The 72,089-nt window shown below is 39.8% G+C and overlaps 3 protein-coding genes and 2 non-coding genes across 7 annotated transcripts in view; 2 read left to right on the forward strand and 3 right to left on the reverse strand.

The window, feature by feature from the left end:
* Positions 1–5,996, forward strand: part of LOC133575955 (nipped-B-like protein A) — a 113,818-nt gene extending 107,822 nt beyond the window's left edge. For all 3 annotated transcript variants that reach the window (XM_061928903.1, XM_061928904.1, XM_061928905.1), the window contains exon 49: positions 4,719–5,996. In XM_061928903.1, coding sequence (XP_061784887.1) covers positions 4,719–5,081 — 363 coding nt within the window. In that variant the 3' untranslated portion in view covers positions 5,082–5,996. The remainder of the gene's footprint in view (positions 1–4,718) is intronic.
* Positions 5,997–10,943: 4,947 nt separating this feature from the next.
* LOC133576027 (U2 spliceosomal RNA) lies at positions 10,944–11,134 on the reverse strand. Its single transcript, XR_009811556.1, has one exon. It is a non-coding gene; the product is annotated as a U2 spliceosomal RNA (small nuclear RNA).
* Positions 11,135–17,894: 6,760 nt separating this feature from the next.
* ndc80 (NDC80 kinetochore complex component) lies at positions 17,895–43,223 on the forward strand. The gene is made up of 17 exons (XM_061928335.1): positions 17,895–18,010; positions 18,254–18,352; positions 25,083–25,166; positions 25,805–25,931; positions 28,159–28,331; positions 31,303–31,405; positions 31,493–31,582; positions 31,667–31,760; positions 31,825–31,925; positions 32,000–32,144; positions 35,894–36,099; positions 36,284–36,430; positions 36,507–36,596; positions 36,722–36,814; positions 41,296–41,426; positions 41,571–41,673; positions 42,919–43,223. The coding sequence occupies exons 1-17, from the start codon at positions 18,003–18,005 to the stop codon at positions 43,039–43,041; spliced, it is 1,917 nt and encodes a 638-aa protein (XP_061784319.1). The 5' UTR covers positions 17,895–18,002; the 3' UTR covers positions 43,042–43,223.
* A 12,672-nt stretch (positions 43,224–55,895) lies between these two features.
* Positions 55,896–56,086, reverse strand: LOC133576028 (U2 spliceosomal RNA). Its single transcript, XR_009811557.1, has one exon. It is a non-coding gene; the product is annotated as a U2 spliceosomal RNA (small nuclear RNA).
* A 10,829-nt stretch (positions 56,087–66,915) lies between these two features.
* Positions 66,916–70,980, reverse strand: LOC133575604 (major histocompatibility complex class I-related gene protein-like). Its single transcript, XM_061928294.1, has 6 exons — positions 70,756–70,980; positions 69,905–70,171; positions 69,452–69,730; positions 67,199–67,507; positions 66,979–67,086; positions 66,916–66,935 (listed from the first exon to the last, which is right to left on the reverse strand). The coding sequence occupies exons 1-6, from the start codon at positions 70,811–70,813 to the stop codon at positions 66,916–66,918; spliced, it is 1,041 nt and encodes a 346-aa protein (XP_061784278.1). The 5' UTR covers positions 70,814–70,980.
* Positions 70,981–72,089: the final 1,109 nt, after the last annotated feature.

Below are 72,089 nucleotides of genomic sequence, written 5' to 3' on the forward strand. Positions count from 1 at the left end.
AGCAATAGCTGACTTGGTGGCATTAGACCTCCTATTATGTTTATTTTGATATACTTTAGACGTACAATGACATGTACATTATCTTTAAAACCAGCCTGCACGAACACACAGAATCCTGGGAATATTATTAAAGAACGAATGCACACCTGTGCTGCTGAAAACCAACACTCATAGAATTAAAACATGTTCATCAACATGGCGATGTATTACATCACCCCGTGTACATTATTTCTAAAATAAGCACACACCACGAGCCAAGGAAACCCTTTTGCATGTTTAAGTGCCTATGTAAAGCACACGGACGTGCGTGTGCCGCTGCAAAACTCTGGTGGAATTATAAAGCATTTAATCATGGATGTAGTGATATGGTACATGTGTACTAAAGTGTATATTGTCTCTAACATCGGTACACACTATAAGGAGGACGCTACATTATTTTTTTTTAGTTGCTTGGTCGCTTTTTACGCGTGTACACGGTCGCGCCCGTCTCCATCTACAAAAATGGAAGCAAGACACGTAAGTTAATTTCATTAATTGTTGTTAAATAAAGACTAAAAACTAGAGATGTCCGATAATGGCTTTTTTGCCGATATTCCGATATTGTCCAACTCTTAATTACCGATACTGATATCAACCAATACCGATATATACAGTTGTGGAATTAACACATTATTATGCCTAATTTTGTTGTGATGCCCCGCTGGATGCATTAAAAAATGTACCGTATTTTTCGGACTATAAGTCGCAGTTTTTTTCATAGTTTGGCCGGGGTTGCGACTTATGTGTGAAATTATTAACACATTACCGTAAAATATCAAATAATATTATTTAGCTCATTCATGTAAGAGACTAGACCGGGGGTCGGCAACTTTAGCGCCGCCCTAGTGGCTCTTCTGAGCTTTTTCAAAAATGTATGAAAAATGGAAAAAGATAAGGGGGAAAAATATATTTTTTGTTTTAATATGGTTTCTGTAGGAGGACAAACATGACACAAACCTCCCTAATTCTTATAAAGCACACTGCTTATATTAAACATGCTTCACTGATTTGAGTATTTGGCGAGTGCCGTTTTGTCCTATTAATTTTGGCGGTCCTTGAACTCACCGTAGTTTGTTTACATGTATAACTTTCTCCGACTTTCTAGGACGTGTTTTATGCCACTTCTTTTTCTGTCTCCTTTTGTCCACCAAACTTTTAACGTTGTGCGTGAATGCACAAAGGTGGGTTTTGTTAATGTTGACTTGTGTGGAGTGCTCATCAGACATTATTGGTCACTGCATTAATGCAAGCTAATCGATGCTAACATGCTATTTAGGCTAGCTATATGTACATATTGCATCATTATGCCTCATTAGTAGGTATATTTGAGGTCATTTAGTTTCCTTTAAGTCCTCTTAATTCAATGTATATCTCATGACACACTATCTGTATGTAATATGGCTTTTCATTTTTTGCGGCTCCAGACAGATTTGTTTTTGTATTTGCCCCCCGCGACCCCGAAGGGAATAAGCGGTAGAAAATGGATGGATGGATGGATGGATTTTTGGTCCAATATGGCTCTTTCAACATTTTGGGTTGCCGACCCCTGGACTAGACGTATAAGATTTCATGGGATTTAGCGATTAGGAGTGACAGATTGTTTGGTAAACGTATAGCATGTTCTATATGTTATAGTTATTTGAATGACTCTTACCATAATATGTTACATATGTTTTATGCCTCATATAACGTACACTTATTCAGCCTGTTGTTCACTATTCTTTATTTATTTTAAATTGCCTTTCAAATGTCTATTCTTGGTGTTGGCTTTTATCAAATAAATTTCCACAAAAAATGCGACTTATACTCCGGTGCGACTTATATATGTTTTTCTCCTTCTTTATTATGCATTTTCGGCCGGTGCGACTTATACTCCGGAGCGTTTTATACTCCGAAAAATGCGGTAAAAGAACATCCCAACACATCATCAAGGTTTTATATACACGCTGTAAGTATATATGTAATGTAGTAATGGGCACAGTAAAAATAACATGTAATATTTACGTATTTTGCTCATTTTAAGCATACAGCGGTGCATTAACTTCAAAAACGCATCACAACGTTTGCTTTTTCCTTAAAAAATATCACAGATTATTACTCAATACGGACATCATGAGAGACAACAAACATAATAAAACATCTCTTACTGTACAATGTCTGCTATCACTAGGATGTAGACTGTTAAGATGTTGAATGACTCATAATAAGACCAAGCAATTTTGTGTCTTTCTCGAAATTTACGGTTCTAAACTGGATGCCAAATTTGACCAACTCACCAGAATATGTCTTCATCCTATCAAGGTGAGAAGCATTATTTAGGATCTAGAATAAACTTTTACAAGCTCGGAGGCAAGAAAGCAGGTTAAATTGCCTTTCAAATGTCTATTCTTGGTGTTGGGTTTTATCAAATACATTTCCCCAAAAAATGCGACTTATACACCAGTGCGACTTATATATGTTTTTTTTCCTTCTTTATTATGCATTTTCGGCCGGTGCGACTTATACTCCAAAAAATACGGTATGCCTTTGTTAAAGGGGAACATTATCACAATTTCAGAATAATTAAAACCTTTAAAAATCAGTTCCCAGTGGCTTATTATATTTTTCGAAGTTTTTTTCAAAATTGTACTCATCACGCAATATTCCTAAAAAAAAGCTTCAAAGTGCCTGATTTTAACCATCGTTATAAACACCCGTCCATTTTCCTGTGACGTCACATAATGAAGCCAACACAAACAAACATGGCGGAAAGAACAGCAAGCTATAGCGACATTAGCTCGGATTCAGACTCGGATTTCAGCGGCTTAAGCAATTCAACAGATGACGAATGTATTGAAACGGATGGTTGTAGTGTGGAGGCAGGTAGCGAAAACGAAATTGAAGAAGAAACTGAAGCTATTGAGCCATATCGGTTTGAACCGTATGCAAGCGAAACCGACGAAAACGACACGACAGCCAGCGACACGGGAGAAAGCGAGGACAAATTCGGCGATCGCCTTCTAACCAACGATTGGTATGTGTTTGTTTGGCATTAAAGGAAACTAACAACTATGAACTAGGTTTACAGCATATGAAATACATTTGGCAACAACATGCACTTTGAGAGTGCAGACAGCCCATTTCAGGCGCGCTAAGAACATATATTTTTCCACGATTACAGCACTCAGGTTAACCATACCTAAATAGACACAAAATACTGCATTACACAAGACTACCCGAATGTACTCGAATGATTAAAAAAAAAAAAAATGTTTTTAAGCTAAATTATTGGTAAACACAGTTTATGTATAATAATTTACGTAAAACCGCGAGTAATGAATAAAGTTTTCATCAATTAATATATTCTGTAGACATACCCTCATCCGCTCTCTTTTCCTGAAAGCTGATCTGTCCAGTTTTGGAGTTGATGTCAGCATCTGCTTTGAGTGTCGCAGGATATCCACACATTCTTGCCATCTCTGTCATAGCATAGCTTTCGTCGGTAAAGTGTGCGGAACAAACGACTGACCATTTCGTCGGCTTTCCCCACAGCCTTGTATTTTGAACAAATTCCGTCGAATTTCTTGCCACTTTCGCATCTTTGGGCCACTGGTGCAACTTGAATCCGTCCCCGTTCGTGTTGTTACACCCTCCGACAACACACCGACGAAAGTGAGAAAATGGCGGATTGCTTCTCCGAGAGCGAATACCGTATTTTCCGCACCATAAGGCGCCCTGGGTTATAAGCCGCGCCTTCAATGAACGGCATATTTCAAAACTTTGTCCACCTATAAGCCGCCCCGTGTTGTAAGCCGCATCTAACTGCGCTAAAGGAATGTCAAAAAAACAGTCAAATAGGTCAGTCAAACTTTAATAATATATTAAAACCAGCGTGATGTGGGCGCGCATGGAATCGTATATCAACATGGACGAAGCTGCGTGAAAAAAGCCACCCGGCCTCTTCGCGTAAACTTAAACTTACCTTAACCACTCGCTCATCTTTTCTTCATCCATCCCTTCGAGTTAGCTTTTATGATGACGCCGGCTGGAAAGGTCTCTTTTGGCAAGGTCTTCCTTTTGAATATCACCATGGGTGGAAGTTTCTGGCCATTAGCATGGCAAGCTAGAACCACAGTGAAGGATGACTTCTCATTCCCTGTGGTGCGAATATTCACCGTACGTGCTCCCGTTGTATCCACAGTGCGGTTCACAGGAATATCAGTTGCTGTGAAATAGTAATCCGTGTGCGGATGGAGAGATTGCGTCTTTTCATGAACCGGATCCCTGTCGTTTAGTAGGAGCCATTTTGTGGTCTTTACAGAAAAAATATATGGTCTTTTTTCTGCAACATCAAGGTATATATTGACGTTTTTATAGGTCTGGTGATAATGTTCCCCTTTAAACAATATCACAGATTATTACTCAATACGGACATCATGAGAGACAACAAACATAATAAAACATCTCTTACTGTACAATGTCTGCCATCACTAGGATGTAGACCGTTAAGATGTTGAATGACATTTATCAAATACATTTCCCCAAAAAATGCGACTTATACTCCGGTGCGACTTATATATGTTTTTCCCTTCTTTATTATGCATTTTCGGCCGGTGCGACTTATACTCCAAAAAATACGGTATGCCTTTATTAAGTATTTGTGTTCATGGCCTAAGAATTGTCTTCTCTCCCCTGTGCAGTCCTCTCGGAGGTCGAGACGAATAGGAGACCCCTCTGACCCCGGCCGCATGAGCGAGACCGTGGAGGTGATGGACGTGATCGCCCTTTGCTGCCCCAAGTACAAGGAGCGGCCTCAAATAGCGCGCGTGGTCCAGAAAACCCCCAGCGGCTACACCATCCACTGGATGGCCGGCTCCTACTCAGGGCCCTGGGCGGAGGCCAAGAAGCGGGAAGGACGCAAACTGGTGCCTTGGGTGGACACTATCAAGGAGTCGGACATCCTTTACAAGAAGCTCGCCTTGACCAGCAACCACAAACTGAGCAACAAAATAGGCCAGACTTTACGCTCACTGTATGCAGCGCGGGAGGGAGGAGCTAGCTAATGGCTCCTGTGCTTTTTTTTGTTGGTTTTTCTTTTTGTCCCCGCTCCCATTTTTACATGATCAAAGTCCTCTTTCTCCTCCTCCTCCACCTCAAGAGGCAGCCTCCAACCACACAGCCAAACGTCACTGGATTCACACGCCCTCCCTAATTTTTTTATAAGAAAACACAAGAGGGCGTGACTATTTGACACTACATACTTTTACATGAGCTATTCTTTCAAGAAAACGACTGATTATATTCGAGGGACGGCTCATGTTTGTCTATGTACACGTGCAGAGGATAGGATCCAGGAGGCATTCAAGAAATAGTTGGCTGAAATGATCTCTTCAAAGGCTACCAGAGGAGAACCTGGAGGGAAATGTTTTGTCAACATTGTCATGGAAGCTCCTTCGCTGTTGTGCAGCCAATTCTAGACGCTCATTTCTACTCCCACTGTATTATAGTTTAACACAACAAAAACTAAAAATGTTTATATCTCTGAAGACAAAAAAACTGTAAAAAAAAAAAAAAAAAAAGAATAAAACCTTAAGTGAATGTTGGAAATTAGTCTTTTTGATGTTCTTATTAAAGTGTTTTTTTGAATTTATGATACTACTAGCACCTAATGTTTTTTTTTTTCATTTTAGCTTTTAGATATTTGAAAGAAAACAAAACAAAAAGAGAAAAAAAAAACCAAGGATTTTTATTTTTGTTCCATTTTTATTTGTCCATGCTGTACAATGGCAAGAGTCCTCTGAATATAATTTATTCTATTTCAAACTACGCATGCAGTATATGTGGCCTATTGCAGGAGGATATTTTGTAAATGTAGATTTTGTTGTATTAGGTCACCTTAGTAATAAGAGGAAAAGGGGATTCATAACCTTTTTTTGGTGAAACAAATACTGCAATAAATTTTCTACTTCTCTTTGTCACTTGTCTTCTCGAACTTGATCCTATTTTCCAAGTGAGGATAGCAAATACTCAAGACAAGTGCAGCCACGTTTAAAATGTATGTTTTCCTATTAAACAATAAATATCAATGTCAGTTAACTGTAAACTAAATTGTTCCGGTGCTAAAGGATTTTGCATTTTGTAAAACAGCCCATATACTAAAACGTTGTATATATATTTTTAGGGGGGGGGGGAGAAAAAGCTTGCTTCTAGGCTTTGCTACATTTGAAAAGTGTATAATATAAACTTTAGTCTCTTTTTTTGCCACCGGGTTGGGGGCCACAGTTATTATTTACACTTTATTGTTGACATTGTTTGTTGAAAACTAGTTCATATTCTTATTATATCCACATGTGTCATTTTAGTTATACTATTTTCTTTTCTTTGGCACTCAGCATCAAGGGTTGGAATTAGGGGTTAAATCACCAAAAATGATTCCCGAGTGCGGCCACCTCTGCTGCTCACTGCTCCCCTCGCCTCTTAGGGGGTGGAACAAGGGGTTGGGTCAATTTCACCACACCTAGTGTGTGTGACCATCAGTGGTACTTTAACTTTATATACCAATGTATTTATTGGCCTTCTATTTGTATGCTTGTTCTATAAATACAAAAATGGGACCCATTGCCTCCCTGCTTGACACTCAAGGGTTGGAATTAGGGGTTAAATCACCAAAAATGATTCCCGTGTGCGGCCACAGCTGCTGCTCACTGCTCCCCTCACCTCCCAGGGGGTGATCAAGAGTGATGGGTCAAATGCAGAGAATAATTCCGCCACACCTAGTGTGTGTGTGTGACAATCATTGGTAACATTTTTGTGTGAAATTTAAAGTAAAGTTCTTTATTAGATACGTTACTGGCAAGAAATGGGGAAATGGCACCATCTAGTGGAATGTTTACATTTCAAAACAAAAGCCAAAATAGATTACTACCAAATATTTAAAATTAACTCTCACCAATAGTGACTATATTGGTGTCAAATATACATTATGATTTTTTATGACTGCCACGAGTATAACTTAATAAATACCGAGCATTTATTATTATTTCCAAAATTGTGTACACTACTGAATTGGGGTCTTATGGCCGCTTTATGTGGACACTTATACTGCCATCTGGTGGTATCAGAAGAGTATAACATACAATGGAATTTGGGGGAGGGAAAAAAAGTGTAAAAATAAGAATTAGCATGTCACTAAACATGAAGTACACGTTTGTTGTTTGTGAGACCGAGCTTTCTGCTCTGCCGCTTCCAGTCTGTGGAACGCTCTTCCTGACCACCTGAGGGCACCACAGACTGTGGATGCTTTTAAAAAAGGCTTTAAAAGCCTTCTTTTTAAAAAAAGCCTTTCTTTTTTTTAGATACATGCATACTAGATTTAGGTATTTGGCTGTTCTAGTTTTTATTTATTTTTATTTTTTATATTTTTATTTTTTTTAATACACTAGCACTTTGAGGTTGTTTTTCCCAATATAGAGTGCTTTTCACAAAATAAATCTATTATTATTATTAGTAGTAGTATTATTGTTATTTATGGATTACAGTTTTTTTTCTAATTAGGGTCCAATAAGCCCTAACAGCAAAGATAAATAAATTAAATGCATGTACACAAACAGCTTGGACCTTTAGAGGTAAATATGTCCCATGTGCTTTTCCTAAATAAATCTATTATTATTATTATTTTTATTTTATTTTTATTGTTACTTATGGATTACAGTTTTTATTGTAATTAGGGTCCAATAAGCCCTAACATCAAAGAGAAATAAAATAAATGTACAGGTAAAAGCCAGTAAATTAGAATATTTTGAAAAACTTGATTTATTTCAGTAATTGCATTCAAAAGGTGTAACTTGTACATTATATTTATTCATTGCACACAGACTGATGCATTCAAATGTTTATTTCATTTAATTTTGATGATTTGAAGTGGCAACAAATGAAAATCCAAAATTCCGTGTGTCACAAAATTAGAATATTACTTAAGGCTAATACAAAAAAGGGATTTTTAGAAATGTTGGCCAACTGAAAAGTATGAAAATGAAAAATATGAGCATGTACAATACTCAATACTTGGTTGGAGCTCCTTTTGCCTCAATTACTGCGTTAATGCGGCGTGGCATGGAGTCGATGAGTTTCTGGCACTGCTCAGGTGTTATGAGAGCCCAGGTTGCTCTGATAGTGGCCTTCAACTCTTCTGCGTTTTTGGGTCTGGCATTCTGCATCTTCCTTTTCACAATACCCCACAGATTTTCTATGGGGCTAAGGTCAGGGGAGTTGGCGGGCCAATTTAGAACAGAAATACCATGGTCCGTAAACCAGGCACGGGTAGATTTTGCGCTGTGTGCAGGCGCCAAGTCCTGTTGGAACTTGAAATCTCCATCTCCATAGAGCAGGTCAGCAGCAGGAAGCATGAAGTGCTCTAAAACTTGCTGGTAGACGGCTGCGTTGACCCTGGATCTCAGGAAACAGAGTGGACCGACACCAGCAGATGACATGGCACCCCAAACCATCACCCAACCATGCAAATGTTGCATTTCCTTTGGAAATCGAGGTCCCAGAGTCTGGAGGAAGACAGGAGAGGCACAGGATCCACGTTGCCTGAAGTCTAGTGTGAAGTTTCCACCATCAGTGATGGTTTGGGGTGCCATGTCATCTGCTGGTGTCGGTCCACTCTGTTTCCTGAGATCCAGGGTCAACGCAGCCGTCTACCAGCAAGTTTTAGAGCACTTCATGCTTCCTGCTGCTGACCTGCTCTACGGAGATGGAGATTTCAAGTTCCAACAGGACTTGGCGCCTGCACACAGCGCAAAATCTACCCGTGCCTGGTTTACGGACCATGGTATTTCTGTTCTAAATTGGCCCGCCAACTCCCCTGACCTTAGCCCCATAGAAAATCTGTGGGGTATTGTGAAAAGGAAGATGCAGAATGCCAGACCCAAAAACGCAGAAGAGTTGAAGGCCACTATCAGAGCAACCTGGGCTCTCATAACACCTGAGCAGTGCCAGAAACTCATCGACTCCATGCCACGCCGCATTAACGCAGTAATTGAGGCAAAAGGAGCTCCAACCAAGTATTGAGTATTGTACATGCTCATATTTTTCATTTTCATACTTTTCAGTTGGCCAACATTTCTAAAAATCCCTTTTTTGTATTAGTCTTAAGTAATATTCTAATTTTGTGACACACGGAATTTTGGATTTTCATTTGTTGCCACTTCAAATCATCAAAATTACCGTAAATGAAATAAACATTTGAATGCATCAGTCTGTGTGCAATGAATAAATATAATGTACAAGTTACACCTTTTGAATGCAATTACTGAAATAAATCAAGTTTTTCAAAATATTCTAATTTACTGGCTTTTACCTGTACATTTATTTTATTTCTCTTTGATGTTAGGGCTTATTGGACCCTAATTACAATAAAAACTGTAATCCATAAGTAACAATAAAAAACAATAAAAATAATAAAAATAATAGATTTATTTAGGAAAAGCACATGGGACATATTTACCTCTAAAGGTCCAAGCTGTTTGTGTACATGCATTTATTTTATTTATCTTTGCTGTTAGGGCTTATTGGACCCTAATTAGAATAAAAACTGTAATCCATAAATAACAATAATACTACTACTAATAATAATAATAGATTTATTTTGTGAAAAGCACTCTATATTGGGTAAACAACCTCAAAGTGCTAGTGTATTAAAAAAATAAATATATAAAAAATAAAAATAAATAAAAACTAGAACAGCCAAATACCTAAATCTAGTATGCATGTATCTAAAAAAAAGAAAGGCTTTTTTAAAAAGAAGGCTTTTAAAGCCTTTTTTAAAAGCATCCACAGTCTGTGGTGCCCTCAGGTGGTCAGGAAGAGCGTTCCACAGACTGGAAGCGGCAGAGCAGAAAGCTCGGTCTCACAAACAACAAACGTGTACTTCATGTTTAGTGACATGCTAATTCTTATTTTTACACTTTTTTTTCCTCCCCCAAATTCCATTGTATGTTATACTCTTCTGATACCACCAGATGGCAGTATAAGTTACCACATAAAGCGGCCATAAGACCCCAATTCAGTAGTGTACACAATTTTGGAAATAATAATAAATGCTCGGTATTTATTAAGTTATACTCGTGGCAGTCATATAAAATCATAATGTATATTTGACACCAATATAGTCACTATTGGTGAGAGTTAATTTTAAATATTTGGTAGTAATCTATTTTGGCTTTTGTTTTGAAATGTAAACATTCCACTAGATGGTGCCATTTCCCCATTTCTTGCCAGTAACGTATCTAATAAAGAACTTTACTTTAAATTTCACACAAAAATGTTACCAATGATTGTCACACACACACACTAGGTGTGGCGGAATTATTCTCTGCATTTGACCCATCACTCTTGATCACCCCCTGGGAGGTGAGGGGAGCAGTGAGCAGCAGCTGTGGCCGCACCCGGGAATCATTTTTGGTGATTTAACCCCTAATTCCAACCCTTGAGTGTCAAGCAGGGAGGTAATGGGTCCCATTTTTGTATTTATAGAACAAGCATACAAATAGAAGGCCAATAAATACATTGGTATATATATCAGTTGGCCAACATTTCTAAAAATCCATTTTTTGTATTAGCCTTAAGTAATATATTTTAATTTAGTGACACACGGATTTTTGGATTTTCATTTGTTGCCACTTCAAATCATCAAAATTAAATGAAATAAACATTTGAATGCATCAGTCTGTGTGCAATGAATAAATATAATGTACAAGTTACACCTTTTGAATGCAATTACTGAAATAAATCAAGATTTTCAAAATATTCCTATTTACTGGCTTTTACCTGTATGTACACAATAAGCTTGAACCTTAAGAGGTTATTACGTCCCACAGACTTAGTGGCTTTGGGAAGATGCAATATTTCTTTTTAACCAGTAGAGGGGGTGCACCGTTCCTGGAGGTACTGCAATACCAGGTCGATGCGTGGAGTGGACGGAGCAAGCCCCTATTCCATCTCCCTATTCCAAAAATCAATTTAATATATGGTCCCCGGATAGGGGACGTATCAGATATTAAACTGATAAGAACAGATACTACACTTGATCTTAGCCAAAAGGCCGAGAAGCGATACTGTGAAGGAGTCAGAAGGGATGATATCATTCCCCACACAACAATCTAAAGTGACGGTGACACACACAGTAAATGCCGATGACGTCACGTATCAACACACCAAACAACAACCAGGCCCTCCATGAATGACCGCATTGTTTTCAATGACGTTAATACTTTTTATGAACGGAATTGTTGCCGACTAGTCTAGCGTCTTATGGTCACGTGGTTCGAGTCCGTCCAATAGTAAGCGGCGAAACACACATTTCAAACACTCGCCTCACATCGGTGTCAATTAACCAAATAAAACAATGCATAGTCTTCAGTGTAAAATATACAAACCACGGCCGTCGGTAGAACCTTGTTGCGAAACGCAAACTAGATGTTCGATCAACTTTTGATCGAGCACAATTCGTCAACAAACTACTTCCGGTTTTTTTCTTGTGCCACTCAGACTAACGCTGCCGCCATCATGTGGCGTGGAGTAAATACTACATCACTTTAAACTGGACATAAAGAGAGGATGGATGGATGAAGTCAACACATAAAACGCGCCAATTCGTCACATGAAACTAACACAGAGTGAAATCACCTCGGTAAAATGCATAGAAGTGATTAATAGTGTTTTTTTTAAAGTAGCTGTACTAATAAACTAAACAATACAAGCATGGATAGCCGCCATAAGTACATATTAGTTAGTACATGGGTGTCAAACTCTGGCCCGCGCGCCGTGTAATTTCATTTGGCCCTTGAGGCAATATCAAATTAACATTAGAGCTGGCCCGCCGGTATTATATAGCGGCAGTGCCGCTGTAACACTGCATTCACCGCTAATACTCATACTTGCCAAACCTCAAGATTTTCCCGGGAGACTCACGAATTTCAGTTCCCCTCTCGAAAATCTCCCGGGCTAACCATTCTCCCAAATTTCTCCCGATTTCCACCCGGACAACAATATTGGGGGCGTGCCTTAAAGGCCTTCAACGTCCTCTACAACCTGTCGTCACGTCCGCTTTTCCTCCATAGAAACAGCGTGCTGTCCCAGTCACATACTATATGCAGCTTTTACACACAAGTCAATGCAAGGCATTCTTGATCAATAGCCATACAGGTCACACTGAGGGTGGCCGTTTAAACAACTTTAACACTGTTACAAATATGCACCACACTGTGAACCTACACCAAACTAGAATGACAAACACATTTCGGGAGAACATCCGCACCGTAACACAACAGAACATATACCCAGAATCCCTTGCGGGACGCTACAATATACACCCCCGCTACCACCGAACCCTGCCCCCCCAACCCCGCCCCCGCCCACCAAGTTAATGTTGATATTTACCTCAGAAGGCTGCAAATAGAAAAGAGGCATTACATTTTTTATTTAAATTGTATTTAATATAACATTGATGTTTTTTTGTTTGTTTTTTGAAAGTTGATTTTGCACTATTAAGTTATATAAGCGTTGCTTGTTCCATTTTCAGTGTTAAAGCAAATCAGTGTAGCAAACTGAGCAATAATTCACGTTTTATTCATGCACTTTCTCTTGCTACTCCAAGGCTTGAATGTTTGATTCATTCATTATTGTTATTTTATTTTCAAATGTATTATTAGCCTGTGGAAAAAGTTTATTTTGATATTTACCTCAGAAGGCTGCAAATAGAAAAGAGGCATTACATTTTTATTTAAATTGTATTTGATATGCCATTGATATGCCTCCTCTCTGAGCTGCCACCTTATCGTGGTAGAGGAGTTTGCGTGTCCCAATGATCCTAGGAGCTATGTTGTCCGGGGGCTTCCATGCCCCCTGGTAGGGTCTCCCAAGACAAACAGGTCCTAGGTGAGGGATCAGACAAAGAGCAGCTCGAAGACTTCTATGGAAATGCAAGAACCGAGACTCAGATTTCCCTCGCCCGGACGCGGGTCACCGGGGCCCCCTTCCGGAGCCAGGCCCGGAGTTGGGGCACGATGGCGAGCGCCTGGTGGTCGGGCCTGTCCCCATGGGGCCTGGCCGGGCACAGCCCGAAGAGGCAACGTGGGTCCCCCCTCCAATGGGCTCACCACCCATAGCAGGGGCCATAGAGGTCGGGTGCAATGTGAGCTGGGCGGTAGCCGAAGGCAGGGCACTTGGCGGTCCGATCCTCGGCTACAGAAGCTAGCTCTTGGGACGTGGAACGTCACCTCGCTGGGGGGGAAGGAGCCTGAGCTAGTGCGCGAGGTAGAGAAGTTCCGGTTGGATATAGTCGGACTCACCTCGACGCACAGCAAGGGCTCTGGAACCAGTTCTCTCGAGAGGGGCTGGACTCTCTTCCACTCTGGCGTTGCCAGCAGTGAGAGGCGACGGGCTGGGGTGGCAATTCTTGTTGCCCCCCGGCTCAGAGCCTGCATGTTGGAGTTCAACCCGGTGGACGAGAGGGTAGCTTCCCTCCGCCTTCGGGTGGGGGGACGGGTCCTGACTGTTGTTTGCGCTTACGCGCCAAACAGCAGCTCAGAGTACCCACCCTTTTTGGATTCACTCGAGGGAGTACTTGAGAGTGCTCCCCCGGGTGATTCCCTCGTTCTACTGGGGGCCTTCAACGCTCATATTGGCAACGACAGTGAAACCTGGAGAGGCGTGATTGGGAAGAATGGCCGCCCCGATCTGAACCCAAGTGGTGTTTTGTTATTGGACTTTTGTGCCCGTCACGGATTGTCCATAACGAACACCATGTTCAAGCATAAGGGTGTCCATATGTGCACTTGGCACCAGGACACCCTAGGCCGCAGTTCTATGATCGACTTTGTAGTTGTGTCATCGGATTTGCGGCCTCATGTTTTGGACACTCGGGTGAAGAGAGGGGCGGAGCTTTCTACCGATCACCACCTGGTGGTGAGTTGGCTGCGATGGTGGGGGAGGATGCCGGACAGACCTGGCAGGCCCAAACGCATTGTGAGGGTCTGCTGGGAACGTCTGGCAGAGTCTCCTGTCAGAGAGAGTTTCAATTCCCACCTCCGGAAGAACTTTGAACATGTCATGAGGGAGGTGCTGGACATTGAGTCCGAGTGGACCATGTTCCGCACCTCTATTGTCGAGGCGGACCACCATCCGCCGCCTCGGGAAGGGGAAGCAGTGCACTACCAACACCGTGTTTGGTGCGGATGGTGTTCTGCTGACCTCGACTGCGGAAGTTGTGGATCGGTGGAGGGAATACTTCAAAGACCTCCTCAATCCCACCAACACGTCTTCCTATGAGGAAGCAGTGCCTGGGGAATCTGTGGTGGGCTCTCCTATTTCTGGGGCTGAGGTTGCTGAGGTAGTTAAAAAGCTCCTCGGTGGCAAGGCCCCGGGGGTGGATGAGATCCGCCCGGAGTTCCTTAAGGCTCTGGATGCTGTAGGGCTGTCTTGGTTGACAAGACTCTGCAGCATCGCGTGGACATCGGGGGCAGTACCTCTGGATTGGCAGACCGGGGTGGTGGTTCCTCTCTTTAAAAAAGGGGAACCGGAGGGTGTGTTCTAACTATCGTGGGATCACACTCCTCAGCCTTCCCGGTAAGGTCTATTCAGGTGTACTGGAGAGGAGGCTACGCCGGATAGTCGAACCTCGGATTCAGGAGGAACAGTGTGGTTTTCGTCCTGGTCGTGGAACTGTGGACCAGCTCTATACTCTCGGCAGGGTCCTTGAGGGTGCATGGGAGTTTGCCCAACCAGTCTACATGTGCTTTGTGGACTTGGAGAAGGCATTCGACCGTGTCCCTCGGGAAGTCCTGTGGGGAGTGCTCAGAGAGTATGGGGTTTCGGACTGTCTGATTGTGGCGGTCCGCTCCCTGTATGATCAGTGTCAGAGCTTGGTTCGCATTGCCGGCAGTAAGTCGGACACGTTTCCGGTGAGGGTTGGACTCCGCCAAGGCTGCCCTTTGTCACCGATTCTGTTCATAACTTTTATGGACAGAATTTCTAGGCGCAGTCAAGGCGTTGAGGGGATCCGGTTTGGTGGCTGCAGGATTAGGTCTCTGCTTTTTGCAGATGATTTGGTCCTGATGGCTTCATCTGGCCAGGATCTTCAGCTCTCACTGGATCGGTTCGCAGCTGAGTGTGAAGCGACTGGGATGAGAATCAGCACCTCCAAGTCCGAGTCCATGGTTCTCGCCCGGAAAAGGGTGGAGTGCCATCTCCGGGTTGGGGAGGAGATCTTGCCCCAAGTGGAGGAGTTCAAGTACCTCGGAGTCTTGTTCACGAGTGAGGGAAGAGTGGATCGTGAGATCGACAGGCGGATCGGTGCGGCGTCTTCAGTAATGCGGACGCTGTATCGATCCGTTGTGGTGAAGAAGGAGCTGAGCCGGAAGGCAAAGCTCTCAATTTACCGGTCGATCTACGTTCCCATCCTCACCTATGGTCATGAGCTTTGGGTTATGACCGAAAGGACAAGATCACGGGTACAAGCGGCCGAAATGAGTTTCCTCCGCCGGGTGGCGGGGCTCTCCCTTAGAGATAGGGTGAGAAGCTCTGTCATCCGGGGGAGCTCAAAGTAAAAGTAAAGCCGCTGCTCCTCCACATCGAGAGGAGCCAGATGAGGTGGTTCGGGCATCTGGTCAGGATGCCACCCGAACGCCTCCCTAAGGAGGTGTTTAGGGCATGTCCGACCGGTAGGAGGCCACGAGGAAGACCCAGGACACGTTGGGAAGACTACGTCTCCCGGCTGGCCTGGGAACGCCTCGGGATCCCCCGGGAGGAGCTGGACGAAGTGGCTGGGGAGAGGGAAGTCTGGGCTTCCCTGCTTAGGCTGCTGCCCCCGCGACCCGACCTCGGATAAGCGGAAGAAGATGGATGGATGGATGGATATGCCATTGATATTTTTGTATTATTATTATTTGAAACTCGATTTTGCATGTCACTATAAAGTTATATAAGCCTTGCTTGTTCAATATTCAATGCACAACTTGTTTGGGTCCCTACTAAAAGGTACATTTGTTCAACCTTGGCCCGCGGCTTTTATTAGTTTCACATTTTGGCCCACTCTGTATTTGAGTTTGACACCCCTGAGTTAGTACATGGCTTGTAACGCTGAAGTGCAGAGTGCAAGTGTTACCAGTAGGTGGCAGCACACACCCAATTTACCATACAAACAGCGCAACAACGTAGATGTTTGTGATAATAAGATAGAAGGGAAAATATTGATAGCTTCTGGACAAGCACGCTTTAAGGTTTTATGCTGTGTGTGTTTCCGCAGCCATTTTATAACGCGACGTCTTAATAATTTAAAATGGTATTTATTTAACATTAGGAAGAATTGGATATGTAATATAGTACAGGCCAAACGTTTGGACACACCTTCTCACTTCAATGCGTTTTTCTTTATTTTCATGACTATTTACATTGTAGATTGTCACTGAAGGCATCAAAACTATGATAAGCAATTTAAACAAATCTAATTTCATTGACAACCTGATCTGGTGAAAAACATTTTCTTGGATAAAAAAGAAAGTAAAACAACATAAAAACAATTACATAAAAAAATAGTAATTAATGAAAATGTTAGTGGAGCAGCAGCACACACAATCATGTGTGCTTCAGGGACTGTGTCCCTTGCAGACTATGTTGTTCTATGTTGTGGGAACCAGAATATTGGTAGCAGAAAGAAAATACTATCATGTGTGCTTACGGACTGTATCCCTGCAGACTGTATTGATCTAAATTGATTAGGGCTGCAACTAATGATTAATTTGATAATCGATTAATCTGTCGATTATTACTTCGATTAATCGATTAATAATCGGATAAAAGAGACAAACTCCAGTATTTTATTGGGAAAAAAACCCAGCATACTGGCACCATACTTATTTTGATTATTGTTTCTCAGCTGTTTGTACATGTTGCAGTTTATAAATAAAGGTTTATTTAAAAAAAAAAAATAATAATAATAATAATAATTGAATTGCCTCTGCGCATGCGCATAGCATAAATCCAACGAAACGATGACTAAATTAATCGCCAACTATTTTTATTATCGATTGTAATCGATTAGTTGTTGCAGCCTTAATATTGATATATAATGTAGGAACCAGAAATATTAATAACAGAAAGAAACAACCCTTTTGTGTGTATGAGTGTAAATGGGGGAGGGAGGTTTTTTAGGTTGGTGCACTAATTGTAAGTGTATCTTGTGTTTTTTATGTTAATTTAATTTTTTTTTTTTAAATACATATATTTTTTAAATTTCTTGTGCGGCCCGGTACCAATCGATCCACGGACCAGTACCGGGCCGCTGCCCGGTGGTTGGGGACCGCTGGTGTAGACTTTACTCAACCAACTGCGCATGCTCCGAACATACGTACACAACTACGGATTCCGATAAGGGACTACTTATTACATAATATATGTACAGTTTATGATATTGTAGTCGAGTGTCCTGGGTTCGCATATTCTGTGTACTGATATAATATAATAACAAAAATAATAAATGGGAGTCATGAGAGCAGGTCCGTTCTCCACCACTTCTTTAATGTCATCTTCTCACACACCTTCTTCCACAACCACTTTTATAGACCTCTTACGTCACAGCCCTACGGCAACACTGGAAGGACAACACTCCTCCTCCTTACCTCACATTCTGGTAACTTGGGACACCCTGAACTGTTTGTTACAATATTATGCAATAAGTGTATTCATGTTCGAAATAAACTAAAGAAAGAAAGAGAAAAAGAATAATAATATATTGAACGCAACTGAAAAAAAAAAAAATTCACTTCCGCTTTTAATGCAGGACGAGATGATATTTGGATTAAGCGACTTGCCGTAGTGTGCTGACGTCATCAAACGACCATTTTGAATGATTTGGCGGTTTTTGCGACTTTGTTGTCAGTTTGGTCGCGTTCGGACCTACTTTTGGTACTCCGCTAAAGACAAAAATGGAGCGGTATGTATCGAAATTAAATGTTTAGAACACGTTAGAATCCCCGTCTGCAAAACGATAAAGGCTTTGTATTACTTTAAGACAGTTTCCAAAAATGCGTTAGCTCTCGTTGGTGTTATCGAGCTGCAGCACTTTTGTTCCAGACGTCAATAGACTGCTATGAAATGAGCACCTTTTGGCAGATGCATTTTGAATTGACACTGATGTATAATATTTGACATTGTGTGTGTGTGTGTGTTATGATAGTGGAAGACTGAGTCGGGTCACAGGAAGCAGGCCGTCAGACTTCCCGATGCGAGTGCAAGACAACAACAGGAAGAGCACGGCGTACACAACACCCCGCAGGTTGCTTCTTTTTTTTTAAACTCTTGACAATATATATTTAAGGAGGCCGTGCTGATAAGAGACAAGAATAAACTGCAGGCCATAATGTATGTTTCACTAGCAATGAACTAGTCAACGTTTTGGCACATCTGCAACAACAATGTGCAGTTACATTGAGAAGTTGGCTGCACCAGATTTAGCACCGTGCTAATTTCCATCTGTAGTCATTTTATGGTGCATCTAACATCCACACCTGCTTGGCACTCAGCATCAAGGGTTGGAATTGGAGGTTAAATCACCAAAAATGATTCGCGGGCACGGCCAACGCTGCTACTCACTGCTCCCCTCATCTCCCAGGGGGTGAACAAGGGCATACTTGCCAACCTTGAGACCTCCGAATTCAGGAGATGGGGAAGGTGGTGTTGAGGCGGGGTGTGTATATATATATATATATTCAAGTACTTCTTATATATATATATATATATATATATATATATATATATATATATATATATATATGCGTTGGAAATATTGATAACAAGGTTGGCTTAGAATCGTATCGATACCAACCGTACATGATATATATTGCTATGTGCCTATGTGTGTGGGAAAATATACATGTTTCCATTCAGCCTAGGGCTGGGCGATATGGCCTTTTTTTAATATCGCAATATTTTAAGGCCATATCGCGATACACGATATATATCTCGATATTTTGCCTTAGCCTTGACTGAACACTTGATGCATATAATCACAGCAGTATGATGATTCTATGTGTCTACATTAAAACATTCTTCTTCATACTGCATTAATATATGCTACTTTTAAACTTTCATGCAGAGAAGGAAATCACAACTGAAAAAATCACTATTTTTTTCATACAGTGGTTTTTTTCTTTTTTTTCTATGAATTTATTAATCAATCAACAAAACAATACACAACAATGCAATCCAATTCCAAAACCAAACCCGTCCCAACAACATTAAGAACAACAATAAACAGAGCAATTGAGGACACACAAATCCAAATGTAGTGAAACAAAAATGAACATTATCGACAACAGCATCAATATTAGTATATACGGTGTTGATCTGGAAATGGTTGCCTCGGCATTTTGATGGTGTGGACGTGTGGCACCAAACGGAGATATTGACGTGATGAGTAAGCACTCTTCATTGTCTAGCAAGTGACTTTTCAAATGATGCTACATATTAGCAGTGTAGCCGAGTGTCCTGGGTTCACCTATACCAGGGGTCGGCAACCCGCGGCTCCGGAGCCGCATGCGGCTCTTTGATCACTCTGATGCGGCTCAGTAGCTTACTTGCTGAACCCCCCAATTTTCCCGTGAGACTTCCGGATTTCAGTGCCTCTCGCAGAAAACTCCCGGGATTAATATTCACCAATTTTCACCCTTACAGCTATAATAAGGGCGTGCCATGATGGTACAACATTTGGCGCTCTCTACAATCTGTATTAACAGCGTGCCAGCCCAACACTTGTTATACAACATTCATCTTCTGCTTGCACACGTACGTGACAGCAAGGCATACTTTGTCAACAGCCACACAGGTTACACAGACGGTGACCATATAAAACAACTTTAACACTCTTACTAATAATCAATCAATCAATCAATCAATCTTTATTTATATAGCCCTAAATCACAAGTGTCTCAAAGGGCTGCACAAGCCACAACGACATCCTCGGTACAAAGCCCACATAAGGGCAAGGAAAAACTCACCCCAGTGGGACGTCGATGTGAATGACTATGAGAAACCTTGGAAAGGATAATGCGCCACACTTTGAACCAAAACCAAACAAGAATGACAAACACATTTCGGGAGAACATCTGCACCTTAACACAACATAAACACAACAGAACAAACACCCAGAATCCCATGCAGCCCTGACTAATCCGGGCTACATTATACACCCCTGCTACCACCAAACCCTGCCCCCACCCCAACCCTGCTCCCTCACACATCAACCCCCCCCCCCCCCCCCCCCCTCTCTCTGTGCGTCGGTTGAGGTGGGCGGGGTTTGGTAGCGGAGGTGTATAATGTATCCCGGAAGAGTTGGGGCTGCATGGGATTCTGGGTATTTGTCCTGTTGTGTTTATGTTGTGTTACTGTGCAGATGTTCTCCCGAAATATGTTTGTCATTCTTGTTTGGTGTGGGTTCACAGTGTGGCGCATTATTAGTAAGAGTGTTATAGTTTTTTTTATACCGCCACCGTCAGTGTAACCTGTGTGGTTGTTGACCAAGTATGCCTTGCTGTCACCTACGTGAGCAAACGGAAACACCATACAACGTATGGCTGATCATGCACGCTGGTTGTAGTGTGTGCTATATGCTGTACCATCACGGTACGCATAACGCTGACAAGCGCCATTCATTTAAAACCCGCATGCCGCACCAGCTTTCAAATTCCATATAAAGATGTAGGCAGCGTGTCTGAGACCCCTAGTTCATACATAGCACAAAGCAAAAAAAAAAACTTTGTATGCAGTGTTAATTCATTTAAAATTTCAAAATAAATTTGCGACTCCCATTGTTTTCTATAATTTGCGACTCTTGTCAAAATGGCTCTTTGACTGGTAAAGGTTGCCGACCCCTGACCTATACAGTGTACTTATCTAATAAAATAATAAACGGGAGACATTAGAGCAGGTTCGGTTGCCACCGCTTCTTTAATGTCAACATCACACACCTCCTTCCACAACCACACAAACCCTACGTCACAGCCCTACGGCAACAACTCTGGAGGGACAAAACTCCTCCTCCTTACCTAACACACTCCGGTAACTTGGGACACCCTGAACTGTTTGTTACAGCAGTAATGCTACTTTTTATAGCAACGCTTTCGCCCCACACTTGACAAATTACGGTTGTCTGTTCGACATATTCCCACTTGAAGCCAAACCACCGCCAGACGATGGACCCCCTGCTGTTTTTCTTGGCAATTAATTATTCCTCCATTTGTTACCAGATTCGTACTTTCTTTCTCTTGTATTAGCGCTCGCACCACTCCAAATAGCATCACAGCTAACGTTAGCCATGCTGCTACCTCTCTGCTCGGGGAGGGCGTATACGTATGTGACGTACGTCGTAACAGTCTGTGACGTGTGTAAGAAGGTGCGCTTGTCTGTCTGTGAGAAGGAGAGACCGGAAAGAGCAAGGAGAGCCTGTAGTGTAATGCCCGCAGCTAAAAGCAACTGCGTGAGAACGTATACTCGATATCACGATATAGTCATTTTCATTTTCTATATCGCAAAGAGACAAACCCGCGATATATCGCGTATATCGATATATCGCCCTGCCCTAATTCAGCCACATTTTTTGATGGATTTACTGGGGAAATATAATTGGACACATGATAAAGGTATGGAAACAAGTTGTGACAGTGTTTCTTTGGCAAAAAAAACAAACATGAATCAGGCATGTGATTTTTCCGTCTAAAGTCGGAATTCCGTCTTTTTTAATCTCGGGAAAAAAAATATAATTATCTCCCGTTTTTCCGTTTTTTTTTCGACCCTAAATCAAGATTCGAGACGTAGTTTATATTACGCCGTAGTTGATTGGTCGATATGTTCCTTGTGACCAATCAGGACATCTGTTATGAATGATGACGTTAATAACGTCATCATTCATAATGGTTATTACCGCCATTTTCCATATGTAAACGATGTCGGTTCTCGAGAGAAAGTACGCTTTACGAGTAAAAGAAATTGATAAACATGTCAAACATACATTTCGATGGGACTGGATGGAAAGGGAAATCACTGATACTGTTGGGAAGAAGGAAGTTACGACTTTGTTCGGTGATTTTATTCGGAAAATCGATTGTCCTGGAAAGGTTTTGTGCACGTGGTGTCATGATAATATTGACTATGGATCACAAGGTTTCAAGGCTTTGGAAGTACATGCGAAACGCCAAAAACATATGCAACAACTTGAAGCAAGGAAAACGAACTTTTCACTAGCTGGTACTTTTGGATGTCAACCGAAAGTGAGCAAACCTTACGGACTTCGTCCTGTGTTTACATCGACAACTGCCGTAGACATCAAGAGGAAAGATCCACCCAAACAACCCACTTCAGTTGCAGACAGGGTTGTTAATAATGAGGTAAGCTAAAAAATATTTGCTTGCGAAATACGCATGTTTGTTTTAAATATTAACCAATTATTGCTTTACGAAATATAAATGGCTTTTTCTAAAAATAAAAAGCCACGTGAAAATATATTATGAAATTACAGACATTCAAAGAGTCGCATTATTGATTCCAGTTAATTTATTTGAAATAAATTTGCATATAATACTATTTTGTAATATTAAGTTCTTATGTAGTCTCTTGAAACAATATTGTCAGTGGTGTAACAATCTTGAAGGTAAATATTTTCACACTAGTTTCATGCAATATGTCAGTGTCCTCACATTATTATTATTTCCTATTTTCAAATATGAGTAAACAATACTAAACATGTTTAATTATTTTCATAAATTTATATCCTATTTTGGCGAAAAGAATGAAATGTTTACATTTGGTATTTTGTTATATTTATAACCAGTGTTGGGACTAATGCGTTACAAAGTAACGCGTTACTGTAACGCCGTTAGTTTCGGCGGTAACGAGTAATCTAACGTGTTATTTTTTATATCCAGTAACTCAGTTACCGTTACGACATGATGCTTTACTGCGTTATTTTACGTTATTTTTTAGTATCGACTAGAAACAAGCGCTGCGGTGTCGTTCTTCTGAATCTTCCTCTGTCACACGCCGCAGAGAAGAAAAGAGGCGTGTGTGGGGAGGGGAGGGACACACGTGATCCGCGGTTTGATATCCATCCATCCAATGTTCTACCGCTTGTCCCTTTTGGGGTTGCGGGGGGTGCTTGAGCCTATCTCAGCTGCATTCGGGCAGAAGGCGGCAAGTCGCCACCTCATCAAAAAAAAAAGAAGTTGTTGGCACGTTCAGTCCACACACAGCGTGGTCATGGCGAGCGGAGTAACAGAGGAGCTTGAACGCCCTGCGCCATTTAATCGGTGTGTCTATAGGTGCAGACTTTGTTGTGCAAAACGAGTGTTTTAAATACATGCTGAACGTGCTTGAGCCACGTTACGACACCCCGTCGCGCATCTACTTCAGCGATAAGATTGTGTCAGATCTTTATGAGCAGGAGAAGAAAAAAGTTGTGGATGAACTATCCCGAGCATCATCTGTTGCGCTCATGACAGTCGGCTGGACGTCCAGGGGAACTATAAGCGCTCACTTCATCACAGCAGACTGGGAGATGAGAAGACACGCCCCCTCTACGAGAGTCACCTTGCGCAGGTACTGACACAAGCAGTGGAGGAATGGAAGATAAAGATATCCCAGTCACATGTGATAATGCCAAAAATCAAATAATTACAGTGAATGAGGCAGGACTGGGACCACAGAGAGGTGCTTTGCACATGTAGTGAATTTGGCATCACATCTCAGTCAATAGGATGGAGCGCCTCCTTGGGAGGATCAGGAAGGTGGTTTCCTACTTCCACCCAAGCACAACAGCTGCTCATCTGCTTAAAACAAAGCAAGAAATGCTAAAGCTGACTACTCATAAAGCTCATACATGATGTCCCAACGAGGTGGAACTCCACTTATGATATGTTGGAGCAGCAGGCAGCTGTATACTCTGCATTGACCCACAACACCCTGAAGACAAATGTCAAAGACATCATCACCCTCTCTGATGACGATGTGAGAGTGGCAGAGGAGGTCCTCCAGGTGCTTAAACCCCTCAAAAGTGTTACATCTCTACTGAGCACTGAAACTTCACCATCTGTGTCAATGATCCTGCCACTGAAAACAAGGATTCTACAATCCATGGCTCCAAGTGTGGAAGACAGCAGCATCACTCCAGATGTCAGGCTTTATTTCACTACCTATCTTTCAAGGAAGATGATGTGCCTTCTTATGTTGCACTTTAAGTTGTTTTTTATTAATGGTCATTGGTCCAAGTTTAAAGAAAGGAGAAATGCCTTTTTATGTTGCACTGTTTTTCATTATGTTAAAAGGAAAATAAAAATGCATGTCAAGTTGATCAACATATTGTATTATTCTCCAGTGCAATAACAGTACTGAAATGAAGGCTAAAAGGGCATTAATGGGAGCTTTAAAAAAAAAGAAGAAAAAAAAGAAGTAACTAAATAGTTACTTTTCACAGTAACGCATTACTTTTTGGTGTAAGTAACTGAGTTAGTAACTGAGTTACTTTTGAAATAAAGTAACTAGTAACTGTAACTAGTTACTGGTTTTCAGTAACTAACCCAACACTGTTTATAACTAAACTTGTAGGCAATTAGGCATATACATTAAAACTGTGAATTGTTATTAGTGATAATAACACTGATCAATGTGACACCTGTGGATGTGAAATGAACACAAGATGTAAATATTAGTGACTAAATACTGTTGGGACTGAACCATATACAGTGATTCATTAGGATAATTGGGTTATGTATGTTCTATTAATGATGTTTTCATGTCTTTAAACACTAAAATATTTTCTTCAAATGGTGCTGTCTTTGTTAATTTTAGCATTGGTGAAAAACCAGGAGCTTCGGGGGGCGTCGCCCCCTTGTCCCCCCACCAGGGCACCGCCCTGGACCTGGCTGGGGGCCTTCGTCCCCCAGACCCCCGGAAATTTTTTCAGTCTTTTTCATTGTGGTCAAATCACATGCCTGATGAATCCTTGTGTTGATTAACAGCAAACAACCTTCATTCGGAATGCTCAACATACCCAAACCGCAGTCTGGGACGTCTGAGAGAAGGACAAGCTTTTTTGGTCCACGGTAGGTGAACGACAGTAACAAGATGCATCAGTAACGGTGATGTGATATTTATAACTACAAACATTGCTGTATACCAGTGGTGTCCAAACCTGCATATATACAATTTGAAGGTGGTGTGGGTAAGTAGGTATTATTATAGCAAAATTATTTGCAATTGCATATCTCAATCTGTGTGTTTTAAACATAATACGGACACACAAATTAAAAAAAACATGCGCAGATCAGACGTACATATTGAGATACGTGTTTGCAAATAATTTTGTTACAATAATGCTTCCAAACGGGGGGCCACTTTCATACATTTTGTGCAAGATGCTAAAATCAATCAGTAATAGAACATTATAAGCTAAGCTTTCTGAACACAACATCAATGTCTTAGCTTTGTGTGAGAAATACAATTAATTTTATTTTTCAAAATATGCCAAGGACCAATAGAAAAGAAGCTGCAAGTGGAAAATGGCCCCCAAGTCATTCTTTGGACACCCTTGCTGTAAACCAATCATGTTTAGCTGTATAGTGGAAGGGCAAGGCAACAATCAGGATGCTAATCATTAGGAATGAGATTGTTTATCTTGTCAAGTAACCAACCAATGGATTTCTTAAAAAGTTGTGGTGTTTGATGGTATTTTGGACTGCAGCATGAGTGGAGCCGGCATGCCGCGTACAAGCAGCATGTCTGGATTTGGAGGGACTGAGAAGGTCAAAGATGCTCGGCCGCTACATGACAAGTCTTACGTGCAGCAGTGCATCAGACAGCTCCATGAGGTAAAAAAAACTACAGTGGTATCACATGTTCGCCGCACGCAGTATTTTGCATAGGACTCGTTTTTTTGCCGAAAATTTTCTCCCAAGGTTTGCACTGATTTTCATATATCGTCTCTCAGTTATTGTACAATATGTTAAATGTTTATCCATTTCATTTGTCATTTATATGTATTTTTCTTATTTTTTTTCATGCAAAACTATAATTCTCAAAAAATTGGTCTTGCGTTAACAATATTGGGTGTCTGAAAAGGTTTAATTGGATTTTAATTATTTCTTATGGTAAAAATTGCTTCGGTTTTCATACATTTCATACACGTTTTCATACATTCTTCGTCTGACCCTTTGGAATGGAAAGCTGAGGTCGAACAAATTCTGTATATGTGTATATATATATATATATATATATATATATATATATATATATATATACTGTATGTATATATACTAGGGGTGTAACGGTACACAAAAATGTCAGTTCGGTACGTACCTCGGTTTAGAGGTCACGGTTCGGTTCATTTTCGGTACAGTAAGAAAACAACAAATTGTACATTTTTGGGTTATTTATTTACCAAATTTGCAAAATCTTCCACCAAAAATATTTTTCTTAGTGGGATATTTGATGTGAAGTAATCGGAACCTTGGATAGGTCAATAATTCATAATAACATTGATTTTGATTCAATATTATGTTTTGAGCAATGACAGTTTGAAAAAAAAAAAAACAGCTTTGTTTTATTAGTCAACATTGCAACTTTTTCTAAATTACATTTAACCTTTAAGCTTTTTTATTTCACTTTTGTTATGTTTTTGTTTATTTTAATAGTTTTTTTTAGAATGTGCCGTGGGCCTTTAAAACATTAGCTGTGGGCCGCAACTGGCCTCCGGGGCACACTTTTGACACCCCTGCTATAGATAATAAAAAATTAAATCTGATAAATCTATGGATAAAATGCACGTTTATCATAACTCTCTCTCTGTCTCTGCCCCTCCCTCACGAATGCTGCTGCGTGCACAATTTATTTTGTTTTTAACCCCTTCTTAACCCTGAACGTACATTGAAAATACACGCAACCCTAACTCAAAATGCCGGACATTTGAGGTATTTAAGAAACTCCGCCTTGACAGCTCCGCAAAAGAGGACATGTCCGGTGAAAAGAGGACGTATGGTCAGTCTATCGTAGCCCGTTAGCTGCTAGCATGCCGTGTGTTGTGTGCATTGTTTACACAACGTGCGTTACGCTACTTCATATGTCCGTGTGGAAACTCGTTCGGTACACCTCTGAACCGAACCGGAACCCCCGTACCGAAACGGTTCAATACATATACACGTACCGTTACACCCCTAGTATATACAGTACAGGTCAAAAGTTTGGACACACCTTATTGAATGCGTTTTCTTTATTTTCATGACTATTTACATTGTAGATTGCCACTGAAGGCATCACAACTATGAATGAACACATGTGGAGTTATGTACTTTAATTAAATAATGTGAAATTACTGCAAACATGTTTTATATTCTAGTTTCTTTAAAATAGCCACCCTTTGCTCTGATTACTGCTTTGCACACTCTTGGCATTCTCTCCATGAGCTTCAAGAGGTAGTCACCTGAAATGGTTTTCACTTCACAGGTGTGCTTGAAGCTCATCGAGAGAATGCCAAGAGTGTGCAAGGCAGTAATCAGAGCACAGGGTGGCTATTTTGAAGAAACTAGAGTATATTTGAATTTTTATTCTATTGTAATATTTTTCTATTTTGTTTCCATTTATACTCCCATTATTTACTTTTTCCTTTTTAAATTCGATCTCACTTTTGTACACTGCTGCTGGAATTTTAATTTTACTGAGGGAACTCTCCTGAAGGAATCAATAACGTACTATCTATCCATCTATCCATCTATCTATCTATCTATCTATCTATCTATCTATCTATCTATCTATCTATCTATCTATCTATCTATCTATAAAACATGTTTTCAGTTATTTCATCTTTTTTGTTAAGTACATAAACTCCACATGTGTTCATTCATAGTTTTGATGCCTTCAGTGACAATCTACAATGTAAATAGTCATGAAAATAAAGAAAACACATTGAATGAGAAGGTGTGTCCAAACTTTTGGCCTGTACTGTGTATTATATGATTTAACACTGATCTGTAATGCATTAAATATATTGTGTCTAAGAAAGTGCATGTAAGAATACCAAATAATTGATTTTTCCTGTGATAGTTCCTGACAGAGCAGGGCTACCCGGGCCTCTTGTCCCCCAAGACTCTCCAGTCACCTTCCACCAAAGAGTTTGTCAAGATATTTGAGTTCATCTACTGCCAGCTGGACCCCACTTTTGAAATGCCCAACTCTAAAGTGGAGGAGGAGGTTCCTGCTCTCCTCAAGGCCCTCAGGTTAGACACCATAGAGGTCTTAAAGCAGTGGTCCCCAACCACTAAAACGCACCAGTAAGCCTGTTCATAGATGTAAAAAAACACTTCTGATGGGAAGTCGCCGTTTGTTATACCTTTGTTACATGGGACAATGCACATTACTGAACATATAAAATGTCAATGTGCCAGATTGTACCCAAATGCTCATTTCCATCTGCAGTCCTTGGCAAGTTTATGGACAACAAATTCCATAAAAAGTTAAGTTAGATAGCACCGACATCAGCGGCATAATAAAATACACAAACTCAAATATAATACAGCTCAAATTAAATCGAGACCCTTTAAAAACAGTAGTTTGCTGCATGACCTAGGCTCAGGACAGATCAAAAGTAAGGTAACCATTAGAGATGTCCAATAATATCAAACTGCCGATATTATCAGCCGATAAATGCTTCAAATGTAATATCGGAGATTATCGGTATCTGTTTAAAAAAGTAAAATTTCTGACTTTTTAAAATGCCGCTTTACAGAGTGGTACACGGACGTAGGGAGAAGTACATAGCGCCAATAAACCTTAAAGGCACTGCCTTTGCGTGCCGGCCCAATCACATAATATCTACGGCTTTTCACACACACAAGTGAATGCAAAGCATACTTGGTCAACAGCCATACAGGTCACACTGAGGGTGGCCGTATAAACAACTTTAACACTGTTACAAATATGCGCCACACTGTGAACCCACACCAAACAAGAATGACAAACACATTTCGGGAGAACATCCGCACCGTAACACAACATAAACACAACAGTACAAATACACAGAACCCCTTGCAGCACTAACTCATCCGGGACGCTACAATATACACCCCCCACACCTCAACCCCGCCCACCTCAACCCCTTCATGCTCTCTAAGGGAGAGCATGTCCCAAATTCCAAGCTGCTGTTTTGAGGCATGTTAAAAAAAAAATAATGCACTTTGTGACTTCAATAATAAATATGGCAATGCCATGTTGGCATTTTTTTTTCCATAACTTCAGTTGATTTATTTTGGAAAACCTTGTTACATTGTTTAATGCATCCAGCGGGGCATCACAACAAAATTAGGCATAATAATGTGTTAATTCCACGACTGTATATATCGGTATGGGTTGATATCGGAGTCGGTAATTAAGAGTTGGACAATATCGGATATTGGCAATAAAGCCATTATCGGACATCTCAAGTAACCATAGTATCGTATTTTCCGCACCATAAGCCGCCCTGGGTTATAAGCCGCGCCTTCAATGAACGGCATATTTCAAAACTTTGTCCACCTATAAGCCGCCCCGTGTTATAAGCCGCATCTAACTGCGCTAAACTACTCAGTGGCCTAGTGGTTAGAGTGTCCGCCCTGAGATCGGTAGGTTGTGAGTTCAAACCCCGGCCGAGTCATACCAAAGACTATAAAAATGGGACCCATTACCTCCCTGCTTGGCACTCAGCATCAAGGGTTGGAATTGGGGGTTAAATCACCAAAAATGATTCCCGGGCGCGGCCACCGCTGCTGCCCACTGCTCCCCTCACCTCCCAGGGGGTGATCAAGGGTGATGGGTCAAATGCAGAGAATAATCTCGCCACGCCTAGTGTGTGTGTGTGACAATCATTGGTACTTTAACTTTTAACTTTAACTTTAACTGCGCTAAAGGGAATGTCAAAAAAACAGTCAGATAGGTCAGTCAAACTTTAATAATATATTAAAAACCAGCGTGATGTGGGCGCGCATGGAGTCGTATATCAACATGGACGGAGCTGCGTGAAAAAAGCCACCCGGCCTCTTCGCGTAAACTTCCCTTAACCACTCGCTCACCTTTTCTTCATCCATCCATCCCTTCGAGTTAGCTTTTATGATGACGCCGGCTGGAAAGGTCTCTTTTGGCAAGGTCTTCCTTTTGAATATCACCATGGGTGGAAGTTTCTGGCCATTAGCATGGCAAGCTAGAACCACAGTGAAGGATGACTTCTCATTCCCTGTGGTGCGAATATTCACCGTACGTGCTCCCGTTGTATCCACAGTGCGGTTCACAGGAATATCAAAAGTCAGTGGAACCTCGTCCATGTTGATAATGTTCTCTGGCCGGATCTTTTTTTCAGCTATCTTGTTTTTACAATATGCACGGAAAGTACCGGTGGCCAGCTTTTCTTGAAAGTCTTTAGGCAGTTGCTGTGAAATAGTAGTCCGTGTGCGGATGGAGAGATTGCGTCTTTTCATGAACCGGAAACCTGTCGCTTAGTAGGAGCCATTTTGTGGTCTTTACAGATGTAAACACACAAAGGAAATGAAACGTAATATCCGCGCGCTTCTTCTTCTTCTACGGGGGCGGGTGGTTGCTTACAGTAGAAGAAGAAGCGCTTCCTCTTCTATGGGGGCGGGTGCTTACCTTGGCGGTTGCTTGCGTAGAAGAAGAAGCGCTTCCTGTTCTACGGGGAAAAAAGATGGCGGCTGTTTACCGTAGTTGCGAGACCGAAACTTTATGAAAATGAATCTTAATATTAATCCATATATAAAGCGCACCGGGTTATAAGCCGCACTGTCAGCTTTTGAGTAAATTTGTGGTTTTTAGGTGCGGCTAATAGTGCGGAAAATACGGTAGTTAAAGTGCCAAAATGCATATGTGCTAAATTGATGCATATAATAAGTGTGCTTAAGGATGAAAATACACATCTCCTTTAGGTATTATTGCACAAATAGTTTTCATTAACAGGTGTTTACACGCATGGAAAAAAGTTGCACCAAAACGCAAACGTAAGAGTATCTATGTATGAAAATGTATTAAATTATGAATACATAACTTTTAGAATATAAATAGAAATCCATTAAAAGCCTTATTGTATGGCCAATTTGATATTATTTATATTTTATATCATATATATTGTGCAATACTACTTCCTAATAATATATACATATATATACACACACACACACAGTATCATTATCTCTCTCTTTCCTTTAGATATCCCTTTGTCCTCTCCAAGTGCTCTATGTACTCTGTTGGTGCGCCACATACGTGGCCTCAGGCGCTGGGTGCCCTTATGTGGATGATCGATACCGTGAAGGTGAACGACAAACAACGTTTAAACTGAAATGAGAGGTATATCTTTAAACACAATAATCTTCTGAACGTCGCCTGTCTGTGGCGTCAGATCAACTGGAGCCTAAGCAAACAGGACCTGCTCTTCAGTGACTTCTGTGAGGACAGCGATAACGTTGAGGAGTGTGCCGAATACAACAAGGTACCAACGCAACCAATACAAGGGCCGTTTCAAAACCCCAGACTTTCATCTAAAATGTTCTCGCCTCTTCTGCTGTGTCCGCAGCTCTTCCTGGATTACACAGCCGATACGTACTCTAAATTCCTGCAGGGTGCCGACACTTTTGAGGACGATGACGAAACTTTCCTCACTAAATTGAGTACGCGCCGTTTCTGTGTTGAAGTAAATATGTGCAGGTTGAATATATTTCTGTTTCGTCACAGAGAAGCTGTACAATGTTGATGAAGACCTTCTGACCTCCACTGAGGAGAAGAACAGGATACTGACTGAAGAGGTTGAACGTCTGGAGAAGGAAAGCCAAAAGGTCAGAGGAGTCTCTCACAAAATCTGGCACTGCATGTATGTCACGTGTTGTGTAATGACCCTCTGGCCCCATAGGACCGTCTAACGACCAAAAGGATGGAGAAGATGAAGCTGCAGTTGGACCTCAAGAAGCTTCAGGAGTATCGCAGCAATCTGGAGTCCTTCCAAAATAACCTGCAGGCCAAAGCCTCTGAGTTGACTGATGAGTTGGACAACGCTGGTAAGACAGCTACTGCAGTAAATGTCAAGATGTATCATACAGGGCAGGGTCTTAAAAAGTCTTAAATCCAACAAATTCAATTTAAGGCCTGAAAATTAAAAAAAATTGCCTAAAACTTACAAAAGGTCTTAAATACGATTTTGAAAGGTCTTAATCTATTAACATTACCTTTATCTAAAACATACACAAACTTCAGTCTTGCTTTTAAATGTTTACATTTTAGAGGACGTTATAACATAGCTACAAAACGGCACTATCAATCAATCAATCAATGTTTATTTATATAGCCCTAAATCACAAGTGTCTCAAAGGGCTGCACAAGCCACAACGACATCCACAATTCAGCGCCCACATAAGGGCAAGGAAAAACTCACAACCCACTGGGACGTCGATGAGAATGACAATGATAAACCTTGGAGAGGACCGCAGATGTGGGTAATCCCCCGGATGCAATGGATGTCGAGTGGGTCTGACATAATATTGTGAAAGTCCAGTCCATAGTGGATCTAACATAATAGTGAGAGTCCAGTCCATAGTGGGGCCAGCAGGAGACCATCCCGAGCGGAGACGGGTCAGCAGCGCGGAGATGTCCCCAACCGATGCACAGGCGAGCAGTCCACCCCGGGTCCCGACTCTGGACAGCCAGCACTTCATCCATGGCCACCGGACCTGTCCCCCCCCCCCTCCACAAGGCAAAAGAAATGGCAGATCAACTGGTCTAAAAAGGGGGTCTATTTAAAGGCTAGAGTATACAAATGAGTTTTAAGATGGGACTTAAAACAGGTAGCCTACTAAAGTAGAATTTATCAATAACCACTAGCAAGTGTGTTGTTTTAGCTCAGCAAAGCAGCGGAGAAAACCTAAAGGGGAACTGCACTTTTTTTGGAATCGTTCACAATTATTATGAGAGACAAGGACACACGTTTCTTTCTTTTTTTTGCTGAGTATATTACCCGAGGGGGCGTGACTACAGGATAGAGTTGCCAAATGGGAAACGTTTTTGCATGCATGGTATAGAATTTTACACTACACAATTTAAATTATAATAATGTTAGTAAATTATCAGCTGAAAAAAAAAAAAAAAAATCCTCTGGTACATTACATGGGACATGTGAGTGTCCGAAGGACAGCCAAAAGAGGTTGGTAGATGAGAATAATTCTAATGTTAAAATATAATGTCAAAATGCACTCAATTGCAGGTAATGTAGTTTTGATTTTCAAAATATTATTTTTGAGGCTGGCGTGGCAGAACTTCATGTTGGTAGAAATGTTCCTCTTTTTTTCGTCAGTTTTCCTCTCTTTTTTCCTCAAAGTGTGCTCACACCCCTGCATTTGATTCTCCTATTGAATGAACATGCTCAGGTGCTGAAAACAATGCACAGAGTGAAACCTCTTACCCTGTTTGAAATTTAAAGGGGAACATTATCACCAGACCTATGTAAGCGTCAATATATACCTTGATGTTGCAGAAAAAAGACCATATATTTTTTAACCGATTTCCGAACTCTAAATGGGTGAATTTTGGCGAAATAAACGCCTTTCTATTATTCGCTCTCGGAGCGATGACGTCACGTTGTGACGTCACATAGGGAAGCAATCCGCCATTTTCTCACTTTTGTCGGTGTGTTGTCGGAGGGTGTAACAACACGAACAGGGACGGATTCAAGTTGCACCAGTGGCCCAAAGATGCGAAAGTGGCAAGAAATTGGACGAAATTTGTTCAAAATACAAGGATGTGGGGAAAGCCGACGAAATGGTCAGTCGTTTGTTCCGCACACTTTACCGACGAAAGCTATGCTACGACAGAGATGGCAAGAATGTTTGGATATCCTGCGACACTCAAAGCAGATGCATTTCCAACGATAAAGTCAAAGAAATCTTCCGCCAGACCCCCATTGAATCTGCCGGAGTGTGTGAGCTATTCAGGGACAACGGACCTCGGTAGCACGGCAAGCAATGGCGGCAGTTTGTTCCCGCAGACGAGCGAGCTAAACCCCCTGGATGTCTTGGCTCACACCGTCCCTTATGCCACCGAAGATGATCAAGAGAAGAATATCGACCCTAGCTTCCCTGGCCTGCTGACATCAACTCCAAAACTGGACAGATCAGCTTTCAGGAAAAGAGAGCGGACGAGGGTATGTCTACAGAATATATTAATTGATGAAAACTTTATTCATTACTCGCGGTTTTACGTCAATTATTATACATAAACTGTGTTTACCAATAATTTAGCTTAAAAACTTCTTTTTTTTTTCAATCATTTGAGTACATTCGGGTAGTCTTGTGTAATGCAGTATTTTGTGTCTATTTAGGTATGGTTAACCTGAGTGCTGAAATCGTGGAAAAATATATGTTCTTAGCGCGCCTGAAATGGGCTGTCTGCACTCTCAAAGTGCATGTTGTTGCCAAATGTATTTCATATGCTGTAAACCTAGTTCATAGTTGTTAGTAATTATCTTATCAGACAGTGTTAAGCCGCTGAAATCCGAGTCTGAATCCGAGCTAATGTCGCTATACCTTGCTGTTTGTTTGTATTGGCATCACTGTGTGACGTCACAGGAAAATGGACGGGTGTATATAACGATGGTTAAAATCAGGCACTTTGAAGCTTTTTTTTAGGGATATTGCGTGATGGGTAAAATTTTGAAAAAAACTTTGAAAAATAAAATAAGCCACTGGGAACTGATTTTTAATGGTTTTAACCCTTCTGAAATTGTGATAATGTTGCCCTTTAAGAGACGAAGAAAACAAACATGGCAATTTATCAATAGCGATAATATTATTGAGTTCATTTTCATAATAATCAATGAGTTAATTGACTTATTATCGGCCCAGGCCTAACCACTGGTTAATAGCAACAAACTGGATTTTTGGAGATTTTTGCCTGTTGTTCACAATCATTATGTAAGACAAGAATTCAGATTTATGGTTTTTTTTAATGCATACTAACTCGTGAATAAACTACACTAATATTCCGCCCCTGCGATGAGGTGGCGACTTGTCCAGGGTGTACTCCGCCTTCCGCCCGATTGTAGCTGAGATAGGCTCCAGCGCCCCCCCGCGACCCCAAAGGGAATAAGCGGTAGAAAATGGATGGATGGATGGAATATTCCGCCCATAAAGCTCTCTAAAAAGCCATAAAAAATAGTCAACAATGCTACATGTACATTTTGTGACTTGAATATTAACTAGCTATTAGTGATATTGTTATTATAAGCGCTAACGCGGACAAACTATTTATTGCGGGGCCATGATCACAGAGCGCCAACCAGCTGGTGAGGCTAAGTTGGCATCATCGGCTGCTTTCGTGCTCGAGAAAGTTTATTGTAGATCATAAAAAAATGCCTCTCACCGATCGATGTGAAATGGGTCTTAAATTGTATTCTTTATGGTCTTAAAAAGTATTAAAAAGTCTTAAATTTGACCTGTTGAAACCTGCAGAGACCCTGATCATATTGTAGTGCTGTGCGATATGGCAAAAAAGTTATCACAATTAAGTTTTTAATATAATCTGATCTTGATTAATATCCAGATGACTTTATATAGTTTTTTTTACCTGCCATTGTCAAAGCATATGTATTGACAACTAAATAAACTAGAGATTAGATTTTTAAAATATATTAACAGACTTACTGTCAAGTTTTGAGTGGTAAAAATAGGATTTTAAGTGCACCTTATAGTCCGGAAAATACGGTACACTAGTATGCAGTGCCGCTTTTTCTTATCGTCTCCCGTTGGGTTTTCCGCAGCCAGCTCTCTCGAGTCCCTCAAACACCAGCAAGTGGACCTGCAGAACATCCTGCAGAACCAGAAGTTCACGCCGGCTGACGTGGAGAGGATCAACAGAGAGAAGCGGGAGCTCCAGCATACCATCGGCATCCTCAGCAAGTCTCTGGAAAATGCGCAGCAGCACATGTGGAATGAGGAGATCGCGTTGGCCAAAGTAAAAGAGAAGGTATGGTTCACATCCATTTGCGATACACAGCGACCACGGCGCTGGGTAAAACATTTAAATTATTACAAATGTTGCTCCGGTTGGTAAAGACGTGTATGTTGTGGCCTAATCCACTGAGAGGATTGGTTTATCATTTTCCTTGAAATTCTAAATACAACCCCAACTTGTTGTGAACTGGGTCCAGGCTGACTTGAAACTGGCTGAGTACCACAGTCTGGCCCGTAAAGTCAAGCTGATACCAATGTCAGCGGAGAACGCTGGCGGTCGCGACTTTGAGCTCCGGCCGTTTGATAGCGGACCAGGAAACATTCAGTTTATGACACAAACACAGGTAAGTACTTTTTGATGGTTTCATCAGCATTTATTGTCATAACCACAGACATATTTTAATATGTTATATTTTGCAGAATCTCCTTAAAAAACTAGTCCGCGACGTGGAGGAGGAGAACGGTCGACTGCCCAACATGAAACTCAGCCTGGAGGAGGCTTGTGAGCAGGTGATCAAACGCTATCACACAGCCAACCTCTCACTCTTGCGTAATATTAAATACTTGCTGACTGAGTCTGCAAGGACCATTTCCAAAGCCAGCCCTCATTTATTTCTCATCATGGTCCCTTTTAGGTGAACTTGGACATCCTGGACAAGAACAACGACCTGAAACAGCTGAAAGAGCAGATCCGCAAGGTGGATGAACGCTGGGATTCTGGCCAGGAGGTACCGTCCCAACACTTGAATATACCCTACATCAGATCTGGGCAAATTAAGCCCGTTAAGCTTTTCAATTTGGCCCGCCGGGCATTCCCAAATCATTTTTTTAGATCTTTAAGATCGAAACTGTAGCTGCCATTATGATGTGCAGTGATGTTTACAAATGACTCTAAGTCTTGAACTATACAAAGTATTTTACTGGTTGGAATCTGCGCTTTTGCATGATATACTAGTTACTATGGTCATCCACGTCACAGCAGCTCAAGACCAAGCAGTGTGGGTGGGGAGCGTTTCCACAGAGTGTTTCCACAGAGGCCAGCCTGAAATGCGTGTGTCAGGGACAGACGCGGAAGGAGATTTTTACAACAAAGTTCTAAATCTTCGCGATGTATCAAATGTATCAGATAGTAGGTGGGGTTGTTTTCTTTTACCCTTTGCATTCATTATCTGCTGTGTTTGTTGCGTTTCGCTTGATTGTAAATATGTTGATCGACAGGGGGCGTGACGTTCATACGTTGTCAATATTCAGTGTTTTATCGTTCATAGTTAATATATTTAAATCCCACATTCTATATTTTCATGTACATTCTGGATGCCTCATTCAGTAAAAAAATAAAATTCCATTTCGTTTTTTAAAGCTGTCTGTCATAACGTTTTTAGCTTTCAATCACACATTATTGTGAGTTTTCATATTAGTGTATTAGTATATGTAAATATAGATAGATAGATAGATAGATAGATATACTGGCCCCCAGACACATTTCTTTCTCTAAATTTGGCCCCCTGAGTCAAAATAATTGCCCAGGTCTGCCCTACATCAATCATGGCGTAACACCTATGACAATTTCACCTTCTTCGTTAAGTTACATTTCACAAAATGTACATTAATATTAAATTCCGTACTGATATTGCAGCTTTGAGTATTGGCCGATACCAATATCAATCCATTACAATTTCGGCACAAATCATACATACTTTTATTACTTATTTTGTAGTCCGTGTCTCTGCTGGTCAAATTTTAATACTTTTTTAAGACCGTAATACATACAGTTTAAGACTCATTTCATATCCATTCACAGGGTAAAATCAAGCAAAGTTTATTTATTATAGCCCTTAATCACAAGTGTCTCAAAGGGCTGCACAAGCCACAACAACATCTTCAGCTCAGATCCCAGGTTCATATTTTGGGTGTAATAGATGATGAAATGAACTGGAAATCTCATTAAAAAATATGCAACATAAGGTGGCAAGAAACACATGAAGGCAAATATGTTCTGGACCAAAAATAATTCCATATGCTTCACTGCTTCCATATTCGGCTGCAATTCACGATTATCTTAACGATTAGTCAACAAATCAGACAATAATTTTAAAGAAAGGCAAAGTGCTAAAAACCTATTTTAATGAATTTAGTTTAGTTTATTATTTCTTCGGTCAGTGATCAACAAAATAAACAAACAGTTTTACATAAACAGCTGTACATTAATAAAATGAACTAGTTGCAGACCGAAAGGGTTTAGGCTGAAGTTGAACACTTATTGCACCTAACCCTATAAACAATGTCAAATACAAGATGAGCTTCCAAAAATTCAGAAATTTCCTTTGCACAACATATTATAAATACACCTTGTACACAACATAAACACTGTTCAATTATATACACAGTAAAGACATGTCAAATATCCTTGTACCATATTTTTGGAGTATAAGTCGCTCCAGAGTTTAAGTCGCACCGGCCGAAAATGCATAATAAAGAAGGAAAAAAACATATATACGGTAAGTCACACTGGAGTATAAGTTGCATTTTTTGGGGGAAATTTATTTGATAAAACCCAACACCAAGAATAGACATTTGAAAGGCAATTTAGAATAGTGAACAACAGGCTGAATAAGTGTACGTTATATGAGGTATAAATAACCCACTGAGAACGTGCCTGGTATGTTAACGTAACATATTATGGTAAGAGTCATTCAAATAACTAACATATAGAACATGCTATACGTTTACCAAACAATCTGTCACTCCTAATCGCTAAATCCCATGAAATCTTATACGTCTAGTCTCTTACGGGAATGAGCTAAATAATGTTATTTGATATTTTACGCTAATGTGCTAATAATTTCACACATAAGTCGCTCCTGAGTATAATTCGCACCCAAACTATGAAAAAAAACTGCGACTTATAGTCCCAAAAATACGATACACATGTTAAACCTTTGTACCAATTATATACTATATACAAACAATTATACTTCCATTATTATTTATACCCCACATTTAGTTTTTAATTAACATTGATCATAGTATTAACTACGGTGTTGATTCAAGAGTGATATATTTTTTCAAGACATTGGTCTAAAAGTGTTTTTTAAATGTGTGAATGGAACAGGAACATTTTAAAGGGGAACATTATCACAATTTCAGAATGGTTAAAACCATTAAAAATCAGTTCCCAGTGGCTTATTATATTTTTCGAAGTTTTTTTCAAAATTTTACCCATCACGCAATATCCCTAAAAAAAGCTTCAAAGTGCCTGATTTTAACCATCGTTATATACACCCGTCCATTTTCCTGTGACGTCAGACAGTGATGCCAACACAAACAAACATGGCGGATAGAACAGCAAGCTATAGCGACATTAGCTCGGATTCAGACTCGGATTTCAGCGGCTTAAGCGATTCAACAGATTACGCATGTATTGAAACGGATGGTTGTAGTGTGGAGGCAGGTAGCGAAAACGAAATTGAAGAAGAAACTAAAGCTATTGAGCCATATCGGTTTGAACCGTATGCAAGCGAAACCGACACGACAGCCAGCGACACGGGAGAAAGCGAGGACGAATTCGGCGATCGCCTTCTAACAAACGATTGGTATGTGTTTGTTTGGCATTAAAGGAAACTAACAACTATGAACTAGGTTTACAGCATATGAAATACATTTGGCAACAACATGCATTTTGAGAGTGCAGACAGCCCAATTTTCATCAATTAATATATTCTGTAGACATACCCTCATCCGCGCTCTTTTCCTGAAAGCTGATCTGTCCAGTTTTGGAGTTTATGTCAGCAGGCCAGGGAAGCTAGGGTCGATATTCTTCTCTTGATTACCTTCGGTGGCATAAGGGACGGTGTGAGCCAAGACATCCAGGGGGTTTAGCTCGCTCGTCTGCGGGAACAAACTGCCGCCATTGCTTGCCGTGCTACCAAGGTCCTTTGTCCCTGAATTGCTCACACACTCCGGCAGATTCAATGGGGGTCTGGCGGCAGATTTCTTTGACTTTATCGTTGGAAATGCATCTGCTTTGAGTGTCGCAGGATATCCACACATTCTTGCCATCTCTGTGGTAGCATAGCTTTCGTCGGTAAAGTGTGCGGAACAAACGTCCAATTTCTTGCCACTTTCGCATCTTTGGGCCACTGGTGCAACTTGAATCCGTCCCTGTTCGTGTTGTTACACCCTCCGACAACACACCGACGAGGCATGATGTCTCCAAGGTACCGAAAACAGTCGAAAAAACGGGAAAAAAAAGAGCTGATTTGACTCGGTGTTTGAGAAAATGGCGGGTTGCTTCCCGATATGACGAGAGCGAATAATAGAAAGGCGTTTAATTCGCCAAAATTCACCCATTTAGAGTTCGGAAATCGGTTAAAAAATATATGGTCTTTTTTTCTGCAACATCAAGGTATATATTGACGCTTACATAGGTCTGGTGATAATGTTCCCCTTTAAGGAATCATCCAAGCTGTTCCACAGTTGAACCCCCCTGACAGAAACACATCTACTTTTTAAGCTCGTTCTTATGTTTGCTTTCTGAAAGACAGCTGAACCTCTGAGGTCATAGGGACTCTCCCTAGGTTTGAACCTCTCCTGTAGACACCCAGGCAGCATGTGGTTATGAGCTTTGTACGTCACAATAGCAGTGTCTTTCGCCGCATAATTGTTCGACATATTCCCGCTTGAAGCCAAACCACCGGCAGATGATGGACCCCGTGCTGTTTTTCTTGGGAATTAATTCTTCCTCCATTTGTTACCAGATTGGCACCTTCTTTCTCTCGTATTACCACTGGCAACGCACCGTTAGCATCACAGCTATATATATATATATATATATATATATATATATATATATATATATATATATATATATATATATATATATATATATATATATATATATATATATATATATCGCCCAGCCGTAGTATCTATTAATATTTTATGTTTGGTACAGTAAAGTTCTTAATGACTTGAAATACAGCTTCCTTATAGTACCAGCTGTACAATGATGGGACACTGCTGACATCTTATGCATGCCACTTTATATGTTTATGTATTTCACGGCTTAAAGAAATTGAGAACTACACATTTCACTCATATCACTGCATGTAGAAACAAACGTGGCAGCTTCATGCATACAAGTCAATCGAATGAAATCCACCCAAAGGCAAAAATATTCCACATTGTAAACGCATTCGTCTGTGTGCAGGACCTTGTCCGAGAGGAGCAGGACTGGGCGGCCGAGATGGAGGTGGCCGAGAACCACCGCGAACTCCTGGAGAAGAAGGTCAACTACGGCTACGACGAGGCCGTGCAGCAGCTGAAGGCGACTCAGCAGCAGTCAGTAGCTCATAGGACACTTCATTAAGCACGCCTACAATCAAAAAAGTCGCATTTTTATCATTTTGAAGGCCAAATATTTGATGCGGCTCATGTATCGGACCTGCAGTCGCTACAGAAGCAAGCGTGTCGTTCATCTTTCAGGTACCACATTGTGCTGCAGGAGACCAATGAGGAGAAGCGGAGCGTCGCCAACAACCTGACTGCTGTATTTACAATAGCAGCTAAGGAGTTGTCCGTCACAGAGGTAAAGAAGAGTGATTTTCCTCTCTAATAATATCCATCCATCCATTTCCTACCGCTTGTCCCTTTCGGGGTCGCGAGGGGTGCTGGAGCATATCCGAGCTGGACTCGGGCGGAAGGCGGGGTACACCCTGGACAAGTCGCCACTAGAGATGTCCGATATTCTGATATTGTCCAACTCTTTATTACCAATTCCGATATATACAGTCGTGGAATTAACACATTATTATGCCTAATTTTGTTGCGATGCCCCACTGGATGCATTAAACAATATAACAAGGTTTTCCAAAATAAATCAACTCAAATTATGGAAAAAAATGCCAACATGGCACTGCCATATTTATTATTGACGTCAGAAAGTGCATTATTTTTTTTAACATGCCTCAAAACAGCAGCTTGGAATTTGAGACATGCTCTCCCTGAGAGAGCATGAGGAGGTTGAAGTGGGCTAGGGTTGGGGCGGGCGGGGTTTTGGGGTAGGGGGTAGCGGGGTGTGTGTATTGTAGCGTCCCGGAAGAGTTAGTGCTGCAAGGGGTTCTGGGTATTTGTTCTGTTGTGTTTATGTTGTGTTACGGTCCAGATGTTCTCCCGAAATGTGTTTGTCATTCTTGTTTGGTGTGTGTCGCATATTTGTAACAGTGTTAAAGTTGTTTATACGGCCACCCTCAGTGTGACCTGTATGGCTGTTGACAAAGTATGCCTTGCATTCACTTGTGTGTGTGAAAATCAGAAGATATTATGTGACTAGGCCGACACGCAAAGGCAGTGCCTTTAAGGTTTATTGGCGCTCTGTACTTCTCCCTACGTCCGTGTACCACTCCGTACAGGCGTTTTAAAAAGTCATACATTTAAGTTTTTGAAACCGATACCGATAATTCCCGATATTACATTTTCTTAAAGCATTTATCGGCTGATAATATCGGCAATCCGATATTATTGGACATCTCTAGTCGCCACCTTATTGCAATGCCAACACAGATAGATGGACAACATTCACACTCACATTCACACCATCCATCCATCCATTTTCTACCGCTTGTCCCGTTCAGGGTCGCGGGGGGTGCTGGAGCCTATCTCCGCTGCATTCGGGCAGAAGGCGGGGTACACCCTGGACAAGTCGCCATCTCTTCACAGGGCCAACACAGATAGACAACATTCACACACTCGGGACCATTTAGTGTTGCCAATGTGTATTTTGTAAATAACATTGCAGTGAAGGACTTTTGCTAATGGTCTTGTTATACGGCAGAGCTCCCTGGAGAACCTGCACGTCCGAGTGCAGCGTCTGTGCTCCAAGGCTGTGGAGGACGACGAGGCGGCCGTGCACAATCTGAAGGAAATGAGGATGAGCAAAAAGGAAATAAGACGTTAAGCCTGGAAGGAAGTGTTGTGTTTGCAAGGTGTGTTTTTCTTCATGTTAGTGCAAGCCAATTGCTTTATTATAGTATTCTCATGTTTAAAGTACCGGTACAGTTCTTGATGTTTTTGTGTTTTAACATTATCTTTTGTTGTTTTTTATATACAAGTTTGGAATGCATACAAAATAAAAAAACATTTAACCCATCCACGATGTGTTTAAACAATTTTTTAAAACTTAATCTACAGTATGTGTGTGTGTATGTATATGTATGTGTGTGTGTGTATGTATATATTAGGGATGTCCCGATCCGATATTTGGATCGGATCGGCCGCCGATATTTGCCAAAAAATGCGTATCGGCAAAGCATGGGAAAATGCCGATCCAGATCCAGTTTAAAAAAAACTCCGGTCCGTGTTTTCCAACGCACCGATTTAAATAATACATTCCACTTTTCTGCTGCTCCGTAATTTCCGTTGCGCATTTTCCAGCACACCTTCAACACATCCACAGGTCTGTGAATTCTCACGCAGTTGCTTTTAGCTGCTGGCATTACACGACAGGCTCTTCTCACTCTTTCCTGTGTCTCCCTCTCACAGACAGCAAGTGCACCTTCTTACACACGTCACATACTGTCACGTCATACGTCACATACGTATACGTCCTCCCCGAGCAGAGAGGTAGCAGCATGGCTAACGTTAGCTGTGATGCCAGCGCAGCCGCTAAGGTGCGCGCCTGCTCAAACGTCCTCTGCGCACGGCAAATCTATGCCACGCACAAAATCAAATAAAAAAATAAGCGCGTAACAATTTTCGACACACGGACACGACAGAGAAAACCGTTTTCGTCATCATTGTTCAAATATTGTAATGTATGTCGAGACGCTTATCTCCATTCGGTGCCACACGTCCACACCATCAAAATGCCGAGGCAAACATTTCCACATCAACACCGTATGAAAAAATTAGTGATTTTTTTTGTTGTGATTTCCTTCTCTGCATGAAAGTTTAAAAGTAGCATATATTAATGCAGTATGAAGAAGAATGTTTTAATGTAGACATGCAAGCCATGAAAGAACATTTTGAAAATCAAGACTACATTTCCTGCAAATGGGTGCATTTCTACCCTATATTTTAACTAGATTTATTCTCATATCAAACTCTTTTGGCTGTCTTTTTGACACTTACATCCGGCGCCTCCCTCCACACTCTGGATTATAAATAATGTAAATAATTCAATGTGATTATCTTGTGTGATGACTGTATTATGATGATAGTATATATCTGATAATATATATCTGTATCATGAATCAATTTAAGTGGACCCCGACTTAAACAAGTTGAAAAACTTATTGGGGTGTTACCATTTAGTGGTCAATTGTACGGAATATGTACTTCACTGTGCAACCTACTAATAAAAGTCTCAATCAATCAATCAAAACACATAGAATCATCATACTGATGTGATTATATGCATCAAGTGTTCATTCAAGGCTAAGGCAAAATATCGAGATATATATCGTGTATCGCAATATGGCCTTAAAATATCGCAATATTAAAAAAAGGCCATATCGCCCAGCCCTAGTTCAATGATGCCATTTCTGTTTGTCATGTATAATTTTGTCTATTTTGTGTTTATCCTTGAATAAACAGGTCAGTTTCTTGTTACCAACCATTGTGTATTATTCAAACTCACCTAAGTCAGCTGGCTAGTTGTTATCAAGAGTACTAAAACCCTTTTCAACATGGTTCTGACAACTAAGTAGGCTAAATAACTTTAAACTTTAATACATGCTCGGATAGGCCAGTATCGGTCAGTATCGGTATCGGATCGGAAGTGCAAAAACAATATCGGTATCGGATCGGAAGTGCAAAAACCTGGATCGGGACATCCCTAATACCGGTATATACAGGCACGTGCACACATAGGGCCCTATGGGTGCTTGAGCCCCTGCCCTTTTTGCCTCGTCTTAAAAAGTGCCCTCTGCCTGTGTGTGTGTTTTTTTTTTGTTTGTTTTTTTTTTTCTTTGAACAACATTAATAAATTCCTGTCAGGGATGTAAAAAAAAAAACCAGCGGTACAAAAACTCCACGTTTTCTTGTAATACCGGGTTGTTTGAGCCTGCCGCTTCCGCCAGAGAGAGAGAGACAGGGCGAGTGAGTGAGTAAGTGAGAGGAGAGAGAGCCAACTGCGGCGCTGAGGAGACGTGACAGTGGAGCAACTTGAACCTGTGAGTTATGGTCTAGTCGCCGTCCACTTATTCAGCATCTAATATGGGTAATATTTCAGAAAAACGCTGTATTATTCTATTATTCAATGTGTCAGCTTCTGTTTTTGCCGGACGTCGGAGCACGGCACATCAAATCCACACAGAGCAGAGCGGATCGTGCGGGACAGGAAGTAATGTACAAAATACAAAATAAAACACCGGGTTAATTTTCAAAATAAAATGCACTGTGTTTACGGCGGATCACATTTCTCTCACAGTAGAGGTTTAGATATAAAGTTTATAGTGACTTTGCTATTTCTGTGTGGGTTAACAAAATAATAATAATAATAACGAGAATAAGAATAATGATGATGATGATGATGATGATAATAATAATAATCCATCCATCCATCCATCTTCTTCCGCTTATCCGAGGTCGGGTCGCGGGGGCAGCAGCCTAAGCAGGGAAGCCCAGACTTCCCTCTCCCCAGCCACTTCGTCCAGCTCCTACCGGGGGATCGCGAGGCGTTCCCAGGCCAGCCGGGAGACATAGTCTTCCCAACGTGTCCTGGGTCTTCCCCGTGGCCTCCTACCGGTCGGACGTGCCCTAAACACCTCCCGAGGGAGGCGATCGGGTGGCATCCTGACCAGATGCCCGAACCACCTCATCTGGCTCCTCTCGATGTGGAGGAGCAGCGGCTTTACTTTGAGCTCCTCCCGGATGACAGAGCTTCTCACCCTATCTCTAAGGGAGAGCCCCGCCACCCGGCGGAGGAAACTCATTTCGGCCGCTTGGACCCGTGATCTTGTTCTTTCGGTCATAACCCAAAGCTCATGACCATAGGTGAGGATGGGAACGTAGATCGACCGGTAAATTGAGAGCCAACGGATCGATACAGCGTCCGCATTACTGAAGATGCCGCACCGATCCGCCTGTCGATCTCACGATCCACTCTTCCCTCACTCGTGAACAAGACTCCGAGGTACTTGAACTCCTCCACTTGGGGCAGGGTCTCCTCCCCAACCCGAAGATGGCATTCCACCCTTTTCCGGGCGAGAACCATGGACTCGGACTTGGAGGTGCTGATTCTCATCCCATTATTATCATTATTATTATTATTATTATTATTAATAATAATAATAATTTCAGCATTCTGGGGATATAAGATGTAGGTTATCTGTTAGGAATATTACCATCTGTATTTAAACTTGATTCATGTTGATTATGCCTGCAGCACAATGCCAAAAAAAGAAAGGATACAGAAAAGGAAGGAGAAGGAGCGCCAGGAAGCAGCTAAGGGTAGCAGACCTCTTAATGCATGGCTAAAACCAAGTACCGTACTAGCACCAGAATTGAAGAAAGACCACAGACCTCAGAAAGTGTCACACCTGAGAGAGAGGCAGAGACCTTAGAAGCAACACCTGAGAGAGAGGAGGTGGAGAGTGTAGAAGCAACACCTGAGAGAAAAGAGGCTTTAGATGCAACTCCTGACACAGAGGAAGCCATAGAAATCCCGGCAAATGTTGGGGAGGAAGAATCCACAGGAAGGGAGGCAGATGATACTACTGCAGAGGAAGCCATAGATGAGGGGGAAGTTGAAGGAGATACAAGTGATGTAGGAGAAGAGGTCTTATCAAATATTGCAGTATAGTATAGTTGTATAGTTAGCTTCCTATTAGCAAATTTAATTTTACATTAATTTCCATATTGAGTAAAGGACCAAAAAAAAATTTCCTGCCCTTTTCTGACTTTGAGCCCCTGCCCCTCTATAATCATGTGCACGTCCCTGGGTATATATATATGTATATATGTATGTATGTATGTCTGTGTGTGTGTATATATATATATACGTGTGTGTGTGTGTGTGTGTATATATATATATATATATATATATATATATATATATATATATATATATATATATATACATAACAGTACAGGCCAAACATTTGGACACACCTTCACATTCAATGGGTTTTCTTTATTTTCACGACTATTTACATTGTAGATTGTCACTGAAGGCATCACAACTATGAATGAACACATGTGGAGTTATGTACTTAACAAAAAAAAAAAGATGAAATAACTGAAAATATGTTTTATATTCTAGTTTCTTCAAAATAGCCACCCTTTGCTCTGATTACTGCTTTGCACACTCTTGGCATTCTCTCGATGAGCTTCAAGAGGTAGTCACCTGAAAGGGTTTTCACTTCACAGGTGTCATAGTTTTGATGCCTTCAGTGACAATCTACAATGTAAATAGTGTGAAGAATTCATATATATATATGTTTAAGAGTTATTTATTTTTAATTCATACTCATGTGTGAAGCAGCTAGTGTTTTTCCGTTTGTACTCTTTCTGTTTCTTCTCTTATGTCCGCAAGTAAATTATGTGTGTTACCTTGAAGGCTTGCACTGTATGAGATGGAATACTCCTTTTTGTCTTATCTGTAGTGGAACAATGAAGGCGTGTTCCTTCTCAGACAGGTGGGGGCCTTCTTCGTTTTGCAAGAAGTGGACTCTTCCGTTGGAGTGTTAGAACAACTTAGGAAGCCGGTATGAATGTATTGGTCGAGGTGGTTCTCCTGAAACTTTCAGTAAAACTTGATAATATTCCAAAACTGTCCTGAGGGTCCTTCTTACTCAGCATATATGTCATCTAAAGAACTTGGGATTGACCAGTAACTTAGATTCCCTTGGAAGAAGAACTGGTCCGACGCAACAACGCAAGCTAAGCCGGGAGGGAAAGCTCTCAATTTACCGGTCGATCTACGTTCCTAACCTCACCTATGGTCATGAGCTTTGGGTTTTGGCCGAAAGGACAACATCTCGGGTACAAGCGGCCAAAATGAGCTTCCTCTGTCTGGTGACCGTGCTCTCCTTTAAAGAGAAGACAAATGTGGTGGTTAGGTTGTCTGGTCAAAATGCCCCCTGGACGCCTCCCTGGGAGGTGTTTTAGGCACCGCCGGCTGGTAGGAGGCCACAGGGAAGACCCAGGACACATTAGGGATGTTATGTCCCCCAGCTGGCCTGGGAACGTCTCGGGATTCCCTGGGAGGAGCTGAAGGAAGTGCCTTGGGAGAGGAAAGTCTGGGCTTCTCTGCTTAGGCTGCGGAAGAAGACGGATGGATGTTATAACAATTGTATGGTTTATTTTTATTTATTTATTTTCCTCTATTATATTTTTGTTTTGCATCAGTAGTGAATGTTGCCATGCCACCAGACTGTGTTAGAGCGGTTTCATTTTCTAAATTATTTAGCATTAAAAATTTATTTTTTCGTGTTTAAACAATACAATGTTATATATATATATATATATATATATATATATATATATATATATATATATATATATATGTATTTTTCTTCTTGTATGTGTGCATGTCTTTGACTGTATCGTCAAATTCGGAAGACGATGGCAGCCACTCAAGGAGCCCAAAGGCTGTTCATTGCAATGGAAGGTTTGGGCCGGGCTGTGGGATCACAGACTGGGGCGATTTTTGAACCGAATCGCAAGATGGATCACATCATGGAAAAGCTAGTTGAAAGGGAAAAAATTGGATATGAGAGCCAGCATGGACGAATAGAACAGACAAGCCATTTCATTTTCTAAATTATTTAGCATTAAAAATTAATTTTTTCGTGTTTAAACAATACAATGTTTTATATATATATATATATATATATATATATATATATATATATATATATATATATATACCGGTATATATATATATATATATATATATATATATATATATATATATATATATATATATATATATATATATATATGTATTTTTCTTCTTGTATGTGTGCATGTCTTTGACCTGCCACTAGAGCAAGGGGTGTCAAACGTACGGCCGGAGGGCCGGATCAGGCCCGCGAACAGGTTTTATCCGGCCCGCAGGATGAGTTTGCTAAGTATAAAAACTAACCTGAAATTTTTGAATGAAAGAAACTGCTGTTCTAAATGTGTCCGCTAGATGTCGAAATAGCAATTATTTGTAGATGATGCTACGTATGTAAAAAAAAAACCATATGGTGTTAGTACATCAGTCGAGGGAAATGAGCAAACGACATAAATAACATTCTGGCTGCCCTGATGGAACCATTGCTGCGGGGTACGTGAGAGATTCCTGGGATGAATGGAGAATCATGTGCCTCTCAGTTCTTTCCATCGAGGACGTGGAAGACATCTACCTATTTGGAACCGTGATCGCGGGGCACCTGCTGATTGGGCTGGGCATTGCTCTGGTGTATCGTCAAATTCGTAAGACGATGGCAGCCACTCAAGGAGCCCAAAGGCTGTTCATCGCAGTGGAAGGTTTGGGCCGGGCTGTGGGATCACAGACTGGGGCGATTTCTGAACCGAATCGCAAGATGGATCACATCATGGAAAAGCTAGTTGAAAGGGAAAAAATTGGATATGAGAGCCAGCATGGACGGATATAACAGACAAGCCATTGTAATGTCTGCTCGCGGAAAAAACAAAAATCCTAATCTACGATTTGACTCCCTCGAAGGGCCTTGACGTTGCAACAACAGGAGCAGGCTGTTCTGAAAACATCCCCCCGAGGACTCCTCAATGATGGACGCTTTTGACCTCCCTCCCTCCTCAACGACACCTGGAGTCGAACTTTTGCTTGCATGCAGAACGGCCCCAAGCCTACGGACACTGCATCAACACACCCAAGACAATGGGCATATACACACACACACACACACACATCCTCCCCCACCCCACGCCTTCACCACCGCTTGATTCCCCTTTGGGGTGATGGACGGCTGGCAGCGCTTCATAGCAGCAGTCGACCTCCAGGGTCCCCCTCTGTTGCGAGTTGTCGTGATTAAATGTAACATGTTTATGTGTGCATGGCATGGAGGGTTTTTCCCACTCCAAACTCAGCCCCCTGAGGAGCCCAGTCTAGATTGTATTTTTTTACTCATCTTCTTTCCCAGCGTTTGACCTTTTTCCCACCTTTTCGCCTCGTGGCGACCCATCAGCGTTCCTGTTCTTTAACCCTGTATGCTGTTTGTTTGTCTAATCTTGAACGGCTTTGTGCTGAAAACATAGTTTCGTTGTACTTGTGACTGTCACGGCCAGGGCACATTCCAATGTGCCCTCATCCTTGCGCTCTGCTTGTCGCACCTCGGGAAACGCCCAAGGCCGCGCACATCCAAGGACGCGCCGGGCGCGTCTCCGCCCTGCAGCAGCAATCATTCACCGGCAATCAGCGCACCTGCATGTAATGAAGGAGCTGCCTTCATAAGCCTGCTCAACCTGCCATCCCGCGCCGGAATATAACCTTCTGTTGGCGTACAGTAAGCGATCATTGGATCTTTATGCTTGCTCTCTCTCTCCGTGTTTCATTGTTCTTCCTTGTCCTTCCAGCGTCTGCCCGTGTTCCTGTGTTGGCGAGCTGTGCGTCTCGTCACCTTTTGGATTCTCGACCTCCCGCTTGGAAACGGACCTTGTCTCTCCTCTCCTGCCCTGGATCATCTGCCTGCCCCACGGACTTCCGTGTTCCTTCGCTCTCGACAACATTTTGGTAACACACACCTCAGCTAAATACTCCACATAGTCTGTCACCCATTCCCTTTTGGATCTAGTTCACACTCCATTTCCTTCATTTATATTATTATTGTTTGATTATTATATATATAATAAAAACATAGAGCTATACGTCCCCTGGTGTCTGTTGCCGTCATCTCCCTCTGTCCTATCCTATCCTATATATATATATATATATATGCAAATAGTCATAAAAATAAAGAAAACAAATTGAAATGAGAAGGTGTGTCCTATACTGTATGTATCATTGTTGCCTGCTTTAATATTTATTATAATTGTTTTCTCTTGCAGGTGCATCATCAGTCTGTGACCTGCCACAAGAGGGAAGCATGGACTCCCTCTCTCCAAAGCAAGCATTCGGTATGTTTATGCTCTGTTTCTGATTTATTTTCCATTTTATTTAACCTCCATTAATATACAATTTTCACATTCCAAAGAAGCCACTTCATTTATTTTAATAATTCCTATTAAAAGCAGGTGAGGATTCTGTTTTGACACTTTTTATTCATGTCTTCTCAAGTAAAGCTTCAATGCCAACACACATGAAAATACTTATTCTAATAAAAAAAAAAAGAAGTAGAAGTTTTTTGTTTTTTTTGCAGTGCTGCATCAATGCTGGATCGTTCATTCCAAATATTTGGAGACAAATATCTTGTCAGCATTCCTCTGCTGACTGTACCTGTTGTTTTCTAATGGACTTTGCATGCTTTGGAGCTGACTCTTTCTTCTCATGTGCAGCAAAGCACACATAGCCAGCTTTAATGAAGCATGTTGACATAAACAGCGGCTTATTTCAATAAAGATGTCTGTTTTTGTCACTCGGAGCTTGTTTATAGGACACGTGAGCGTTGGTTTATGTCTTCTCCATCGCTCGCTTGTTCCGCTTGAGGGAAAAAAAAAAAAAAATCTAGTCTGGTCCTGGAATCTGTTAAAATCATACAGGCGGCATGACAAGTCTGTCTGCAGGCTTTTTTTTTTTTTTTTTTGAAGGTTAAACATGCATCCTGTGGACAACATGCAGCTTAAAGGAGGAGTCAGGAAAAATAATGTCAATTGTTTTTTCAAATAAGAAAAAAAATTAAGTAATTGTCTGAATGTTTAGTGTGCAGCAAAGTTTGTACAACAGCTGTTAACACTCCCACGCCTGTAGGTGTCCTGGCTGGTCCACCCAAACTTGAAAGAAAGTAGGAGCATGTTGCTACGGCAACAATAGAGAAACAGTATAGTAGAAGCCAGTTTGGCATCAACATAATTTTTAGGCTGTGTTACTTTAAATGGATCCTGTGGGCAACATGCAGCTTAAAGGAGGAGTCCGGAGGAATAATGGGGTTATTTTTTTTAAATATATATTGTTTGTCAATTAAAAAAAAATAAAAATAAATAATTGTCTGAATGTTTAGTGTGCAGCAAAGTTTGTACAATAGCTTTTAACACTCACACACCCATTGAGGTGTCCTGGCTGGTCCAGTCAAACTTTAAAGAAAGTAGGAGCATGTTGCTATGGCAACAATAGAGATGCAATGTAGTAGAAGCCAGTTTGGCATCAACATAATTTTTAGGCTGTGTTACTTTAAATGCATCCTGTGGGCAACATGCAGCTTAAAGGAGGAGTCAGGAGGAATTATGGGGTTATTTTTAAAAAAATATATATTGTTTGTCAAATTTAAAAACAATTAAAAATAATAATTGTCTGAATGTTTGGTGTGCAGCAAAGTTTGTACAACAGCTGTTAACAGTCACACACCCATTGAGGTGTCCTGGCTGGTTCACCCAAACTTTAAAGTAAGTAGGAGCATGTTGCTATGGCAACAGTAGAGATGCAGTATAGTAGAAGCCCGTTGGGCATCAACATCATTTTTAGACTGCGTTACTTTTAAATGCATCCTGTGGGCAACATGCAGCTTAAAGGAGGAGTCAGGAAGAATTATGTTTTTTTTTTAAAGTATATATTGTTTGTCAAATAAATAAATAAAAAAATAATAATAATTGTCTGAGTGTTTAGTGTGCAGCAAAGTTTGTACAACAGCTGTTAACAGTCACACGCCCGCAGAGGTGTCCTGGCTGGTCCACCCAAACTTGAAAGAAAGTAGGAGCATGTTGCTACGGCAACAATAGAGAAACAGTATAGTAGAAGCCAGTTTGGCATCAACATAATTTTTAGGATGTGTTACTTTAAATGCATCCTGTGGGCAACATGCAGCTTAAAGGAGGAGTCCGGAGGAATAATGGGGTTATTTTTTTTAAATATATATTGTTTGTCAATTAAAAAAAAAATATAATAATAATAATTGTCTGAATGTTTAGTGTGCAGCAAAGTTTGTACAACAGCTGTTAACACTCACACACCCATTGAGGTGTCCTGGCTGGTCCAGTCAAACTTTAAAGAAAGTAGGAGCATGTTGCTATGGCAACAATAGAGATGCAATGTAGTAGAAGCCAGTTTGGCATCAACATAATTTTTAGGCTGTGTTACTTTAAAGGCATCCTGTGGGCAACATGCAGCTTAAAGGAGGAGTCCGGAGGAATTATGGGGTTATTTTTTTTAAATATATATTGTTTGTCAAATAAAAAAAACAAATAATAATAATTGTCTGAATGTTTAGTGTGCAGCAAAGTTTGTACAATAGCTTTTAACACTCACACACCCATTGAGGTGTCCTGGCTGGTCCAGTCAAACTTGAAAGAAAGTAGGAGCATGTTGCTATGGCAACAATAGAGATGCAATGTAGTAGAAGCCAGTTTGGCATCAACATCATTTTTAGGCTGTGTCACTTTAAATGCATCCTGTGGGCAACATGCAGCTTAAAGGAGGAGTCAGGTGGAATTATGGGGTTATTTTTTTTTAAATATATATTGTTTGTCAAATTTAAAAACAATTAAAAATAATAATTGTCTGAATGTTTAGTGTGCAGCAAAGTTTGTACAACAGCTGTTAACACCCATTGAGGTGTCCTGGCTGGTCCACCCAAACTTTAAAGAAAGTAGGAGTATGTTGCTATGGCAACAATAGAGATGCAGTATAGTAGAAGCCAGTTTGGCATCAACATCATTTTTAGGCTGTGTTACTTTAAAGGCATCCTGTGGGCAACATGCAGCTTAAAGGAGGAGTCCGGAGGAATAATGGGGTTATTTTTTTTAAATATATATTGTTTGTCAAATAAAAAAAAACAAATAATAATAATTGTCTGAATGTTTAGTGTGCAGCAAAGTTTGTACAATAGCTTTTAACACTCACACACCCATTGAGGTGTCCTGGCTGGTCCACCCAAACTTCAAAGAAAGTAGAATTATGTTGCTATGGCAACAATAGAGATGCAGCATAGTAGAAGCCAGTTTAAATTGTTCCGGTGCGAAAGGATTTTGCATTTTGTAAAACAGCCCATATACTAAAAAGTTGTATATATATTTTTAAGGGGGGGAGAAAAAGCTTGCTTCTAGGCTTTGCTACATTTGAAAAGTGTATAATATAAACTTTAGTCTCCTTTTTTGCCACCGGGTTGGGGGCCACAGTTATTATTTACACTTTATTGTTGACATTGTTCGTTGAAAACTAGTTCATATTCTTATTGTATCCACATGTGTCATTTTAGTTATACTATTTTCTTTTCTTTGGCACTCAGCATCAAGGGTTGGAATTGGGGGTTAAATCACCAAAAATGATTCCCGGGTGGGGCCACCTCTGCTGCTCACTGCTCCCCTCGCCTCTTAGGGGGTGGAACAAGGGGTTGGGTCAATTTCACCACACCTAGTGTGTGTGACCATCAGTGGTACTTTAACTTTATACACCAATGTATTTATTGGCCTTCTATTTGTATGCTTGTTCTATAAATACAAAAATGGGACCCATTACCTCCCTGCTTGACACTCAAGGGTTGGAATTAGGGGTTAAATCACCAAAAATGATTCCCGGGTGCGGCCACAGCTGCTGCTCACTGCTCCCCTCACCTCCCAGGGGGTGATCAAAGGTGATGGGTCAAATGCAGAGAATAATTCCGCCACACCTAGTGTGTGTGTGTGACAATCATTGGTAACATTTTTGTGTGAAATTTAAAGTAAAGTTCTTTATTAGATACGTTACTGGCAAGAAATGGGGAAATGGCACCATCTAGTGGAATGTTTACATTTCAAAACAAAAGCCAAAATAGATTACTACCAAATATTTAAAATGAACTCTCACCAATAGTGACTATATTGGTGTCAAATATACATTATGATTTTTTATGACTGCCACGAGTATAACTTAATAAATACCGAGCATTTATTATTATTTCCAAAATTGTGTACACTACTGAATTGGGGTCTTATGGCCGCTTTATGTGGTAACTTATACTGCCATCTGGTGGTATCAGAAGAGTATAACATACAATGGAATTTGGGGGAGGAAAAAAAAGTGTAAAAATAAGAATTAGCATGTCACTAAACATGAAGTGCATGTTTGTTTGTGAGACCGAGCTTTCTGCTCTGCCGCTTCCAGTCTGTGGAACGCTCTCCCTGACCACCTGAGGGCACCACAGACTGGATGCTTTTAAAAAAAGGCTTTAAAAGCCTTCTTTTTAAAAAAGCCTTTCTTTTTTTTTTTTTAGATACATACATACTAGATTTAGGTATTTGGCTGTTCTAGTTTTTATTTATTTTTATTTTTTATATATATATATTTTTTTAATACACTAGCACTTTGAGGTTGTTTACCCAATATAGAGTGCTTTTCACAAAATAAATCTATTATTATCATTAGTAGTAGTATTATTGTTATTTATGGATTACAGTTTTTATTCTAATTAGGATCCAATAAGCCCTAACAGCAAAGATAAATAAAATAAATGCATGTACACAAAAAGCTTGGACCTTCAGAGGTAAATACGTCCCATGTGCTTTTCACAAAATAAATCTATTATTATTATTATTTTATTATTATCATTGTTACTTATGGATTACAGTTTTTATTCTAATAAGGGTCCAATAAACCCTAACAGCAAAGAGAAATAAAATAAATACATGTGCACTAACAGTTTGGACCTTGAGAGGTTAATACATCCCATAAATTGAAGGGCTTCGGGAAGATGCGATTATTATTTTAACCAGTAGAGGGGGTGCACCGTTCCTGGAGGTACTGTAATACCAGGTCGATGCGTGGAGTGGACGGAGCAAGCCCCTATTCCATCTCCCTATTCCAAAAATCAATTTAATATATGGTCCCCGGATAGGGGACGTATCAGATATTAAACTGATAAGAACAGATACTACACTTGATCTTAGCCAAAAGGCCGAGAAGCGATACTGTGAAGGAGTCAGAAGGGATGATATCATTCCCCACACAACAATCTAAAGTGACGGTGACACACACAGTAAATGCCGATGACGTCACGTATCAACACACCAAACAACAACCAGGCCCTCCATGAATGACCGCATTGTTTTCAATGACGTTAATACTTTTTATGAACGGAATTGTTGCCGACTAGTCTAGCGTCTTATGGTCACGTGGTTCAAGTCCGTCCAATAGTAAGCGGCGAAACACACATTTCAAACACTCGCCTCACATCGGTGTCAATTAACCAAATAAAACAATGCATAGTCTTCAGTGTAAAATATACAAACCACGGCCGTCGGTAGAACCTTGTTGCGAAACGCAAACTAGATGTTCGATCAACTTTTGATCGAGCCCGATTCGTCATAAAAAATACTTCCGGTTTTCTTCTTGTGCCACTCAGACTAACGCTGCCGCCATCATGTGGCGTGGAGTAGTTACTACATCACTTTAAACTGGACATAAAGAGAACGGATGGATGGATGAAGTCAACACATAAAACGCGCCAATTCGTCACATGAACCTAACACAAAGTGAAATTACCTCGGTAAAATGCATAGAAGTGATTTTTAGTTTATTATTCTTCGGTCAATGGTCAACAAAATAAACAAACAGTTGCACATTCATAGATTGAAAATGAAAATGAAAATGTTGCAGAACGAAAGGGTTTAGGCTGAAGTTGAACACTTATAGCGCCTAACCCTATAAACAATGTCAAGTACAAGATGAACTTCCGAAAATTATGAAATGTCTTTTGTACAACATATTATAAATACACATTATACACAATATGAACACTGTTCAATTATATACACAGTAAAGGCATGTGAAATATCCTTGTACACCTTTGTACCAATTTATATACTATATACAAACAATTATACTTCCATTATAATTTATATCCCACATATAGTATTTTAATTAACATTGATCATAGTATTAACTACTGTGTTGATTCAAGAGTGATATATTTTTCCAAGACATTGGTCTTAAAGTGTTTTTTAAATGTGTGAATGGACCTGGAACATTTTAAGGAATCATCCAAGCTGCTCCACAGTTGAACCCCCCTGACAGAAACACATCTACTTTTTAAGCTTGTTCTTATCTTAGCTTTCTGGAAGACAGCTGAACCTCTGAGGTCATAGGGATTCTCTCTGGGTTTGAACCTCTCCTGTAGACACCGAGGCAGCATGTGGTTATGAGCTTTGTACGTCACAATAGCAGTGTTGAGGTCAACAAGATCATGCAGTTTTAAGGTTTTTAATTTAATAAACAGAGCATTGGTATGGTCATGATAATCTGCATAATTTACAATTCTAATCGCTTTCTTTTGAAGTAAGAATATAGAGTTGATGTTTGTTTTGTAATTGTTACCCCAGATTTCAACACAATAATTAAGATAAGGGAGTACGAAAGAATTATATAACATATTAAGAGCCTTTTGATTTACGGAGTTTTTGATTTTATGTAACATAGCAATATTTTTTGCCATCTTTGTCTTAAGTATATTTATGTACAGTTTCCAATTTAATTTATCATCTATATAGATTCCCAAAATTTTGTTGAATACACCCTTTCTATCTCCATATCATCAATTCTTATATGACACTGTATGTTATTTTTCCTATTTCCAAAAATTATATATTTTGTTTTATTTAGGTTGATTGACAGTTTATTGGCATCAAACCATTGCTTTAGTATATGGAGTTCACTCTCTACAGTCTCTAAGAGTTGGCCAAGGTCTTGCCCAGAACAGTACAGACTTGTATCGTCAGCAAAGAGAATACAATTGAGTTTTTTAAAGATTTTGCAGATATCATTAATATACAATAAAAACAATTTTGGTCCCAGTACAGAACCTTGGGGCACTCCATGTGTTATAATCTTTTTATCTGAATCTACATTGTTCATATGCACATACTGTTCTCTACCACCAAGATAACTTTTCAACCAATCATGAGCAAGACCTCTAAAACCATACCTCTGCATTTTGTTTAAAAGTAATGTGTGATCGATGGTGTCAAAGGCCTTGCTCAGGTCAATAAAAACGCCAACAACAAACTCCCTCTTATCAATTGCAGTGGTTACCTCCTCAACTAGTTCCATCACTGCCATGGAAGTGGACCTGTTTGCTCGAAAACCGTATTGGTGTTCACTTAGCAAGTGATGCTTATCAATAAAACTGTCTAATCTTGACACAAATAATTTTTCAAGGACTTTTGAAAATTGTGAGAGTAGAGAAATAGGCCTATAGTTGGTGAACTGATGCTTATCTCCACTTTTGAAGATGGGAATAACTTTTGCCGTTTTCATTTTCTTTGGGAAAACTCCTTTTATAAAAGAAATATTACATATATAAGTGAAGGGAACAGCTATAAAATCAACAATTTCTTTGATCAGAGAAAAGTCCAAGTCACAGCAGTCTGTTGACTTCTTGTTTTTCTGAGAATTTACAATTTCTGTGATTTCACTTTCATAAACGGGGGAAATAAAAAACGATTCTAAGTTCCTTTGAATGGTTTGTTCATTAAATTTGACACTGTTTTCAGGTTGTGCAATTTCATTTGCTAAATTTGGTCCAACATTCACAAAGAAGGTGTTAAAAGCATCCGTTATTTCCTTAGGGTCATTTATAGTTTGATTATTTTCTATGAAATAGCTTGGATGTTCCTTATTTGTCATGTTTTTTTTAATGATACCATTTAAAACTTTCCACGTACCCTGGATGCTATTTTTATGTTGTTCTAATAGGTTACAGTAATATGTTCTTTTGCTGTGCTTTATTATTTGTGTTAACTTATTTTTGTACGTTTTATATTTGTGTTCAGTTTCTTTGGTTCTGTGCTTAAATGTCTTCTGTAAAGATAATTTTTCTTTTTGCAGGACTTCAATAACCCTTTTGTGATCCACGGTTTGTCCTTGACAGTGCTGTCCTTAATGACATGTTTTTTCATTGGACAGTGCTTATCATACAGTGTTATGAAAATGTTGAGAAAGGTTTCATATGCCTCATCCGGGTCTGTGGAGGTATAAACCTCCCCCCAGTCTTGAGCACATAACTCAGACTTGAATGCTGCCATAGTTTCTGGTGTTTGGTGTCTAACAAATCTATATTGAACTGCTTTTTTGGCCCTTCTCTCATCAAAGAAATCGTGGAAAATGCTGAATACAGGTAGATGATCACTTACGTCATTGAGTAGTAGTCCTGCTGTTATTTGATTCTCCGGTTGATTGGTGAAAATGTTATCTATCAGTGTGGCAAAGTCTACTGTTATTCTGGTTGGTTTTGTGATAAGGGGAAAGAAATTATTGCTGTACAGTCCTGTTATAAAATCGGTTGTTTTGGTACTGTCCATGGGGTTCAGAAGATTAATATTAAAATCACCGCACACAATATGGATCTTGTTTGATTTACTAAACAAATAATCCAATTTTTGATTGAATGTATCTAGACATGATCCAGGTGTTCTATAAACACAACTGACATTTATTTTTTTGGATTTTTCTACTTCAATTTCTACTGTTATGCATTCAAAAACTCCAGCTATAGCAGTTGATTTGCTGTCAATCTTCCAACATTTTAAATCTTGATTTACAAAAAGTGCTACTCCTCCTCCCCTTTTTCCAACTCTGTTTGTGGTGAATAATTCATAACCATCCAATCTTATTTCAGAACACTTGTTCTCATCAAGCCAAGTCTCTGAGACTGCAACAATACTAAATTTATTGAACTGGCTCAGATATTCTCTAATATTATCAACATTTTTATACAAACTTCGGCTATTAAAATGTATTACAGTAAATGATTTGTCCTTGGTGTTACACACATGTACTTTGATATACTCTGAAGATTATCTTATCTTGTGTGATGAATGTATTATGATGATAGTATATATCTGTATCATGAATCAATTTAAGTGGACCCCGACTTAAACAAGTTGAAAAACGTATTCGGGTGTTACCATTTAGTGGTCAATTGTACGGAATATGTACTGTACTGTGCAATCTACTAATAAAAGTCTCAATCAATCAATCAATCAAACCTTGGTGTTACACACATGTACTTTGATACAGGCATGTACCTTGGTGTTACACGCATGTACTTTGATATAGGCATGTACCTTGGTGTTACACACATGTACTTTGATATAGGCATGTACCTTGGTGTTACACACATGTACATTGATACAGGCATGTACCTTGGTGTTACACACATGTACTTTGATATAGGCATGTACCTTGGTGTTACACACATGTACTTTGATATAGGCATGTACCTTGGTGTTACACACATGTACATTGATACAGGCATGTACCTTGGTGTTACACACATGTACATTGATATAGACATGTACCTTGGTGTTACACACATGTACATTGATATAGACATGTACCTTGGTGTTACAAACATGGACACAAGAATGCTTCAAAGTTATAAAGAAGGCAAGGGTTACAATTATTTCACAACAGGTCAGATTTCCTTTATGTTTGTATTTTAATGATACCATATGGTGAGATCACCATATTTTAGCTACATGAACATTTTGTTTGTTTGTTTGTTTTCACCAATATCTAGCAGTCACACACCTGGCAATTTTATTTAGCAATATTTGGTATAATAAGTTTCCAACAAAATACTTGGTACATCATTTATTTTGATGCGGTAGCTAAACATAATTATAGTTGCAATAGTTTTGTTTGATTTTCAACGGACTGCTTAATGAATAATTATTGGTAAATGCAATCTATGAAATATTTCATTCATTCATTTGGAAAGTTCTTCACTTTAAACAGAATGACATTTACCCCTACTTATGACGTTGAACACATTACACACCATTATACTAAATGTATGATTATTCCTTGCAGGTTGCATGAAGGAATTGTTCAACAATCCTATCAGCAATGAAAGGCAGTTTTGTTTCCTTAAGGCCGAGTGTATGCCTTCCATGAATGTTCACTGTGCTCCCCATAAGCTGTGGCTTGCTATTGAGAAGAAGTCAATAGTGCATATTGTACCTGTTTTGCTGGGTGTGTAATTATATAGGATCATAGAAAACCCAATCTGAATAATAAAATTCATATTAAATGTTTAACTTGTGCTGTGCTTAAGTTTTAACCCAAAAGGCAATGCATGTAATATTCATTCTGTTTGTGTAAAAGTTCAACATTTAGAATGATTTTGAAGTTTTTAAACCTCTTGCCATCTCCAGGTATTGCATAAATTACAATGATTTTTGTGACTCTAGAACATTTTTTTTTTTTTGATGATGATCATGTTCCACAGATTCCACTCCATTGTTGTGTTTTGGGTACTGAAAAAAAGAAAAATAATGTGTCATTTAAAATCATTTGCTGAGTAATATAACTGTTAATTGGTACTTTTTAGTAAAAAAATAACTGTCAATAACAACCTATTAGTAGATAATCCATGACACTTAGAACATTTCTGATTACAGGATAACAATGATGTAATGTACCTTTTATGAATATTTGTACACAACATTATTGTATAATGTAGCAATATGTTTCAACAATGTTTATTTCAACTTCTGTCCATGTCATGTTTGATCATACCTGGTGTGGTGGATTCAGAACTATCCTCTACTTGGCCAGTCTGTGGGATAACTTCATCCATGGAAGCAGCAGCAGTAGTTGACGCTGATGTTGACGTTTCTGTAGGTCCATGCCGCACTAGTGTTCTTCTTCTTTTCACGCTAACTGTTGATGTATAGCCCATTTCTAACAATGGCAAAGGGTGGTCATCCGTTGGTTTACCATGCAAGAAATGTTTACTGCAGATCTGTGAGTCTTTTGTAGGCTTCCAGTCCACCCACTTGTTATTAGTGTTCTTACATTTCCTATTAACGGCCTTAATCCATCTTATTTTCATGTCTGGATCTTTTGGAAACGGGTACTGTTTGAATGGTGGATCACAAACACATCTTCCTGAGTCAAAATAACACTCATGAATGTCACACATAGTTTGTTTCCATCTTGTGATGTGATATGTACTATTAGAACATCTCACAACTGAGCAAATTGTCTTTGACATATTGAAAAATATACACGACGCGGAATAAACAATCATTCAGAAATATATCTACTACTATTCACGCTAAAGAGTAAACACAAACCACGAACTGACGAAGTTTACTAAAAAAGTTGGCTTTGTTTATCCCTCACGAACTTTGACCTCGACAAATTGGACATGCGCAGAAGCCAACTTGGAAGTGGTCCATTGAAATACCGGAAGAGATCACCAATGCAAAAGATAGCAAAAAGAAGCATTTGACACAATTAATCATAGCATCTTAATAAACTAATTATAACGGTATGGAATCAGAGGGTTGGTCTTGAACTGGGTTAGAAGCTACTTAACCAACAGGAAGTGTACAAAAAGACTGTCTCTGTAACGCTTGTTTTCTTTTTGTGTCATTGGGCTGCTTGAGTGTAGTTCACTTTTACGACACTGGAGGGGGCTTTGAACGCGTCATTACATCATCAAGCTCTGAAAGTTACTGTGAACTTCAAAGTCAATTGTTTAATTGGCAGTGTGCGTCAATACAAAGTGAGTTACTTTATATACACTTTAATATCACTTGTTATGTGCTTAAAACTGTATTGCAACTCATTTTGTCTGTTTTATTGTAGTCTAATGGCTGTTTGGCATCAGGTTGACAAGCTAACTGCTAGCTGAATATCATACCCTGGTTGGGGCCTGTTTGTAGCATTGGACATGTTTGTTAGCCCCAACTTACCATTTACAATTATTGTTGTGATGCTATTTACATTCTATTACTCATTACATTACTCAGGGCTGAGATGTTCATATTCTATGCATTTATGTACATGTGTATACACAGCTAAGTGATGTGTATTTAACAGCCCTGTAGCAGGCTTGTTCCTATATTTCATTGCATTGTGCTCACTTTAGTTGATTTATAATGATTGTATTTGTTTTGTAGATGAAACCACACACACACACACACACACACACACACACACACACACACACACACACGCACAACTCATGCAAGTCTTCAACAGACAATCAAACCTACAAATCTGGACTTGGACAATCTATTATTCCTCCTGCACTCACCTGAACGAATAATTGCTGTCCTGACCCGACACCCTGAAGTGATTGCTAATCCATATTAATCTAGTCAGAGTCGTCACTACAGGAGGCAATACGTGAAGATAGGGGAACGCACTTCTACAGAGCTCAAAATATCGTGTGGCGTACCCCAGGGATCAATACTTAGACCAATATTGTTCAATCTTTATACAAACAACATTTGTAAAGTTACAAAGGACTTAAAGTTAGTATTATTTGCAGATAATTCAACTGTTTTGTTCAGGAGAGAACACACAGAAGTTAATACAAATAATAACAGAAGAAATGAACAAATTAAAAAGATGGTTTGACATAAAACAGACAATCTTTGAATCTCAGTAAAACTAAAATAATGCTATTTGGTAACAGTAGAAGGGAAAGTCAAACACAAATACCAATAGACAGAGTAGACATTGAAAGGGTAAAAGAAAACACATTTTGGGGTGTAATAATAGATGATTAACTGAACAGGATACCTCATGTAAAAAATATACAACATAAAGTAGCAACAAACACGTCAATAATGAATAAAGCAAAACATGATCTGGACCAAAAATCACTTCATATTCTCTACTGCTCACTAGTGTTACATATCTGAGTTATTGTGCAGAAATATGGGAAATAACTACAAATGTGCGCTTCATTCCCTAACGGTGTTACAAAAAAGATCAGTTATAATAATACATAATGTTGGATTTAGAGAACATGCAAACACTTTATTTATTGAATTACAAATATTGAAATTCAACGATTTGGTGCAACTTGCAAACAGCTAAAATGGTGTACAAAGCAAACTATAACCTGCTACCCAAGAATGTACAACAAGTATTCTCTACAAAAGAGGAGAACTATAACCTTAGAGAAAAATCTAATTAAAAACATTTGTATGCACTTATAACACTTAAAACCTTTAGCATATCTGTATGTGGAATTAAATGATGGAATGGATTAACAAAAGAAACCAATATGTTCCAGTTTAAGAGACTGTTCAAAATGTACAAAGAAGAACAATTATGATGAACATCTTCAACCTTTTTTTTTAGATAAGGATTATTTATGTATTTAATATTTGTTTACTTACTGGTAGATTAATTATTTATTCACTGTTCTGTTACAGAGAACAAGGAAATGGGATAAAATTGCTATGATATGAAAAGGGGTAGGATTAAGTAAGCTCTGCTTCTTCCTACTCCTTTTCGGAAGTGCTGTCATGAAACAACTGGAAATATGTGATGCATTACATGTATCGTATGCATGTTCCACATAAACTGAACTGAAACTGAACGGCAATAACACGAGACAAAGTTTGCCCCTTTTAGGCTCATTACGTAACATGTACTTTTGTTTTTCTCATTCTAATTATGTTTTTTCAAGAGACGGTTGGCAACACTAAATTCACACTAAATAATTCAAACAGCTGGAAAAAAAAATCGTATTTTATCTGTAAAAGTGTCTCACAATCTGCTGTATGTGCTTGTGTCTTTTTGACAGGAATACTTGAGACATTTGACACTTGTTTTGCATGACTGCAAGCTAAAAGTGTTATCATGTGTGTAATGACAAACCACCTCCAACACAGAATTGTATTTGACAAGTTTTTACTGAATAAAACACCCAGAATGTACATGAAACATAGTACACATAAAACACTGAATATCAAGAGTATATGAACGGCCTACCTTGTTTACTTCCCAAATGACATTCTCGGCATGTTTGGCAATCAAGCAAAAATATGACTATGCAAAAAGGAAAGGAAAAACAGCAAATATTTTCAAAAAATATAATATATTTTGCAACGCTTTGTCATAAAAATCTTGTGTCACTGTCCCCCTCCGTCACACTAACTGGTAGGGTTGGCTACCCAATTCAGTACTTTTGTAGGTAATGACCGAATTCCCTCGGTACTATCAATTCACGTAAAATCAAATGGTGCCGTAGTTCGATACCTTTGTTGCATGTGACGTCATGTCCGGTTTCAGACTGGTCATGTCTGGTTTCAGACTAAACACGTAAACAATCACTCAAGCAGCACTCAGGCCGGACTCAGCCAAACTCCCTCTAAGTCACCTTGCCATTTTCAACACCAACAAAGTGTGCTTAATAAAAAATACGCTCAAACGTAAAGTAATGCTACACCCTTTCAAAATGCGCTAGCTTAATGCTAATTTACATAGGATTAGCCATAGACAGGCGACTATTAGCATGAGCGATTTTACATGGCGATTTCAACACCTTTGATTTGGTAAAGGAAACGATAACTAATAATATAATTAGAATTTTACAGTTTTGTGCAATGAGGACAATACTTACAGTATTGACACTTTGTAGGGCGCAACCTAACAAACTCATCTTCCTGAAAAAAAGCTACTTTCTAGTTTGACAACATAGCATAAATAGTTATACAGTGCTGCCATCTAATGGTCTTGGAAGTGCAACTGCATTGCAAAGGAGACTAATGTAACCAGAAAACAAGATATAACAACTGGACAGCAGTTCTCATAATCATCATTCTTAAATGTTACAACAAAAAATTGATTATCAAACAATTAACATTAACATAAAAAAGTACCGAAAAATGGTGCTATTGTTCCACAATATTTGTAAAAATAATGATGACATGTGACACAAGGTGATATTCACTGATAAGCAGCTGTCTATTGGTTTGAAAAGGAAAGAAGAAATCCTTGTCAATGTGATGACACGTGAGCCCCAAATGATGACATCACAACTACATGGACACAAAGATCAACATCAACATGATTCACTGGCAAAATATTGTTGAAAAATGCAGATTGAAGGTGTTTTCTCAGCCATAAACACCCAAAGAAGACATGATGGATGAGATGAGGAGCAATTAGTGCAGATGTGAAAGAAATGTCCAAGTGTGATGAGGTCCCTCAGCGATGGAGACATCTCTCTGTGTTCCAGTGCACAAAGCATCCTGGAGGAAGAAGATGACTCAGCACATTCCCAACAAAAGCAGGTGAATCCAAGTGCAGATGTTAGCATGTGGCAGAGTGAGAGCCAAGTTGAACATCATCTTCACACAAAGTCAGAAGAACATTTGGAGGTGCATGAAAAAGAAAAGTCCTCACTGTGTCTCACTCAGCCTTCAGCCTTCACGTCTCTCTGAGAGCTCGTTACCAGCGTCACCAGCTGTGGGAGCACAAAACGCACCGTGAGCTGGTTACGCTGCTCCTTTTTCATTGTCCCTTTTACTCTCTGTAAGTTCCATTGGCCGCAAAACAGGCCCAGAGCATAATACAACCACCACCATGCTTGACGGTAGGCCTGGTGTTCCTGGGATTAAAGGCCTCACCTTTAACCCTTTTATTTTCCTGCTGAACTTGTAACACGTGTCTACATCACACCTTAAAAAAGGAAGTTTGCAAGTTGACCCTTACAAAGATACCAACAATCCAGAATTTTGATGGTAACAGAAACAGAAAGTCAATATTATATGGAATATACCTGACATAAAGGTGTATAACAAAGATGAATATGTAATAAATGATATGAATAACTTAAATCTTTGTGGGGGTAAACTTAAAGTGTGTGAGTGATGCTTCACCACTGCTTTGTTTATTGTTATGGTTTCCAAGAAAGAGAAGATGTTTTACTTACCAGCTGGATCGTATTCGGCTGAAATGAAAGAGAAAGCAGGTGAAATTCACATCTCATGAATGAAGGCAGAGACCTTTTCGCGTCTTCCTGAAAGAGGAAACATTTGTGTCCCTCACCTTGTCTGCTTCGGCGACGCTTGATGATGAAGATGATGATGAAGATGCCGGCCGCCAGGAGGACCACCACAGCGAGGACCGCCAGCGTGGCAGTGACGCTCACGTTGCCTGTTGGTATGGTATGGTTTATTTGTTTGACAGCTGCTTCATAAGTCACATGAAGGAACATCAGGTGGTTACATTGACACTATTCAACATGTCCTAGATGTGTCTTTCTCACCTTCATGGCTTGCGTTGCTCAGGATGCTTCTTCTCTCCAGCTTGGTGACCAGGTCCTCCTTGACGCCAGACAGCTGGAACACACATTCGTACTTGCCCTCCACCTCGGCCGTCACCTCCACTTTCAGGTCCACAGACATCTGGAAGGTTCCGTCGTGGTTGGGGAGCAGCTCTCCGTGCTCCACGTCCTCGAAGATCTGCTCGCCGTCTTTCCTCCAAAACAAGTCGGCTAGGTCGGGGTAGAAACCTGTCGCCATGCAGGTGACCGGAGAGGATGGCGTCTTCTGGAGGAGGAACACCTCTGGAAGCTCTGCACAGGAAGTGACGTGTGAATGGAGGATGACGTGGAGAGAAGATGGAGTGAAAGAGAGAGAATAAAGGTAAAGTTGGAGAAAAAAGGAGACAATTAAGGTAAAGATAGAGATAAATGGACAAAATGAAGGTAAAGATAGAAAAAAAGGAGGTAAAATGTAGGTAAAGAGAGAGAGAAAAGGAGAGAATGAAGGTAAAGATGGAGAGAAAAGGTGAGAATAAAAGGTAAATATGGTGATAAAAGGAGAGAATGGAGGTAAAGATTGAGAGAAAAGGAGAAAATGAAGGGAAAAATGAGAGAAAAGAAGGCAAAGATGCAGAAAAAAGGAGAAAATTGAGGTAAAGATGGAGGGAAAAGGAGAGAATGAAGGTAAAGATGGAGAGAAAAAGAGAGAATGGAGGTAAAGATGGAGAGAAAGGAGGTAAAGATGGAGAGAGAAGGAGAGAATGCACATAAAGAGAAATGGAGAGAATGGAGGTAAAGGTGGAGAGAAAATGTGAGATTAAAAGGTAAAGATGGAGATAAAAGGAGAGAATGGAGGTAAAGATGGAGAGAAGAGAAAATGAAGGGAAAGATTAGAGAAAAGAAGGCAAAGATGCAAAAAAAAGAGAACATTTGAGGTAAAGATGGAGAGAAAAGGAGAGAATGAAGGTAAAGATGGAGAAAAAAGGAGACAATGAAGGTAAAGATGGAGAGAAACGGACACAATGGAGGTAAAGATGAAGATAAACGGACAAAATGGAGGCAAAGATGGAGAAAAAAGGAGAAAATGTAGGTAAAGAAAGAGAAAAGGCGAGAATGAAGTAACGATGGAGTAAATGAAGGTAAAGATGGAAAGAAAAGGTGAGAACAAAAGATAAAGATTGTGATAAAAGGAGAGAATGGAGATGACGATGGAGAGAAAAGGAAAACATGAAGGGAAAGATGAGAGAAAAGAAGGAAAAGATGCAGAAAAAAGGAGAAAATTGAGGAAAAGATGGAGCGAAAAGGAGAGAATGAAGATAAAGATGGAGAGAAAAAGAGAGAATGGAGGTAAAGATGGAGAGAAAGGAGGTAAAGATGGAGAGAGAAGGAGAGAATGAAGATAAAGAGAAATGGAGAGAATAGAGGTAAAGATGGAGAGAAAATGTGAGATTAAAATGTAAAGATGGTGATTAAAGGAGAGAATGGAGGTGAAGATGGAGAGAAAAGGAGAAAATGAAGGGAAAGATTAGCGAAAAGAAGGCAAAGATGCAGAAAAAAGAAGAACATTTGAGGTAAAGATGGAGAGAATGAAGGTAAAGATGGAGAGAAAAGGAGAGAATAAAAGGTCAAGTTGGAGAGAAATGGAGACAATGAAGGTAAAGATGGCGATAAACGGACAAAATGGAGGTAAAGATGGAGAAAAAGGAGAAAATGTAGGTAAAGAAAGAGAAAAGGCGAGAATGAAGTAACGATGGAGTAAATGAAGGTAAAGATGGAAAGAAAATGTGAGAATAAAAGATAAAGATTGTGATAAAAGGAGAGAATTGAGGTAAAGATGGAGAGAAAAGGAAAAAATGAAGGGAAAGATGAGAGAAAATAAGGAAAAGATGCAGAAAAAAGGAGAAAATTGAGGTAAAGATGAAGAGAAAAGGAGAGAATGGAGGTCAAGATGGAGAGAAAAGGAGAGAATGAAGGTAAAGATGGAGATAAACGGACAAAATGGAGGTAAAGAAAGAGAAAAGGCGAGAATGAAGTAACGATGGAGTAAATGAAGGTAAAGATGGAAAGATAAGGTGAGAATGAAGGTAAAGATGGAGAGAAAAGGAGATAATGAAGGTAAAGATGGAGAGAAAAGGAGAGAATGGAGATAAAGATGGAGAGAAAAGGAGGTGAAGAGAAAAGAGTGTAATGTCAGTAATGTTCCTATAGGGGGAGTGCTAACATGTTAAAAGGTGAAAGTACAAGGTGTGCTTCTACCTGTTCTCATTAGGAACTTCTTCCCATACTCCACATACTTCTTCAAGTAAGAAGGACATTCCTCAGTGAAATAATACTTATAGTCGTCTAGTAGAAATATGTCTTGGTCCCACTTGAGTTTGGAGGGGAAAGCTTGTTGTTTTGCTGCAGTAAATGTCCATGTCTTCATGTCCAACGATATGAAATCTTCTCCATCATAACTGTACTGCTCCCAACCTTTAACCTCATCAGTCTCATCATTCCATTCACATCCTGACATCACCTGGTAAGTGTGAACACCTGAGAGACACAAAGTGTTGTAAAGCAGAGTGAAACTAACACACAACATGTCTTTGTTGTAGGTTATTATGGGATGGACAGAGACAAGGTATATCAGTGCAGTAATGTGTGTTTTTAATACAGTATAAACATATCAAATATATTAGAATAGTAGAAAGTTCAACATAAACAAACCTCCAGTTTGGTTGAAACGCTTCATGGCTATTTCAATGTTGTTTTTGTAGATATGTTCAAAAACAACATTCTTCTCTGTTTCTATCTGCCAGTAGTTTGGATCCTCTGCTGTGATTTTGTTCATCCAGTCCTGTTTGGATTCTGCTTTCCTGATGTTGCTGTCATAGTAACTAATCTCAACTTCATCAACATAACCAACCTCCACATACTCTGGGAAGTTTGGAACTTGAGAGGATGCAGTGGTGAAATACTTGAGTGAATGAATCACTGAAAGACAAAAGGCATAAAAACAACATTTGATTCTTTAGTTTCATGTTGAACAATTCCTATTTGAAATGATGCTGTCTTCATTTCAACTTCAAACACTGCTGCTTCTCACAGTAAACAATCACTTCCTGTTCTAAGAGACAATAACAGCGTTTGTCTTTGACTTCATATTTATACCTCACTTTAAGACCACACACATGAATAACTGGACTTATTTCCTTCTACAACCGTAAGTGTCAAATAAATATATGACATTATTGCTAGCAGAGAAGTAAAAGTAGTTTTTCTAGGTGAGGGGAAGTTCAAACTAGTGATGTCACTGCCAAAGCATGGAAATATAGCAGCGCCTTATGGAATGTTTACAATGGAATACAACAACAATATTAGAATACTCTTCATTTAAATATTAGGACTATTCCCAGTAAAAAAAATCATTTAAGAAACATGTAAAGTCACTTTTTAGACTTAAGAGTTAACCTTTCATGTTATCAGTTTGAGAACTTTTTTCTTTTTCTCTTTCCTTTCTTTTATGAAATGAGCATGTAGGAATGAGGTGTATAAAGTTGTAAAGAAAGTGGACTTACCAGGCGTCACGCTGTGTGTTTGTACAACTAGGAGAAAGAAGAAAAGCAAGTTCATCATTAAATGTCACAAGTGCCGAAGTCAATAAAAAAAGTTTCTAGTTTTAATCCTCAGAGAAAAGCAAGGCGACGACAACTTGCTTGACGAGTAAACATGAAATGGACGCCAAGGCGGAAACGAGATTGTATAAAATCACGTGACTTGAAAGAACTTTCTGGAGGAGGAGACAAATATTTGACAGCAACGCAGCTAACACATGAATATTAACAAAATAAAAGTCATATCATCATTACAAGAATAAAAGTGATTCTAGCGAGGGTGACGTCATGTTTTTTGAAGCAGCTTTACTATAATACACACACACACTTTATAGGAACAATACACAACAACAAGATGAACCTTTTACATAAGTCATATTGTAGCGTCTAAGCCAGGCATGTCCAAAGGGCGGCCCGAGGGCCATGTGTGGCCCCCAGCTAATTTGTTAACGGCCCCCCCGGCACATTCTGAAAATACTACAATAAAAATGTAAAACATGAAAAAGTGTAATAAAAGAGTAAACAGGTGAAATGTAACAAGAAAAAGTGGCAATGTTGACACTAATAACACAAAGCTGCCATGTGGACTGTTATTGACCTATTGAAGGGTCCAATTACTTCACTGGAACAATTCCACTTTGAAATATTTTGGGGGGGGAAATATTGCATATTTTGTGCGAAACGTAGTTTTCTTTCACAAAAAGGGCATCAAACAAACAAACAAACAAAAAATGAAAAAAATTATAAAATCTTATAATCAACAGATCTACAGACTTAAGCGTTAAAAGTAAAAAAATAATAATAGAAATTTGGCTTATTTTCAACACTTATTATTTTTATTTTTTTATTGTTATGAATTATTGACCTATTTAAGGTTCCAATTACTTCACATCAAATATTCCACATTGAAATATTTTGGAGGGAAATGTTGCATAGTTTGTGTGTTTGCCATAAAAATAAGGGTTTTGACATACATCTGAGGGCTCCACTAATTAAACATTAAGTTTAAGTTAAGGATAAGTTTGTTTGCAGTTGATTTCCTGCTACAAATATTAGTCTAATCTACAATTCATGTCTGCCGTTGTTTTTATGCTGTGAAGTTCATATTTTGTCTGTGAAGTTGACCGGGAGGAAGTCGCTACTACCACAAAATAAAATACAAGTGGCAACACCTTTAAAATGTGTGTTTTTAGGTGAAAGTAAAGTAAAGTAATATAATGTATGAATGGATGTATATATTGTAATATATTTGGGAGGGTTGTGATCTTTTAATGGCTTTTAAGTAGAGGAGACACAAA

Source organism: Nerophis lumbriciformis, linkage group LG33 (assembly GCF_033978685.3).
Source record: "Nerophis lumbriciformis linkage group LG33, RoL_Nlum_v2.1, whole genome shotgun sequence".
Classification (NCBI taxonomy): domain Eukaryota; kingdom Metazoa; phylum Chordata; class Actinopteri; order Syngnathiformes; family Syngnathidae; genus Nerophis; species Nerophis lumbriciformis.

Bases quoted from the DNA above. Each gene is read 5' to 3' on its own strand.
- ndc80 (XM_061928335.1), top strand. The intron at 25,932-28,158 runs GTAAAAAAAACT...TTCCTGTGATAG, and splicing joins GCATCAGACAGCTCCATGAG to TTCCTGACAGAGCAGGGCTA. The intron at 31,583-31,666 runs GTACCAACGCAA...CTGTGTCCGCAG, and splicing joins AGTGTGCCGAATACAACAAG to CTCTTCCTGGATTACACAGC.
- LOC133575604 (XM_061928294.1), bottom strand. From the start codon at position 70,813: ATGATGAACTTGCTTTTCTTCTTTCTCCTAGTTGTACAAACACACAGC. The intron at 70,172-70,755 runs GTAAGTCCACTT...TTTGTCTTTCAG, and splicing joins AACACACAGCGTGACGCCTG to TGATTCATTCACTCAAGTAT. The intron at 66,936-66,978 runs GTGAGGGACACA...AGACGCGAAAAG, and splicing joins GCGTCGCCGAAGCAGACAAG to GTCTCTGCCTTCATTCATGA.